This window comes from Pecten maximus, chromosome 14 (genome assembly GCF_902652985.1).
Source record: "Pecten maximus chromosome 14, xPecMax1.1, whole genome shotgun sequence".
NCBI lineage: Eukaryota > Metazoa > Mollusca > Bivalvia > Pectinida > Pectinidae > Pecten > Pecten maximus.
The window spans coordinates 18,203,174-18,268,429 of NC_047028.1; the positions used below are offsets into that span (position 1 = coordinate 18,203,174).

General features: G+C 33.9%; 2 protein-coding genes across 5 annotated transcripts; both read left to right on the forward strand.

The window, feature by feature from the left end:
* The first annotated feature begins 28,088 nt into the window (after window positions 1-28,088).
* Window positions 28,089-45,087, forward strand: LOC117342907. Of its 4 annotated transcripts, XM_033905205.1 has the most exons (7): window positions 28,089-28,296; window positions 28,981-29,084; window positions 30,004-30,064; window positions 31,813-31,878; window positions 32,863-33,016; window positions 37,120-37,244; window positions 42,230-42,782. In XM_033905205.1, exons 4-7 carry the CDS (start codon window positions 31,824-31,826, stop codon window positions 42,691-42,693), a joined length of 798 nt encoding a protein of 265 aa, XP_033761096.1. In that variant the 5' UTR covers window positions 28,089-28,296; window positions 28,981-29,084; window positions 30,004-30,064; window positions 31,813-31,823; the 3' UTR covers window positions 42,694-42,782. The 4 variants fall into 4 exon arrangements, with proteins under 4 accessions (XP_033761096.1, XP_033761097.1, XP_033761095.1 ...); XM_033905206.1 differs by lacking the exon at window positions 28,089-28,296 and having other exon boundaries at window positions 28,974-29,084; XM_033905204.1 differs by lacking the exons at window positions 28,089-28,296; window positions 28,981-29,084; window positions 30,004-30,064 and adding an exon at window positions 44,407-45,087 and having other exon boundaries at window positions 31,648-31,878; window positions 42,230-42,656.
* A 9,128-nt stretch (window positions 45,088-54,215) lies between these two features.
* Window positions 54,216-60,019, forward strand: LOC117341706 (phospholipase A2 Scol/Pla-like). Its single transcript, XM_033903568.1, has 5 exons — window positions 54,216-54,335; window positions 56,253-56,319; window positions 56,666-56,825; window positions 57,188-57,312; window positions 59,279-60,019. Exons 2-5 carry the CDS (start codon window positions 56,256-56,258, stop codon window positions 59,374-59,376), a joined length of 447 nt encoding a protein of 148 aa, XP_033759459.1. The 5' UTR covers window positions 54,216-54,335; window positions 56,253-56,255; the 3' UTR covers window positions 59,377-60,019.
* The last annotated feature ends 5,237 nt before the right edge of the window (window positions 60,020-65,256 follow it).

A 65,256-nucleotide genomic window follows, 5' to 3' on the forward strand; every position in this document is an offset into this window, starting at 1 on the left:
CCAAATATATTTCACTCGTGAGGCTAACATTTTGATATTTTTCTTGAGTGCTGAAAAATATCAAAATATTAGCCCCACTCATGAAATATATTTGGTATTACTGAAGACACTGTTAGATATCCTCTATATACTCTAGGTGAATCTAGAGGCAGGCGTGACAGTAAAAGATATTATTTGCATTTTCTTTTTAGATAAAATTGATTAACTTTTTGGTGATATTTTTCCTTTTGTTGTTGTTGAAATATAATTATGATGGTTGCACTAATGTTTTTAAAATCCTATTTATAAATGATTCATGTCAAGTTTTGTGGTTAAATTTTAAAGAGAAGAAAATAACTGGTTGTTAACTTTACTCTTATAAATGTAATCAGTTCTAGCAGTCACTATATAGATGCCATATCTACCCAGTACTGTAAATGTACCAGGTAATAAGCTTACTGGTGTTACTATTAATACAGTTCAGTGAAAATACCAACAAAATACTAGTTTTTTTTCCAGCCAGAAGTAAGCTCAACTCTATGAATCAAAGTTTATGTGTTGGTACCATACAGTTAAAAGGTCAAATTTGTGAGAAATTGTATGTCAGGGTCATAATTTTCACACTCTGACTGTGTATACAGTATACATACTTGATACTGAAGTAAGAGAATACTCTTAAAATCCTATTTTTATGTGATATATCATACTGATCCTGTGTTTGTATCAGACTGTTAAGTTATAACTGGATAATGCACAAATCATAGGGACTTTGGGGCAAATTCCCAACAAACGGTATATAAATATAAAGGAGGAGAAAGGAGCCAACGTCAGCTAGAAATCAGTGGGTTTTCTCTGTGTGGTACTTCGCGTTGAGTATGGATACCCTATAGGTATGCCGGGCAGTTAGAGTAAATAATTAAATATAAGAAGGGAGTGATAACTGCAACATACTCAAGCGTTACCGATAAGTTGGAACTTTATTGTCTACTAGTTTTGACCCTATTGCAGGGTCTTCACCAGGTCCTGAGGAAGACCCTGCGATAGGGTCGAAACTAGTAGAAAATAAAGTTCCAACTTATCGGTAACGCTTGAGTATGTTGCAGTTATCACTCCCTTCTTACGGTATATAAATGATACATAATACATGAATGAATGGGTCATTGGCTGGGATATTGTGCCAAGTCCCTGTGCCCTATATTGGTCTGTCTTCATATACTGTATCACACAGACTTCAGTCGTAACTCGCCGAAGGCGACTCCTGCCACATGACTTCAGATGTGATGAGGTAGCTTCTAATTTCAAAACAGTATTACATTTTCTGCAGTTGATGGTAAGACTGACATTGAATCTTTCCCTATTCCTACTTAAACAGTAATGTTTGAAATGTTTTTGTTTTTAAATTCATTATTACGATTCATAACTACAACATCAAAGTTTTTCCTCTGCACCATTTAGGAGTAATTGATTTTCTGACAAACAAAATGCATGATTTCCTCACATATTCCTATACATATCATGTTGGAGGTTATTTGTAAAGCATATCTGAAACGTTCTGATTGCATAGACTTGGTTGAAGCAGAATATTGTTTGAGCTAACTATATCTTAGGACATTTTTATGAATATTATTGACTAGGTTTGTGATGTACTAGTGCAGAAAGTTTCAATTTTAGCTCAGGATCTGAATCTCTTTTGAAAAGTACATGCAACCTCAATGAAAAAATCATATATATTTTTGAATGAACTCCAAATTGATAAATTTCATGTATGTGCTTTTTTTCTGTTAATTTCTGTTAATGAAATACACAAATTAAAAATACACAAAAATCACATTAAGAACTGTGTTGATACAGTTGAGGTTGTAAGGGCAATAACTGTAAAAAAAAATATTTTTACTTTCTTTTTCTAAATAATTTTCTCAACTAAGCGGTTCCACTTATTTGTTTTTTGCATTAGAGACAATGTATTTCTGCATAATATGATATTGTATGATATTTATTATTCTTGCAAAATATATGCTCATTTTTTCTTGTTATCAATTCATAAAATGTTTTAAAATAGAAGTAAAGCACTTGATGAATTATTTACACTTATTGCACAGACTATCTATACTATCTTAATTTCAATGTCTAATTATCTCCAGGGTAATTATCTCCCCTGGTAGTGATATGCCCATGTTCATCACTAACTTCACTCCATAAGCAAATTACCTCCCCTGGTAGTGCCTGAGCCCCACTCGATTTACACTCTTCTCCTTCTGGAATATATCTTCCGGTCACTCGATTTGTAGCTCTTCTGCTTCTGGAAGATCTTCTTCCTCTTCTGTCTCGAAGTTGGAAGATTTATCTTCCAAGATGGCGGCGCCCATGTTTTAAGTGTGCGAGTGATGAGTATCACTAGAGAAGGATATATGACACATACATGCATGTGTTTGTGTCATAGTGTTTGAGAAAACTTGAAAACTTGTTTATTTTGGGTTATATCCTCCCGGTTTACTCGATTTACACATAACGGATTGCAATCTTCTTAGAAGGCTTCTCTTCTGAGAAGAGTGCAAATCGAGTGGGGCTCTGGCCCTTGTTCAATAATAATCCTACCCACATAACAACTCTACCTGACCAAAGATCAGTGATAGGTGTTTGCTCATCAATAAATCTGCTTCTGGTCTTAATAATACCTAATTTATGCGAATTGAAATATACATACCCCTGCCCTTTATAAGGCTAGGCATTCCTTGGACAGATGAGATAAAGTGTGGTAATTATATTATAACTTGTATTTTTGCCTTGTAATGCTTGCTTTTGCATTTTAAATGTTTGTGACATGATTGCGTTGTGATTTAAAAATAATTTTTCCTACAAGTTTGCATTTTCATATTTCTGCATTATGCATTATTGTGCAGCCTTTGTCCGAATTTTTGTGATATGTATTGTTATTGGAGTCTCTTAAACATTCTTCCATTGAATGTCATTCAGTCTTTCATCAATCTGATATTTATCTAACATCTGTGCCTCTATATGATTTTCTATATTGCGACTCGCATATGTACTATTACCTATACCACAGGAATTTCTCTGTATAATAGACAATATCTCTCTTTATTAATTTACTTCCAGTTTCTCCCAGTTTTAACTTTTGAGAATTTTTACAGAATATCTGATGAATTTTCTGTAACTTCCTGCACCCTACAGCAATATTAAGGGAAGTATACTGGAAGGAAGGCCTCTGTTTTCTAAAATCTATTTAAAATAAGTTTGTTAATAGCATGACACTTTGATTAGGACTCCATTCTTACTTTATTTTAAACAATATTTTTATTCAAATACACACTATATCACAATACAACTACATCTATCAGGATTGGAACCTATAAGCTTATATTATTCCTCTCCTTAATTTAATTAATTATTTTTCTAAAATCTTATATGAAAAGAATTCCAGACCAGAGAGATCATTCTCAATTGCTAAAAATGCTGTTGAATCTTTACAGGCCCTGTGTGCCCTTTGTGAAGTTATTCATTGCTTTTGATGTTGTTCTTGCTTCTTATACTGAACATTCCTTACTCATTAGTAATTTTACAGTAGTTAGTGATATCGCTTAAATCTAAAATTCCTATTTTTGTAATACATATTTGGAAGATTAAATTTGTCTTTTAAATGAGTTGAATTTGTCTTCTCTTTTTATAATGACACTCAGTCACGTTCCTTGTGAGACTGAGAAACATAGTCAAAATGGAGCTTGAAGTATAAATGGGTTGAGGTAGGACAAAAGAAGAGCAAAATGGAACGTGAAGTATAAATAGGCCGAGGCAGGACAAAAGACTTAGACATCAATCCGTACGATATTACAACAAGGATAAAGGCATAGGAAACACAGAAGAGAGTGCTCTGAAAACATGGAAGAGATCGCTCCGAAATAACAAATAGGAAACATGGAAGAGATCACTCTGAAATAACAAATAGGAAACATGGAAGAGAGTGCTCTGAAATAACAAACAAAGACGTGTGTTTAGGCTATCGTGTGACAGATCGTCGGGTCGAGCATGTGCTTCAACATTAAGAAGTAAGACATGCCAACTACTTGTTAAACTGTTTCCCTCCTCCAACCCTTGAACCAAGAGATGAGGCATTATTACCAAAAGGCTGTATTATAGTTATTTATCGCAGAAGTGAAATATCGAAGCCAGGAATTGTATGGAAAATGCACACAATTGTTTTCCATTGTTTACAAATGTAATGAAAAAATGAAGTTGTTTATTTGTACTGTTGGCTAAGGCAAACGCCATGAGGGAAAAAGCCAAGGGAAAGTAGCAACTACTATCTGAGCTTGAGAAGCAATGTGGTGAAAATTGAACAGATCTACAATGTATGAACATTGGTTTAACTTTCAGAAAACATCAATAAATTTGTGATAACAAGTTTTTTTTATTGATTAAACTTTTTAATATAGAAAAATATGTTGAAATTGGAAAATACAAGTAAAGTCATTTCATCAAGTATATAGAATAATGGAGGAAGTATATAGGATAATGAAAGAAGTATATAGAGTAATGGAGGAAGTATATATACATGTAATATAATTGAGGAAATATATAGAATAATGGAGGAAGTATATATAATAAAATGGAGGAAGTATATAGAATAATGGAGGAAGTATATATAATATAATGGAGGAAGTATATATAATATAATGGAGGAAGTGTATAGAATAATGGAGGAAGTATATATAATATAATGGAGGAATTATATAGAATAATGGAGGAAGTATATATCATATAATGGAGAAATTATATAGAATAATGGAGGAAGTATATATAATATAATGGAGGAAGTATATTAAAGTCTAATATTAAATATTAGGCAGGTTTACACAGCAGATATGGGGCCTGCCTGTCATCCCAACACAGTCAATTTAACACACTGCAGGGCTTCACTTGAAGCTTTTGGAGATTTATGCTCCTCCTTGCTGACCAGTACAGGTCATTCCAAGGCTAAATAAACTGTATCAAAGGACATCTCATGTCCGCTTGTCAACTGCACACATGTGCAAATATATACTCAAAGCACCTGCTAGTCTTTATGTTCTCTGTCTCTCAGATAAACAAACCTTATCAAAGCAACTTCCCAGTCTGAATGTAATGGGCACAGATAAGACTTGCATGCAGATGTTATCTTGGGGGAATCTAATTACCCTTATCACCCAGTCTTGACCAGTCTGGCTCTATCCATGACCTCCCTGACCCTACGGTTATCTATGAAGGGAGGTTTCTCTCCTGCACCTAATTTACATATTCTAATTAAACAGCCCCTTACTAACAAGGTAAGGATGTCAAGAGATCCAATCAGAAGACCACGCTCGGTCACATGGCTAATGTCAATTTCTCCTCAGAAATTCTATCCAAATTGCCATTGTTGTTCTAACTGCTGGAACAAACAGTCATATTCCAAAACTCTGTGTTTTGTTGGCCTCTCATCAGAGACTGCTACAACTTCATCCATTCACCGAAATTGTCACAACTTAACAGACACATCCTCAGCAAGACATTCTTCCAAAACACTCATCAGTTATAGATATGCCAGGACGTGGAAAAGGTCAACCTCGTGGGCGCAAACGAAGGGCGCCTGAAGACAGTAACGATACTCTCAATTCTGCTGTCAGTACGACAGGTGGTAATGTCAGCAACTGGGACTCTTATAAGCCAGAAAACTGGACTATAGGTGAAATAAGGACACGACTGCTGGAGCAGAACATCAGACCACCAAGTGGTTTTACCAAAACTATGCTGGTCAAACTGTACAAAGAAAATAATACCAGTGTTAGTGATGGTAACAGTGATGTGACGCAACCTACAGATAATGACCTTACACAGCCTGGCTACCACAGCAGGAATCCCTCATCAAATGAGGCAATGAAGGCTCTACAAGCACATGTAACCAGGCTGGAGCAATTAATACTGTGCCAAAATACAGTAGCAGCGGGACAGTCCCCAGCTGTACCAGGTCATGTCCTGACTGCGACCTCAACGACCTCACCAACCTCGCCGACCTTAGAGCCCCCAGCTGTAGCAGGAGGCATACCAAACAATTATGTGCCTCGGCCTGATGTCCTTATACAACAGACAGGAATTTCATCAGAATCTCTGCCATCAATAGAAGTCGTACCTCAAGCCATACGCCAGCAGATAATAGAAGGTAAGGACGTCAACTTAGCTCTACTATTACTGCCATCTTATGACTATGATTGCACACGCTACAATCGATTCACTGACGTTGGGGGGCGTACTGTCCCGCTCCAAACAGACCCACGTCTATGTAAATCTCTCACTCTCGGAGAGTTTGTCAAGGCCTTCTCGATATACAGGAGCATTATGTGTGAATATTACCCTAATCGCAGACAGGAGCTAGACATCTACGAGCGAGACATAGTAGAACTAGCCACAACATATCCTGGTCCTGTATTCTATGAATACCATAAAGCTTTCGCCACACACTTTTACACCAGCGTGGCATTAAGGTCAACTGGGCGATTCGGGACAATCAACTTTACACCACAACATGTTCCGGATTTAGGAGTAACAGCTGCAAACTGTGCAACAACATGAATCATACCGAAGACTTCTGTCCTCTCATTTTGAATGGCCTAGGATCATCAGCGAACAACCATAAAGGAAACAATAGGAATGGGGACAGCAACACGGACAGTAAAGGAAGGACCAGGGTCATTCACCATTGTAAAGAGGTCTGCAACAATTACAACGACCAAGATGGCTGTAACCGTGACAATTGCCCCTACCTTCACATTAAGAAATCTTCAATTAAATCAACTAAAACACATAAAACCAACGAATCAGCTAAACAATGACAAAAGGCCAACCTCCAGGATTTCAAGGCGTCAACTCCTATCAATATAGCAGCACTGGAGAGAGAACTAAAAAAACCCACCCTGATAATTAAGAACTTTGTGCAGTCTTTGATTTCTGGATTATCAGACGGCTTTGACACGGGAATGTCTGCACTACCAGAGACATCTCTAATATGCCAGAACTTAAAAAGTGCCACTTCTGAACCAGACATTGTCGATGAACTTATAACTAACGAAGTTAACAAGAAATTCTTAATTGGCCCTTATACAGAACCACCTTTTGATATATACAGGATTAACCCAATTGGAATAGCGACAGGGAAGTACTCCGACAAGAAACGTCTAATCGCGGACCTTTCTGCCCCCCATGACTCCAAAGGTAACAGCATCAATGAATTAATCGCTAAAGAGGAATACTCATTGTCGTACATTAGTGTTGATGATGCCATAAATCAAATCCAGCATACAGGAAGACACTCCAAGCTGTGTAAACTGGACATAACATATGCCTTTAAACTTATACCTGTTTCTCCAAAACTCTGGCCTTTCTACGGTATATGCTGGAAACAACAGTACTATTTTTATACCAAACTCACTTTTGGGTGTCGTTCCAGTCCTAAGATCTTTGACCTTTTATCAACCGCTCTCTGTTGGATTTTATCAAATAACTATCAGATAGAATACATAATTCACTACCTGGATGACTTTCTTATAATCGACAGACCAAATGTGGTAGCTGAACGAACAATGGCAATTTGGTGCTTTTTATGAGGGTCAGTGGTTCCACGGTCACTGGCCACATCAAATATCCTTGGACAGTTCTGAAATGTCAATTGCTTTCATGGAACTATATCCTATCGTACTGGCTTGCATGATATGGGGACACAAGTGGTCAGGTCTCAGAATTAGACTACACTGTGACAATCAAGCAACTGTTGATATCACCAGGAAAGGGCGTTCTAAATGCGCTTATATCATGCCATTTATGCGACGTTTAACTTGGTGTACTTTTATCCACAACATCCACAACTTCGTTCTCACAGCCGTGCATATCCCTGGAAAACAGAATAATATTGCTGATGCCTTATCTCATTTCCAAATGGACCGGTTCCACGACTTGGCACCAGCAGCAGAGAAGAGAAAAAATCCCATTCCAGATTACGACAATGTGCCTCTATACTAGAACCAGCAGTGCGTGACCTATGGAATGCTGCAGTGGCTCATTCGACTAGAACTACCTACACATCAGGTGTTTCCTGTTTCAAGAACTAAATCATCTTCATGAATGGTATAAACAACCAAGCAAGTGTGTTTACCAACGTTACAGAAGAATTATTAATACTCTTCGTGACTCATTGTTATCATAACCTCAGATTGAAATATTCTACAATTAAGCTGTATCTATACGGAATTAAGTTCCATTGTACTATGCAGGGGCTCTGCAACCCGCTTGTGAATACTCATGGGTTACCACTTTACCGACTCCAGACCATATTACGGGGATTAAAGAAACTACAGGGAACTCCGGTAAAACCTAGACTCCTCATAACTTTCAACATATTGTCTAAGTTATGCTCAGCATTTCGACAGGGTGTTTTCGATCCTGCCACAGACACTACTATGGAGGCTGCCTGCTGTGTGGCCTTCTTCGCGTTCTTACGGTGTGGAGAATTCACATGCACCACTAACATATTTGATTCTTCAATTCACTTGTGTATCAGCGACATACAAGTAGCACCGGACTGTAACAGCATGACATTGCGCCTCTAGGCATCCAAAAACCGACCCCTTTCGACAAGGAGTCACCATTCACCTGTTCCGCACCCATCACCATGTATGTGCTGTAGCCGCTGTCATCAGAATGCTGACAGAAAGATTAATGAATGGTTGTCGTCCTTCAGACCCCCTATTTTCCATTCATTCTGCTGCCTTGACTCGACATGTTTTCATCAACAAACTAAGACAGACCTTGATCCGACTAGGTCTAAATCATTCGCTATACACAGGACATTCCTTCAGAATAGGAGCCGCAACTACTGCCACCCAGTCAGATGTCCCCGATCACCTCATCAAAGTGCTTGGACGCTGGCAATCGGATAGCTACTGTCGATACATCCGCACCCCTCACCATATTCTCCGGAAAGCTCAAGCAGAAATGTGCAAGATTTCACCTGATACTTAGTAGCCTAGAGGCTGCCTTCTGTGTTCAGGAGTGCCTAAGTGTGTACTCTTTATAGGGCTAGTATATCTATAATGAGTACTATATATTCCACTGGATTAACATGTATATTGATGTGCTAATCTGTCATCATTCACACAGGATTTATGTGCATATTCCATTGGATTTATATGTGTGTAAATGTGCTTATCTGTCACCATTCAGATGGGATATATGTGTGTATTCGTTTAGGGCGAGTATATCTAAACGGTACTATTACGGCCCTCATACTCAACAACTAACAGAAACGAATATAACAGAACACATTCTGTAGCCATGCAGGCCAGCATTCTTGTAAGGATTACATCTGGACATTCCGAATTGGGATACAGAACCGAACTAAGGTTTACTAGTCATTGACATTAGTACTCTGTTTTCTTTTACACCTAAGTACCTCTTAGGACAATAACTGTATTCGATACTGAGGCATTCTGCCAGAATTTGTCTATGGCTTGCTGTATATCTTCTCAATTATGTCATATTCTCCCGGTGGCGCTGGGGATAAAGGTGTCTCATACCCTACATTCCCTCTTTGGGGTCCTCGTATCATCACATGCTTATAAACCATGTCTCTCATACTCCTTTGGGCCTATGGCAGTAAACTGACACCATGTAATAACATAATAGCATGGACTATTAATGATGTCAGACTACTGCTATACACCACAAATCGGTCAATCCAACCCCAAAACCAAGGGTTAGCTGGACTGCATACATCAACTCTATCTGGCCCAGGGTAAGACAGCAAGTCGAACCCCAAGCCTAAGTGATGTAACTCCCAACTCTTGCCGACTCCTGGACATTTGAGCGACCAGGCTATGGTACCCATGAGCGTCAGGTCAGCCATACCTCCAAGTCATGTTCTCAACGGGTTGTTGGCCATAGCTTTTCAGCACCATGCTCTTCAGCATTACGGGGTTCAAATAGCCCACGGCTATACCCCACCCGGTCCAAGGGAGGTAACTGCTAAGGTGATATGCACCCCTTATCTGCAAACTTTTATATGATATAATGAATGAAGTATACTTAATATAATGGAGGAAGTATATAGTATAATGGAGGAAGTATATATAATATAATGGAGGAAGTATATAGTATAATGGAGGAAGTATATATACTATAATGGAGGAAGTATATATAATATAATGGAGGAAGTGTATAGAATAATGGAGGAAGTATATATGATACTGGAGGAAGTATATAGAATAATGGAGGAAGTGTATAGTATAATGGAGGAAGTATATATACTATAATGGAGGAAGTATATATACTATAATGGAGGAAGTGTATAGAATAATGGAGGAAGTATATATGATATTGGAGGAAGTATATAGAATAATGGAGGAAGTGTATAAAATATATATTATAATGGAGGAAGTATATATACTATAATGGAAGAAGTATTTAGAATAATGGAGGAAGTATATATAATATTATGGATGAAGTATATATAATATGTTGGAGGAAGTATATATACTATAATGGAGTAAGTATATAGAATAATGGAGGAAGGATATATAATATAATGGAGGGAGTATATAGAATAATGGAGGAAGTATATATAATATGGCGGAAGTATATAGAATATTAGAGGAAGTATATAGAATAATGGAGGAAGTATATATAATATAATGGAGAAAGTATATATGATATAATGGAGGAAGTATATAGAATAATGGAGGAAGTTATATATATATGGCGGAAGTACTATGAATCATTGGAGGAAGTATTATAGAATATGGAGGATGGAGTATATTAAATTATGGAGGATAGTATAGATCATGGGGAAGTATTAATATTGAGGAAGTCATGTCATGATAATCATGGCGGAAGTCTTATATATATGGAGGAAGTTATGATCTGGAGGAAGTACATGAATCATCCGGGAGTAGTCTATTCATCATAATGGGCTGAATATCTAGATATAATGGAGGAGTTATCAGAATATATGGGAAGTATATGAATAATGGAGCGTATATCTATGGAGATCGTATATGAATACAATGGAGGACAGTTATAGATACATGGAGGAAGTATACTGTATGGGGTATTGATATGGAAGTTTCTAATGGAGGAAGCTATATAATATGAGGAGCTATTATTGGGGAGTTTATGAATATGGAGGAAGTCATATGAGGGAAGTCTTTATAGTAATGAGGAGTTATGATATGGGGACGTTATAGAATATAATGGAGTAAGTATATAGAATAATGGAGGAAGTAGATATAATATAATGGAAGAAGTACATGTATATAGAAGACAATGAAGGAAGTATATGGAATAATGGAGGAAGCATATTTAATATAATGGAGGAAGTTTATAGAATAATGGAGGAAGTATATATGATATGTTGGGGGAAGTATATATAATATAATGGAGGAAGTTTATAGAATAATGGAGGAAGTATATAGAATAATGGAGGAAGTATATATACTATAATGGAGGAAGTGTATATAATATAATGGAGGAAGTTTATAGAATAATGGAGATAGTATATAGAATAATGGAGGAAGTATTTGTAATATGTTGGAGGAAGTATATATAATATAATGGAGGAAGTATATAGAATATTGGAGGAAGTTTATAGAATATAATGGAAGAAGTACATGTATATAGAATATAATGAAGGAAGTATATAGAATAATGGAGGAAGTATATAAAATAATGGAGGAAGTTTATATAATATAATGGAGGAAGTATATAGAATAATGGAGGAAGTTTATATAATATAATGGAGGGAGTAAATAGAATAATGGAGGAAGTATATAGAATAATGGAGGAAGTATATATAATATAACGGAGGAAGTATTTATATAATATAATGGAGGAAGTATTTAGAATAATGGAGATATCGATAAAAACACTTTTTTGCCATTATGTGACCGCTGTCGTTTTCGTACTTAAGGGCATAAGGTCAAATCTTATGCCATTATGTAAAACGGCATCCTTATTACCACTAAAGGTCATAAAATTTAACCATAAGGGCAAAAGATTTGACCTTAAGGTCAAATCTTTTGCCCTTAAGTGTTATATGTATTATTTTAAACTTTGGCGTGCCATAGTTTCGTCCGTTGAGGGCTTGCCACTAATGTTAAAGGGACTGAAACTGTGGGGATCTAAAAGGGAAGTCAGGGAAATCTAAACAGACTTAAACATGTGTACCGGCAAACATCAAAATTAAAAAAAAATTAATGCATTTTAATGCATATCTACCATTCTTTATGCAAAATTAAGGTATCAAAAAAGTACGTCACCATTCACTCAAACGCCCATAAATACATCCTAATGGTGATACCTTTGCTTTTCAAGAACCACCAGGCTACCACCAAGGACAAAAGGATGATCCGTCTATATCTATTAGCACAGTATTGGTTACTAGCGTGTTCACCTCGTTACTAAAGCCGTGGTCACACGTGCGTTTCATAACTTTTCGTTGGTTACTAAAGAAGTTGATCATCTATTCAATGTATTTTGAAAACTTCAGTCTAGTTGTTATGTATGGCGTAAGTGGAGATTATGTTGATGTCTCCTATTAGAGATTAAGATGTCTCCTATAAGAAATCAAAATGTCTCCTATTAGAGATCAAAATATCACCAATTAAGGATTAAAATGTCTACTGTTAGAGATAAGAAATATCTCCTATTAAGATTAAAATGTCTCCTATTAGAGATTAAAATGTCTCCTATTAAAATTAAAATGTCTCCTATTAAGATTAAAATGTCTCCTATTAGAGATTAAAATGTCTCCTATTAGAGATCAAAATATCTCCTATTAAGATTAAAATGTCTCCTATTAGAGATTAAAATGTCTCCTATTAGAGATTAAATGTCTCCTATTAAGATTAAAATGTCTCCTATTAATATTAAAATGTCTCCTATTAAGATTAAAATGTCTCCTATTAGAGATCAAAATATCACCAATTAAGGATTAAAATGTCTGCTGTTAGAGATAAGAAATATCTCCTATTAAGATTAAAATGTCTCCTATTAGAGATGAAAATGTCTCCTATTAATATTAAAATGTCTCCTATTAAGATTAAAATGTCTCCTATTAGAGATTAAAATGTCTCCTATTAGAGATCAAAATATCACCAATTAAGGATTAAAATGTCTCCTATTAAGATTAAAATGTCTCCTATTAGAGATCAAAATATCTCCTATTAAGATTAAAATGTCTCCTATTAGAGATTAAATGTCTCCTATTAAGATTAAAATGTCTCCTATTAATATTAAAATGTCTCCTATTAAGATTAAAATGTCTCCTATTAGAGATCAAAATATCACCAATTAAGGATTAAAATGTCTACTGTTAGAGATAAGAAATATCTCCTATTATAGATTTAAATGTTTCCTATTATAGATTAAAATGTCTCCTATTAAGATCAAAATGTCTCCTATTAGAGATAAGAAATATCTCCTTTTATAGATTTAAATGTCTCCTATTATAGATTTAAATGTCTCATATTAGGATTAAAATGTCTCCTATTAAGGATTAAGATGTCTCCTATTAAGATTAAAATGTCTCCTATTAAGATTAAAATGTTTCCTATTAGAGATTAAATGTCTCCTATTAGAGATTAAATGTCTCCTATTAAGATTAAAATGTTTCCTATTAGAGATTAAATGTCTCCTATAAGAGATTAAATTGTCTACTGTTAAGATTAAAACGCTGCTATCAGAGATTAAATGCTTCCTATAAGTGAATAAAATGTTTCCTATTAGAGATGAAAATGTTTCCTATTAGAGATTAAATTTTTCCTATTACAGATTAAAATGTTTCCTATGAGAGATTAACATATCTCCTATTAAGATTAAAATATCTCCTATTAGATAATAAAATGTCTCCTATTAGATAATAAAATGTCTCCTATTAAGATTAAAATATCTCCTATTAGATAATAAAATGTCTCCTATTAGATAATAAAATGTCTCATATTAAGATTAAAATGGCTCCTATTAGAGCTCCCTAATACTAATACGTCCTTGTTCTACAAATAACAAACCAAAATATTAATCACATTAGGTTAGCAGTTCAGTGATGCTTTTTTGAGATAAATTTTTTTTTTATTTGTTGATAATCTTATGATTCCTTTTTCTTATTCGGGCGATATCGGTCATGTCATAAACATTTCAATTTTGTTTATTAAAACACGAATAGAAATATTGTCTTCTCAATCTTTGGATATCAATTGTTTATCAGGAGTGTCGAACTAGGGTGTATATACAGTAATTATGAAGGATTATGTGACAATAAATTAATGTACTAGTTTTTTCCGTCTTCAGACGTATAAATCATGTTTGGACATATGATTTACTTGACTCCGCCATCAATTTACCTACAAACCATTGACCTGTATCTGAACCATTCATTGTAGGTAGATCATATCCTTTGTTTACAGGTTTTTGCTGTCGACATCTAAGAGCAAAACAATTTCATAAACATTCGTTAAATTAATAAGAAACTATCTTAACAATTCGAAAAAAATATTTAAAAAATATTAATTAATTAATTTATTTATTTTTGGTATTCATTTATTCTTTTGATAACTATTCATTCATTCATTCATTCATTCACACACTATCTTTTATTTGTATTAAAAAACCTGGTATCAGTAAAGTTGATTAAAGTTCACTATCCTTAAAAAAATTTCTAAAAAATATTAATTAATTCATATATTTATTTTTGTAATTCATTAATTCCTTTTGATAACCAGTCATTCATTCATTCATTCATTCACACACTATCTTTTATTTGTATAAAAAAACCTGGTATCAGTAAAGTTGATTAAAGTTCACTATCCTTGAAAAAATATCAAAAAAATTATTAATTAATTCCTATATTTATTTTTGGTATTCATTCCTTTTGATAACCATTCATTCATTCATTCATTCATTCATTCATTCATTCATTCATTCACACACTATCTTTTATTTGTATTAAAAACCTGGTATCGGTATAGTTGATTAAAGTTCACTATCCTTCATGATCAATTAGTAACGATGACAGTATAATGATAATATAATAATAATAATTTGGAGTTTTATATACCGCTATATCAAAGCAACATATCATTAAGGGTTAACTGTAATGTTTTTTTTACGTTATTGAGCAATAACACAAAAAACTGGGGTGTACTCTGAATATACCGCGAAGCGGTTTATGAAAAGAGTACACCCCAGTTTTTTGTGTTATTGCTCAATAACGTAAACAGATATTACAGTTAACCCTTATAATTTAATTAACAACGATAAGAAACATTTTCATTAAGTTTAACATGTTTATTTTGCTCCAGATATTTAAAAACACATCGATAAATACAAAATCCCGTGAACAACGATTACTCCGCTGACGTCACAGTCATTATTTATGTTATTAGATGATAACATATTTTTTTTGAGCCAATGAAAATGCTTGTTACAAGCAAAATTAAATTATAAGCAGTTGACAAAGTATGATTAAACATAACTGGAATATCGATATATCATAACGTTTATACATTATGTATATGGTATGACGGAAATAAGTTAATTGTCTGATTAGCTGACATTTATTTTTCGGCATCTATACATTTTTGAAAGGGAAGTTGCTAAAAATAACTTCAGTATTTAACCGGTTATTTCTATATTTGTATCTGAATCTGAGAAATGCCAGGACTGGGAACTTGTTATCAATATTTCGTCCTATAGTTTAGGAGAGTTATTTCGTACGAATGGAAACCCAGCTTAGAGTCTACAGTAATTCATCTCTCAAGTACATACACATGTAAATAATATATTGTAGTGCCTGGAGCACCGTAATACAATAAGGACTGAATAACAATGTGCTGTATGATTATCAGAGCTGGTAAACTATAAGAACCAAAATATAAACAATAAAAAATATACCACGCCTTCATTTAGCCAACCATAAACTATCGCAATGCTTTAAAAAAACTAATTCTAATTAACGCGAAATCTGAATTACTGTAGCTCTAAATTGACAAAAGGTCTCTTCATTTTTCTGAATTGAACATCAACCATATCTTCATTTTTTAGCTCACCTGGACCAAAGGTCCGGTGAGCTTATGTCATGGTGCAGCGTCCGTCGTCCGTCCGTCTGTCGTCCGTCCGTCCGTCCGTCCGTCCGTCCGTCGTCCGTCAACATTTGCTTCAAATCGCTACTAGTCAAAAAGTTCTTAATGGATTTTGACCAAATTTGGCCAGAAACATCCTTGGCAGCAGGGGAACAGATTTTGCATAAATGGTGATTCTGACCCCCGAGGGGCCAAAGGGGCGGGGCCCAATAGGGGAAATAGAGGTAATTCTTTTAAATCGCTACTAGTCATAAAGTTATGAATGGATTTGAACCCAATTTGGTCAGACACATGCTTGGGGGAAGGGGAAAAGATTTTGCATAAATGGTGGCTCTGACCCCAAAGGGGCCAAAGGGGCGGGGCCCAATAGGGAAAATAGAGTTAATTCCTTTAAATCGCTACTAGTCATAAAGTTATGAATGGATTTGAACCCAATTTGGTCAGAAACATCCTTGGGAGAAGGGGAACAGCTTTGCATAAATGGTGGCTCTGACCCCAAAGGGGCCAAATGGATGGGGCCCAATAGGGGAAATAGAGGTAATTCCTTTAATCGCTACTAGTCATAAAGTTATGAATGGATTTGAACCCAATTTGGTCAGAAACATCCTTGGGAGAAGGGGAACAGATTTTGCATAAATGGTGACTCTGACCCCCGAGGGGCCAAAGGGGCGGGGCCCCATATGGGAAATAGAGGTAATTCCTTTAAATCGCTACAATTCATAAAGTTATGAATGGATTTGGACCCAATTTAGTAAGAAACATCCTTTGGGGAAGGGGAACAGATTTTGCATAAATGGTGACTCTGACCCCCGAGGGCCAAAGGGGCAGGGCCTAATGGGGAAAAAAGAGGTAATTCCTTAAATCGCTACTAGTCATAAAGTTATGAATGGATTTGAACCCAATTTGGATCAGAAACATTCTTGGGGAAGGGGAACAGATTTTGCATAAATGGTGACTCTGACCCCCGAGGGGCAAAAGGGACGGGGCCCCATAGGGGAAATAGAGGTAATTCCTTTAAATCGCTTCTAGTCATAAAGTTATAAATGCATGTTGTAAACTCAGAGAGTCTGGACTTCATTATTTCTTTAAAGCAGTTGGGATCCGCAAACTATAACCATATATAACATTGTTTGAGATTAACAAACAAAAGGAATTGAACATGAACATTATTTTGACATTTGGTCAAATCCAACCAGGTGAGCGATACAGGCCCCATGGGCCTCGTGTTATACTTATATACCGGTATCACCTTTCGTCCAAAGGGAAAACGTTATATTTGGCTTTAAATTTGTGCTATAGGCAATTATCCAACAATACATGAAGCTAAAGGAATGAAAATTGTGAGGTAATTTAAAGGACATGAATAGATATTTTTTGATATCATCAGTGGATACCTGCGGCGCTGGTTAAGCGCACAACGAAGCTTCAGCAGTGTAGACCTACACAGCTCAGTAACCAGACTTCAACTTCCACTCAAGTCAGGGATTGATGAGTTTATATGAGGTTACGAAGATTAAACATGTCAACATATTGAGGGACAGTGTAGATGACAAGGTCAGGGGAGCGAGGGCAGATACACAGGTAGAAAGGACGTGGGACGCCAAGCAGCCATTGAAAGAAGCAATCAAAGCTCCGGCATGGGGATATTGTTAGGACAAGCACGGAACAGCGCTAACCAGTGGGAACACAGGGAATCGAGAGTGGTGGACGAATAAACTATAAATGAGAGCAATCTGGGGAATAGAGAGGTGCTTAGCTTCCTGTTTAAAACAGCATATGTGGTGACGAATCCAACCAACATGTTCTAGCTCCTATGCCATCAACACATCATATGCACTTTGCGAAGGTACACATGGAGCCATGTCCAGGTCCTTAAATATATTTCATCAAGCCTTGACTGTGCTAGACGGAAGAAGCCCTTTGTTAACTTTGTGAAGGCTGGAGCAGGAAGAAGGGACTGTTCGGAAAGCAAGCAGAGTTGAATCAACAGCATAAGACTTGGGAATGAGGGCAAACTATCATCTGAGGTTGAGAAAAGGTGACCTTGATACCTCTCCGCCCAGACATATTGTTCTGGTGCCGTAGCTCAAAGCAAGTAATTATTGTTGAGCTGAGAGAGTGTCATAGGAGATAGGAGAGAGGATAGAAGCGTCAGACGAGCGGAAAGAGCAACGGAGTACAAGCAGTTGGAAGAGGAATCTTAACAGCAGGGATGGAGGACATCATGCCGGTCAACAAAGGTCGGCTGCAGGGGATTCTCTAGTCAGTCAGTCTTACCGATTCCTACGAATGCTAGGAGCGGTAGGAGTAGACCGGTAAAATCTTGTAGGGGCAGCAAGCCGAAGGGCAGAGGCGGCTTCCAGCCGAATAAGGAGGAAGAGGGAGGAAAGATGGAACTGTTACCATACACAATACTAGATACAAGCTGACAAGATTACTGCTCAAAGTGATGCAGCAGCATGAAAGGATATGTTGCGAGCCAACCGGTCCTTGGTTGGATCTGATCGACCGGCCCGGCGCACTTCTTGAATACGTGGTGGAAAACATAATTTCCCATCTTCTAAAAGTATTATTGTTTATAGAGCAAAGGGGTAATGTTAGCAGATTAGAAGATTTTAGAAAGAGATTATGCGAAAAATGCACAATTTCTATTGATGAAATCAATGTCCGAACGGCAATTATATGAGAGTTGTGTCAATATGTAATGAAATTAACGCCGAAATATACAGTAAAAAGGCGTATCGTATACAAATTAGTGATACTTTGGGTCGAATTAAGAATGTTCAGGACTTAATTCTCGAAGAACTTGGGTTAATCTTGAGAGAAAAACTGCCATATTAATTACAACTTGGAAAAAAACCCATGTTTTCCACTCTATTTAATCTTGACGACTCTATTGAAACGAAGGAATTCCCTTTAATGAATTAACCATATTCAATATGGTTTGAAAGAAACATGAAAATACATTATTAATAATAGTGACTCAGCTTTTCATGGCAATTATAAAATCATTTTTTGTTTTATTGTTAAATTAATGTTCAATTTTAAAGAAATATTTCTTTTGTGATTGACATGAAATGTAGAGTATGTGTGTGGCATGTAATTTATTACAGCATAAGCGACGCGTTGTGATAACAATGGTTTTCTTATCCCTTCGCAATAATACATTGTTTGATTTGATTTGCATTATTTCATAAAAAGATATCCATAATGTTGCATGTTCTTTTCATTTGATATACAATTTAATATTATTATTTCTGTCATTTATTTGAAAAAAATATATATTACGGTTAACAATGCTGCCTCTAACATCTGGTAACACACAGACGTGAGCTACTTTCATTTACATGCGGTTTGTTAAATAAACCAGTATAAGTACACTACTCCGACCAATTAAAAATTGATTGAAAACAATCGAAATCAAAACATTTTAATTGATATATATATATTTTACCTTCCATTCTATGTGAAATTGATACAAATTGATGATCAGATCCGAAACTGTCACGTTAGTTTAGTTTAAACATATTTTATTGACATATAATAATGACAAAGGGATTAGTCAGCAAGTTTTTCCAACTTATAGACGACTTCTCCCATAATAATAACAAAATAATTAACAATAACACAGTAACTGTCACGTTCATTCCCTTAATGAAAAGTATAACACAATATTACAAAGTAACCGAACCCATTCTTAGTGATGTCATCGAATACAGTCAAACTTGACTTTACCGACCACTGACTTTAACGATATCCTGTAATATTCGACCATATCCACCAGAACGGCGTCATGCCCCTCTGTCAATGCTTTCACTAACTTGCTCGACACACTGACTCATACGGTGTTGGTTAAGTCAGGTTTAACTGTAACCCTATATTGATAAGGCTTGTATTATATAATATGTTAATACGGTTAGGAATTATTAAATATGTAAACGATAATCATAGGTAAGTAGTTATGACAAATATATTTTTATCAACTTTATTAAATAGAAGTTATAATATCATATGAGGCATCAAGTGCATTCCTTTGGTTTCCTAAAACCGACACTTGTTGACACCAAATTAATCATACTAAATTTTCATTTTCTTTATCTAGTGCATCATTGGCAACAGGTGTATTAGTCACGGTATCTGCAGTAACACGTACTTGTTAGATAACCAATAACAATAACAAAACAAAACAAAAACAAAGAATACTCACAAAATAGCAAAGCCTTCATTCAAATTCAAAATCAATTAAACGTAGGCTGAATGTTAACAAAAATACAGATTTGAATGGAGATCACGATCGAGTGTTCCAAAGAGTAGTTAGTTAAAACGGTGTTTTATTTGTCAATATGATCAAATAATTAAATACATTGTAGTTAATGAAAAAGGAGAAAAACGCGAAATTGAGATTTGCTCCTTTGGTACTTATATAAAATAATAGACGTACAAAAATATGTACATGCTACGTTTGAATTTTACAAGGAAATTCGCACAGCAAGGAACATCCTTGTGTTATCGTCGATTGAAAAAGAAGCATCTTCAAACAGTAATAAACTGAAAGCTATGTTATATGGTAAGGTGAGGATAAACTTATGTCATAGATAGGAAAAAAATATAACATGTCAAGAGAAAATGAGAAGCATTCTTAATTAGACCACAGGTACACAGAGGTGAGGAAATTAAGTTTCTTTTAAATAAATGATCCTAAAGTGAATTTCTGTTCATTGTCAATCTGACATGATAGATTTGACCTTGACGTGTCTCACAATAGAAATAAATTGATGGTTTCGGCGGAGATGATCTTCTTAGATAAGTTTTGAGACAAGAAAGAGACTGATTGTTACGTATGCTAATTGGCAAACTGTTACAACAGTCAATAGCAGAGGGAACGAATTAGCATATATGCTAGTTCTCCAACGAATCTGTGTATAATTTTCAGACCGATAAAATAAACTGATACTGATAAATAATGGTATAATCCAATGATATACATACTATTTCGTTTATCGACGAATTTTATGATAACGATTTTGACAAAGCCACTGTATTCAATGATTTTTTCTCTAGTCAAGCAAAAGGTGACGACTCCTTTACTGATCTTCCACCTGGTAATGAGAATATTTACAAAACATTAAGTGATATAATAACACCCAACAGATGTAAAGGATGTATTATCGTCCTTAGACACCATAAAAGCTGTAAGGCCTGTCCTTGTCAGTCCTGTTCTGCTTAAGGTGGCAGAATAATCTGGTTCATTATCTTTTCTCTTTATTAAGTCCCTATCTACAGAAAAAAAATCCTAGCTCGTGGAAAAATGCTAATGTAACACCAGTTCATAAAAAGACAGTCTTAATCATATAAAAAAAACTTATCGTCCTATATCTGTTTTAAGATAATTGAATAAAAAGTGTTTGAACGGCATGTCTATAAAATATGTATATCGGGTAATTCTACTATTAATCAGCTAATTAGCATAATTAATGATTTTTCGAAAGCTCTTGATTCTGGCAAAGAAATAAGAGAAGTATTTTGTGATATTGTTATTGGGTATGGCATTCATAACTAGTTCATACATTATCCCAAATTGGTATATCATGACCTCTTTTAAAATAGTTTGAAAAAATCATTTGTATAACAGGTAACGGAGAGTCGTAATCAAAAAACGTAAATTCTGATTTGTTGATATAAAGACTGGTGTTCCTGAGGGTTGTATTCTTCGCCCCCTGTTGTTTTTAATTGATATTTATCAGATCGTGATAGACATAGAATCTACCATCAAACTATTTGTTGACGACTTGATATCTTAGTATATATGACGACTTGATATCTTAGTATATTTTCCAACTAGTGCAGCTAGGATTATAAATAGTAATTTAGAGAAAATAATAAACTGGTCGAAGCAGTGGTTAGTGGATTTTATCCGGAAAAGACAGAAAGTATGATAATTAGTAGAAAAAAATACTGATCTGAATAATTCTGCTCTAAAAGAGTTTGATATATCAAACATCTTAGTGTAACGTTCTCAGAAAATAGTAATTGGTTAAATAATGTTAATTATATCATAGGTAAAGCTTCAAGCAAATTAAATATACTGCGATCACTCAAATTTCAAATAAGATTGACGTTCTTTACAAACAATATAATTCTCGATTATTCGCCCTATGTTAGGGTACGCTAATGTCATCTGGGACTATATCTCATACTAATTGTACAAAAGGTCGAAAATATAAATTCAGAAGTCTCCAGAATGTTTACTGTTGCTAAAAAACTAGCTAATATTGAATACTGTATAGTGAGGAAGGTTGGCCTAAATTAATCAATAGAAGTCAAAACCACAAAATCATCCAATTTCATAAAAGTGCCATATCATAATACACCAGTATACCTCAGCAATCTTGTTCCTAACCCAATTTTATCAGGTCACAATTATAGGATTATACAGTCTTAAAATATTACACAAATTCGTTGTAGGACTAGTTATTATACTAATTCTTTCCTTCCCTCTGAAATTGACTGTTGGAGCAATTTGCAATTTAGCATACGTAACAGTCCACCTCTTTCTGGTCTCAAAAGATATTTAAAACGAATGTCTCCGTCGTAACCACTAATTCATTTCTAGTGTGGGACACGTTAGGCCATATATATTATGCCCGATTGAGAATGAACAGTAGTTTACTTTATGATCATTTATTTAAAAGAAACTTAATTCCCCTCACCTCTGTGTACCTGTGGTCTAATTAAGGATATTTCTCATTTTCTTTTGATATGTAATACTTTTTCCTATATACGACATAAGTATATCCTCACCTTACCATATAGCATAATTGCGAGTTTATTACTGTCTCGAGTTTTTTTTTCTTTTTCTATCGACGAAAACACGAGGATACGTCTTGCTGTACAAAATTTCTTCATAACATCTAACTGATTTTTCATGCTTACGTAGAATGTAAATATTTTGTACTTCTACTATTTTAGATTAATACATTGTACCACATTAGATATATCTATATATACCTGGAGGTCTCATTGGTTGTCTTTCCTGTTTTGTTTATTGTGTTCTGATGTCCCATTGGTTGTCTTTCCTTTTGGTTTATTGTATCCTGAAGTCCCATTGGTTGTCTTTTCATTTGGATTATTGTATCCTGAATCCCATTGACTGTTTTTCCTTTGTGGTTTATTGTGTCCTGATGTCCCATTGGTTGTCTTTTTTTATTGGTTTATTGTGTCCTGATGTCCCATTGGTTGTCTTCCTTTTGTTTTTATTGTGTCCTGAGGTCTCATTTGGTGTATTTCCTTTGATTTATTGTATCCTGATGTCCCATTGGTTGTCTTTCCTTTTTTTGTTTATTGTGTTCTGATGTCCCATTGGTTGTCTTTCCTTTTGGTTTTTTGTATCCTTAGGTCCCATTGGTTGTCTTTCCTTTTGGTTTATTGTATCCTTAGGTCCCAATGGTTGGCCTACCTTTTTTTATTGGTTTATTGTGTCCTGAAGTCCCATTGGTTATCTTTTCATTTGGTGTATTGTGTCCTGATGTTCCATTGGTTATCTTTTCATTTGGTTTATTGTGTCCTGATGTCCCATTGGTTATCTTTTCATTTGGTTTATTGTGTCCTGATGTCCCATTGGTTGTCTTTTCATTGGGTTTATTGCTTCCAGATGTCCCATTGGTTTTCTTTTCATCGGGTTTATTGTTTCCAGATGTCCCATTGATTGTCTTTTCATTTAGTTTATTGTTTCCAGATGTCCCATTGGTTGTCTTTTCATTTAGTTTATTGTCTCCAGTTGTCCCATTGGTTGTCTTTTCATTAGTTTATTGTTTCCTGAGTGTCTTTCTTGTTTTGTGTATTGTAATCTGATGTCCCATTGGTTTTCATACCTTATGAATAATGTTCCATAATCAATATTGTAGCCATTAGAGTTACTGACGAATCTAGCAGCACGATGAATCGGCTGTATGATGCAGTTTGTTTTCTGAACTATATCTGACCCTTAATTGTATTGAATAGTGCTAATATCCCTACGCCGTGATAGTTGTTATTCCTTCTTAAATGATTTTTACGTTAACTAATCCTGCTTTTAAATGTGTCTTTTATCAGTCATGCGTGATTTGATATACATGTATGCCTCCGTACTTGCGTAGGAGAGGTATTTACATCATAACTAAAGATAATCATTAAGATTCCACAGGAAATTCGATGAACAAAAATAAAAGTCGGTCATCCTGTTTGGTTAACCAGATAAGAAAAAAAAGGAAACAAACTGAACTCAATATAAAAATTCAACATATCAAATTAAAGAAAAAAAGAAAAGAAAAAAGAAAAAAAAGAAGAAGAAAAGAAACTGGTTTCCAAACGCATTACATCTCATGGTAGAGGTCGACACTTAAATAATGAAATATAACCGATGCAGTGACAGACATAAGCATTGGAGTTTTCTTTATTTTGTAACTAGCTATTATTAAGTTATAACTCCTAATACATAACTATTAATGGATGTAAGGTGAGAACAAAATCGTCAGAGATAAGTAAACTAACATTGAGGGTGTTTCATCTCCGAGATAAAAGTAATGATGATTGATTGAAAACAAAAATTGTTTTTTCATATTCTTACACCATACCAAAAGTTACATATTCTTTAACCCTAAGCTATTTTCACTTCCTCTTTTTAATTTGAAATCAAATTTCAAATGTTTAATTTAAAATGAATACATTCATAATAAGTTAATTGCATGCACATGAAATTTGATCGTTTTGCTTGTATGTAAATTTCGCCCTGTAAACGATAATATTTTCTGTATTGCTTAGTGGTTAGTCTCTGTGCCATTTTATGTTTTTTGTGAGATTTTTCAGGGATGTCGCATCTTGAAATGGAACATTAAAACAGTGAAAAAAAAGTGTACATATCTAATTTTAAAAAGAAATCGATAAAACTAGGAAAAACACCCTCCATGGTCAAATGCAAACCATTGAAAAAATTACCAATAAGAAAACGGCTATGATATTCCGAAAAGGTATGATCAAAGTCTAAAAGTCACGACACGCTCTAGATTGAGTGAACTAAAGTGATCTTGTGTTTATAAGTATTCCTCAACCAATTGTGTTTATGTTGGAAGGCTGTGGTATGTTGGTGTTTGTCTCCTAGTGATAACACCGACCTGTAGCTGTCTTCTTAGTGTTACCTCACTGAAATGTACTGCCAAATACACCCACGACACCCAAACCGCATTTGGTTTGGTTTATTCCCTTTAACGTCCTATCATTTAAAGACGGCCTCCCGCAAAGAATCCAACTGTGACCAATAAATTGTAGAAAAGCGCTGAACGGGTAGTTTGCCTGGCAGTATCAGGCTTTAACTCTTTAAACTATTGTTATTGCTTGTCTTTTATGGTCTAAACTGAGCAAAATAAAGAAGTCTGAATAGACCCTTTTCACAATCCGCGTATTCAACAAGAATTGGGAGTTATCTCCCCTAAATATTTTTGAAAACGAAATTCAGCCCGCTTTAAGTCACACCAAGGTTGGTCTCCAATGTCAACAATGTCGACTTCGCCTATTATGATCGCCAATATTATATAGATCTGATGTTTTCTGCGTGTAAACTATTTATGAGCTGGTCATATGCATTACACATCTGTCGCCCCTCCATCAACTTTTAAATTCTTCTAGAATTCATAATCCTGGTATTTGCCAATAGATACCTAGGTCAGATATACAATACCTTCTATTCTCAATTGTCACAAGGGCCAAACATGTTGAAAATTTCGTTGAGAATCTTCTTCTCGAGTTGCATACGTACAAGGTACGTTTGATATTTGCCAGCAATTACTTGCTTAATTGTACAAAAGAAATGATCATTATCATCAAAACATGCAAACAAATCCTTCACTTCATAAGTATAAGCCTTCATTCGGATGAATGTAATCATTTGCTTGATCACCTAACTATCATGTAATTTTTTTTTCAGCGACATAACTTTCGATGAGGTCTTGGAAAGTTCAATGTCATCTTGATTATCGGCCAAAAAAACATCAAGTAAGTCATAACTTATCATACATGTAAGTTTGAGAACTGTTGGTGATTTCCTAGTCACGAAGCTATTGTTGGGAAAGTTGTGTTTATGTGTTATACAGATATACACACTTTTGTAGCGGATTTTTACATCACCACTAGGGCAAAATGTAATGCAACCTACTTGTTGAAAAACACTTTACTTTTAATTCATGCTTTGCTATGTAATTATTTTAACTTTTCTATGATTATTAATAATGTCACTCATGGTGGCCATTTTCAATATCTGTATTTTAAGTTTGAGGACCATAAACGGCTGCAAATTAAGTAACTTAATATTTGCTTGCGAACACATAAAATATACTTGTCGATAAACTCGAGTTTAACATGTTATTGTATTTCTAAATGTTAAGTGTTATAATGTTTGCCCAGTTAAACCAATTGGGATTTGTTTCTTGATTTGCGGCACTAAGTGGGGGGGAAGCATCTTTAACATGTGATTATTTATAAACAAAGAGGCATATAATTCTGGTATATCTGATTGGTCTAAATTCATAGCGCAATATTATAGTCTTTGGCGCATACACATTTCATATCAAGAAAAGAGAAAATCCTTTGTTTGCACCAATTTGATCTTCTCTTTTTCATCAATTTCGTGCCTTTTAGACAATTTTATTTCACATGAATTTTTATGGGAAATTCACGTGAAATTAATATCCATGTGAATATCATGTGAATCTTAAGTACAGGTACAGTACGCCGTTTATGACTGTAATCGCGAACTCGAATCGCGTTAAAAGTAATTAGGGATGAAAACGCGAACCTAAGTGGCCGCAAAAATAAGTTGTTTTACAGTATATAGTGACACTGCGGCGAAGATGTTGATATAAAGTGTTTGTGTAATGGGATTGGAGACTCGATTTAAGTGTATTTAACTACTTTATTTGTGACGTTCCATCATTAAACACTTTGTACCTGTAGGTAAGAATGGACATGGATCCTGGGCAAAACGGTCATACTATGGTTATATATTTTGGTTTTATCAATGAATAGAAGACGCTTACCATTCCGGAATGTGTGGGTTTTTTCTCCATACAGATCCATATTTTCAATGTTTTGCTTTCGTGTTATCGATTTTGAATAGAATTTTTTATGAAGTTGGCATTCTTTGTTGCTTACGAAAAAAAAAGTTTCGTTATTATGCCGATGTTCTGTGTTGGCGATTTTGTTTTATTTCATCCTCGATAAAACCACAATCAAACCCCATTGGCATAATGATCTTTTGCAAAATCGTTGTTGAGGACGAAAAAGTGAGTAAGTATGACTTACCTGAACATTTCTTAGACACTTGACACTGCAAAATTTGTGTTAATTAGCTGATTAAGACGTTTATTGCCATTAATCAATCAATATCAATTCAAATGTATTCTACAGAACCATAAAAAAACATGAGCATGCGAGGTATTTAATTATACATTAAACTGCCAACGTTGCAGTATATATTTCTACAGATCTTCCTCGACCACTCCAGTACTCTGTCCCAGAAATGTATGTTAGTCATCATTTTATCTTATCCTATTGGATATTATTGCGAGAGTAATTGGTTGTTATGCATTATTCATAACATGTAAACGTCCTTGCATTTCAATCATGTCAGACAAAATAAGCATCAATCAATGTTATACATATTTAAACTCGCATAACAAACAAATGTCCCTGACTTCGGTGCATCTGTCTGAAATGATAGTAAGTAAAAATATCACTGCTATGTATTCATCCGCGACCGCGGGCACAAAACAAAACCAAAACAATAAAAACCCAATAAAAGAAAAAGAAAAAAAAAGACAAAAAAAAAGACCAAAAACAAAAACTCGTGTTATGGATATTTTCCTTTGATATTAAATTCGCTTCGCTGATTAATTATTTGCAATGATTTAATTAATAATTTAAATTGCAGAATATTTCTATGTAACAGAATGATATGTGACATGATGGATGTATTTATTTTGCTTCGGTATCTGTTTACAAGTGATCTAATATTTTAAAGTTTTTATTTAATAATTTAAGAACCACACGATGTCTTATGGATAATGAGTCACATCCTGTAGCATCCTTTTGAACATTAGACGGGAAAGTGGTTCATAATCGAGTGTGATCCGTACAGGTAACGAACTAATTAATTTTCATTTTGCCTAAATGTAGATAATCATGCCATTAACATAATGTGATACCATTGAAACGAACAAGACACATTTATGTAATATGCGGGAATAGAGAGATACGAATTAATTAAGTGTTTTGAATGACAAGTTTTATTAGAGGTGCATGTCAAAGAACACCACAGAAATGTGGATATAGTAACGTTAACAAATACCTTCTGTACGATGTGTAAATGATGTCTTTGCATTTCAAAACAAAGGTCACAAAGTCTAACAAGCTGCTAAGTGTGTGGGTTATCTATGAAGTTGAATTAAATATCGATTCAAGGGCAAAAGATTATCATATAAAAAAAACCAACGTAAACATTAACAGGGAAAAGAAAAAAGTTTATGCATAAGTTAAATAAATTCAAAACCTTGTTTTGCAAATATTCTGTGGAAAACACAAACGGAACTTATCCTTTCTTATTTGCACTCTAAATGGACGGTGTGAAGGAGTGCATTCTATAAGTAATTACATGCATCGCGATAAGGTAATATTCTTTAAAAGAGGCTTACCAGTTCCTGTCGCTTTTATCGCATACTGTGCAAGAGGCGACCAAATTTGAGATATTCATTTTCTCCCTGGATTGTTAACAATTTTCTTCATCCTAAATTCTCCCTTGACACTGCCTCACTTTGACTTTTAGTTGAGTGCACACGCACCCCTCAAACACACAGCACGTGAATGACTATGACTGTCGATAGAACGTTAAACAATGAAGACCAAACAAAATCTCAACACTTCAGCAAGGTGACCACTGTATATCGATTCTTATCCTACCAACTTGAACGTTGCTAACAAGCTGGATAAGAATTTGAACAATCGGTTTTAAAAAAAAGATACAATCTCAGGGTTACCTTTGTAAGGGGTATGAGGTGAATTTTATTTGATAGCATCGGCCATTCATTGGTAGAATAGAATAGACTGATTTTAACAGCGTGCACCTAATGTGTATTAAATGTTTGGATGCATAGCTTCCTGATAGTTCCATCTGAAACGTTTATGGCTCCTGTTCTTATCCCCTGTATTAACAGCTGAGGCGTTGGTGGTTTCTGTGCTCATTCCCGATAGTAACATCTCAAAAGTTATTGATTCCTATGCTCACCGATGTAGCTGTACCTTATTTTCGATAGGGTATTTCAGACGCCAAAGTCATACAGAAACAATTATGTTCTATCGAATTTCTGTTCAGATATATTCACGCTAAATAACACCTTTAAATATTTACTGAGGATGATTAACTAACGTGCTTCGTGAAGATGTTTCGCATTCCCCAAATAAAACCAAAATATGTCCATGTGTAAAGCACATTTACATAGAATCATCGTTTGTCGACTGGGAATTAACACTTCATCATAAAGCTGTTTCATCATTCGGCGACTCATCTGAGATTCTAGAGTTCCAAAAACGAGGAATTCTAAAAAAAGAATTAGGAAAAAGATAATCTAATTTCGTCGCAAATACTGTAAATATGTAAATGTGCAGTGCATCTATATTTTAATTGACAAGCTTTGATACACCTCAGATATTTTGAAAAAAAAATAACCTTGTAATTTAACCACATGTCGATGTGTCTTGTTTAATCACGTCACGAATGCAAAAAATTAGAATCTGACAATGACATCATTTACTACAATCAATCATGAAATTAGTTTACTCAATCCTTCAGCGTGAAGTATAAAATGGTGCACAGTAATGATCTCTAACGCCAGTTAGCCAGCTTCAGCCGCGTAAGTAGAACAGTTTTACTCGTACTGTTAATGGCATGCCTTACTTAAAAAAATCTCTAACATTTCTATTGAGAATTTGAAAAAAAAACACATAATCTTATTGTTGGCATTATAATTTGACAATTCTGTTTGACTACGTATTTAATCTTTAAATGTATTAATTCTCCGATTGAAAATTGGAAATGATGTTATATATCATTGTTCAACACCAAAAGATTTGAAATTTGCCTGGTGTTTTTCTGTTTTATTTTTTTGTTTTTTGTTTTTTACATTTAAAATCAATCAATATTCAATTGCAATAGATTTCTTCGTGCTCCACCTCAAAATTTTGTATGCAGCTTTTTGGTTGATAAACGGTCATTACTAGGATAATGTTGTATTTATTGGTGTTGATTTATTTCTATACTGTGGGTACCATGTTTTCCATCTTTGTTACAAGCATTGTTGACATAACAGTATAGTATCAATGTAGGATCAACTTATATGTTTTTCTGGGTTTAGCAAGGTTAAAATACAATGTTTTTGTTTGTTATTTTTTCCGTAACAATTTCATTCAGAGTAAGAATATATCATATCCTTTATTTTTAACAAATTTTTTATTGGCAAGAAAAGTTTTCGATTATAAGCATTATATATATTTTTTTTTTATCGATTTTGTTCGTTCGTTTTATGTAAACATACGTTTTTAAGCGTAACTTATACAGAAATAGCATCCTATATTTCTTTTTTTAGTTTGTTTTTTGTTTTTTTTTTCATTATCATTAACATCATTATTTTATACTGTGTTTCTGGTTTTCGGTTGGCGCATAATTTTCTACTCCAAGTAGGTCCACGGACGATGTATTTTTAGCATCCGTCGTTTGCTCGTTTCTCTCCTCCCCGTTTAACGTTTTCATCTTTTCACATTTTGTTAAGCCGTTTTTTATTCGTATTATCATCTCTTTTATTTGAAGTAACTTTAACACTGGAATAAATTGTTTTTGATTAGACGCACCGCCTTTGGTTTTCATATAACTTTTATTCATTCGTTCAATGTATGTAATCAAGGGAGCAATTAAGCTTTATTTAACGCCTCGTATACATGTAACATAACAGCATTAGTACTGTGGTGATATTCTGGCGACAAAAATAATTCTTATTTTTCCAAATTTTGTTTTTCCGTGACAGCTTTAGATGTAAAAGGACATCCTTTATTTTAAGTAAAACCTTTTTTTACAACATCATTAATGTTATCAAAATTGGTTTTTTTCATAAAATGCGTATTCTCATCCTTTGATTTTAAATCATTACAACAATTGCTAGCTATGGAAGATGATTGTTTACGTTACACAGGGCAAACGTATATCACTATACAAGTCGAAAACATGTTGCATTTTAGGTTTCAATATTACTATATATTCGACGAAATAGTTTATTTATGAATAGATACAATCTTTTGAAATTCACATGCAGTCAGAAAGATCTTCAAAAGAGCACCTTGAATTATTTTCAATACTTTTCACTAGAACAATCGTAAACGTAAGTTGAAGTAGCCTAGTCATTAATGTTTCTTTTAAAACGTTCTCCAATATTCTTCAGTAAAAAAGAGCTCCATGCGCAAAATTCGCTAAAATAAGATTTCTGCTAACATATGTATGTGTACGGTATTTGTATTGTAAATGGTTTTCTTTTTCTCTATTTTCATCAATTTATTATCCATGAATCATGGCATGAATCCGAAACAAACTATTTAAATCATTTCGTTGTAGGTATAACAACCATGTCTCCCTTCAGCTTACTGATTCTCTTCGTCGGACTTGTCACAGCAAACAAAGGTAAACATATCTATAAATGAGCTATACAAGGTTTGTTTATCACGTCTATATACCAATTAAGGCAACTAGCTTTGTAGCGTTACTTTTGCAACAAGCAGGTTAAAAAGCAACTGAAATATATTCATAACAAAAATGCACACTATCACAAAATGTTAAACATGTATTAAACATACAATCACATAGCAGCATATAATTAGATATATCAGACACTTTTTATGAAAAAAAAACGAATTAAAACTACATGATGTAAATACCAGTATATCACACAGGTGTTGGTGTATAGGGCAGTTAACGTATACTGTATACACACTCTCATATAGCAAAAGTGTAAAAAAAAAAACAAAAACAAAAAAACATTTTATACATTAATATAGTGTAAGTGAAAATGGTGAAAAACAACTAAGCTATTGTGCTGTAATGATGATTAGAAGAAATTGTTAGAAAATGTGCTGCAAGCTATAAATAAATACAACCACCATACAGAAAAAAAATACATAAATAACTTACAATATCACATATGCGAACATATCTTTATAAAAACACTTTACCGCTGACAATGAAAATTTCCCTTGGCTACTTAAGACCAATGTAAAACGAATCCAAAGTATCTAGTGGTCCGCTCTGTGGTCTGGTACAGGCCTTTGTCACGAATGTAAGGTAGGGTTCACCAGCAGTATGTTATATACACGTAACTTTTACATTTCCAAGTCAGAATGTTCAACACAAGGTTTGGATTCAATCATGCAAATTTCTTTTGTTATTCAGAAATGGCCTTGATCTGCATAACCGAGGATATGTCAACTCTTAATTTATATCATCAATTGAAATGAGAAATTGGTATACAGTATATTTATTGTGAGCGTATGTTCAGAACTTTGGAGCGGAAAATACCTAGACTTATATAAATATGTGGTTCTTTTCTTACTATGATTATGTCGATTTGTTGTTGTTGTTGCTCAACTGAAAATTATGTATTATTTCCAGTTGAAAAGAAGCACAGTCGTTCCAAACGCGATTTAAGTGATCTCTGTGGAATGTTGAGGACCCAGACTTGGTTGCCATGTCATCGTCTGGTATCTTACGGCAATTACTGCGGGCCTTTTAGAAATCGAGGACCAGTTGTTGACAGTATAGATAGGTGAGTATATCAACCCTGTCATTGCGGAATGTCATAAGGGAAATAATTTTGATTTTCCGATAAAAATAACTCCCTGATCCATAGGTTTTTTTTTCGCGGTTTTATCATTAGTTAAAGCAGAAACGATGTGCATTTGCGGACAATGTGAATCGAAGTATAATTTCTTTTTCATTCTTATTTGAAATGAATATCTCTTTGCTGCTTCAATTCTAACCCAAATTTTGCAAAATTAATTTCAATCTGCATTGCCTATATTGTTCTCGTTTAGAGACGACTTGATTGATACCCATTAAAAATTAAAACATCTGTGTTAAGTATACAGTATGAGTAAAAACATGTTTTTTTTTGTTTTGTTTTTTTCTTTTACTGTGAATATTATCCTTTTGGCTTATAGAAAATAAAGCAGAATTAGTGATCTAGTCATATTTAATTCCTTTCCATCCTATATTTTGAAAGTGCACAGTTCCATTTACAACAATAAGACAGTGGTAAAATGTACAACAGACAGAGATGGTCGATCTCCAGTACTCGTATTATCATATTTGTAATGTTTGATCAATCTGTGATTTTTATCGACAAATTAGATATTTTTAACATACTGTTTGTAGACTTCAAGGCCTCGAATTTTGCCTTCTCCTGAATTTCAACACGTTTTGGCATCTATTATTTAAAAATTTAACTTTCAGTTTTCATGACCAAATCGCCATATTTTATGACCGCTAAAATTTCCCGCTATACGGTATCACTTACGAGTCCTAGAATAGCGAAACAGTTTTGCAGTGTTATAACCATTATTCGGAATATTGTCTTATTGAAGGCATTATACATGTATGTGTAGTTCTATTGAAAATACTACATGGCCCGCACAAAATCTTTCTGAAGTTGTGCACTAAACGTTCAGAACTTTATCATAATTGTTGTCCAGAACAGTTAGCCATTCTTCATTTGATAAACCTCCACATACTGGGTCTTTTTCTGCATAATCGACCTTACTTTCTTCTTGTTTTCATTAAAAGTTTATTATTATCCTCAATATTAGCCAATAAGGTATGGATGGACAAATTCAATATTGCATCTCCCCACTAAGATTTTTACATTCCTTTCAACCTATTTTAAAGGTCCTAAATTGCCTCCTAGGTATCCAACGTTGGGCCCGTCACTGACGTGTCCAAGGACAAAATAACAGAATAATACATTTCAATTAATTTTGACATTACTGTATTTGGCTCTCAATTTGTATTGAAAGGAGGTTATATCTTGACATCTTTTGTACAGGTCATTTGTACAGGTGCTACTTTTGTATTTACTCTTGATAATTGCGACTAGATATTTATCATAATCATCTTATCTTTATTATATTTTCGATATCCATTGTATTTTCCAATGCGATTTTACATTGTGTAAGTGATAGAAAAAATATATCCCAGGTATTTGATAGTAAAGCACCAACACTATTAGACATCTCTCATTAATATAACTTGAGTCAGTATGTGAAATGTTAACCTCATTTTGATTGATTTATGATTGACATTGTTGTCAATGCTACAGACGAAAGGACAGAGAATATACTGGAACATTTTCCTCGGGTTGGTAATGTAAATATGATAGAGGCTATGTAACACAACCAATATGATATTTAAGAGTTTTGATGACTGCACCATCACCTTTTACAGACTAATGTTCCAAAGTGAAGCGTAATTGCACTGACATATGCAGTGTCTGAGATTTTTAGGATGTTCCGTCTATATAATGATCATATTGACAACAAGTTCGAAAATAGTGAGACGAGATGGTAAAATAAAATAGAATCAAAGAAGAGTACAAGATGGTACAGAGCAGTGACAGAATATTATTTCATCAAATAAAGTTCTGAAGTCGCAATGTGGACATATCTATCCGGGATTTCTTTTTTTTTTATCATGTACTTCACTTATAAAAAAGATAATACATTGTGCATGTACTAATTCATGCATTAATGATCATTATACTAGATTTGTATCAAAATACACAATTTTATTTGCATAATGATGCATAAATGTACTGGGAGTTGATATATTAGGGACATTTAGTGGCTGATGACTTTGCGTTTCCTAGCTCGATAGTACAATACACACCGAATTTAAATGTAACAATTTAGACAAAAATGTCAAATTATGATAGATCATACCGGTAAAATAAGGTAATATAGGTGTAACCAAAAAGGTACACTTTATCATTATTCTCATTTAATTTACATAAAACGTATCCTTCGTACCAGACGTTGCATTTTCACAGATGTTTTTAATATTTGGTATCCATCAACAGAAAGCAAGTTTTACCTTTTCAAACGTGTTCATTAATTTGAATAATTAGATATAACAGAAAAAAATCTATAATCGTGAATAAGCTTCTGTTTAGAATGATGTGCACACATTCGACAACTGCTTATTTAATTGCTTTTTTTTTTTTTTCATTGATGATTAATTGAGCTGGCATTAATACGAATTTGATGGGGGGGGGGGGGGGGGGGGGGGGGGGGGGGTATCTCAAGACCACATCATTAAAAACTCTTATGATGGATCAGTATCAAACAGCCCATGATAAGATTATTAACCACATATAGGTTCAAATATTTCCCCTCGTTTTAATTGAATGGGTTTGAACGTTAAATATAGCCTGTCCTTGGATGTATTCATGTGTTGAAGATAATATTAGTATGATATTATGATGTATGTGTTAGAACTCTAGAGAACATTTGCGCGACGGAGAAATTCACGGTCATAAACCATTTGGGTAAAAAAAACCCAGAAATAACCCCCTCTGGTATAGTTTATCTATGGCAATCTCGAAGTTATGTCCCCCTGAAAATAATGTCGTTTACATTACAACTTAGTGGAGAATGAATACTCACTAAAGGTCTGAAATGTCACTATTTCTGTAACAAGTGTTTTTAGCAATAGTTATTTTATTATTGTTATTGTTTTTTTTCCTTCTTTTATCTTTTCTTATTTTGGTGAGGATTGTGAATTCAATCACTGCGATGTTTACCTCTTTTTATAATCTAAAATTATATGACAAAATTAGAACTGCCCGTGAATAAAAATACACTACTTACTTGCACTTAAGACTAATGCGAGTAGGCCTAATTATTTCTATTTTTTCTTTTTATTTTTGAAACAATGCATTGTTGATAAGGAACAATTGAAAAATTGGCATACTTTATTGAAAGAAAGAAGGCAGTGGTGATTTAAAATCAGAATGATTGATTACAGCACAGAGAGAAATACCTTAAGAAGAAGACCATAGAAGGCTTTATAGCCTTCCAAAATATACACGCATACACCACATGCATACACTACACGCATACACCACACGCATACACCAAACGCATGCACCACACGCATACACCACACGCATACACCACATGCATGGATCTCGCACACAGGGAAGGTCGTCCTTAAATGACCTTAGCTATTGATAGGACGTTAAACAATACTAACCAAACCTTTACGGCCGATAACAGTATCTCATTTGAAAACATTCCTTCCTTTTAGATATTGTATTAGACGTTGTCGAATTCCCTGCTCATGTATCAAGAACGGAACATTGCCTGTATTTGACCTGGATTTATGTTTGCCTGTATTTGTTTGCCTGTATTTGACCTATAATTATGTTTGCCTGTATTTGACCTAGAATTATGTTTGCCTGTATTTGACCTAGAATTATGTTGCCTGTATTTGACCTAGATTTATGCTTGCCTGTATTTGACTTAGAATTATGTTAGCCTGTATTTGACCTAGATTTATGTTTACCTGTATTTGACCTAGATTTATGCTTGCCTGTATTTGATCTAGACTTATGTTCGCCTGTATTTGACCTAGATTTATGTTTGCTTGGATTTGACCTAAAATTATTTGGCTGGTTTTGTCAATGAGGCAGAAGACGCTTTACCTTCCGAAACATCTACTCTTAATCTTATTTTCAGAGACCCATTTTGTAAATCTTAGAATTAGAATTTTTGCTTCTTTAAAGAATTTTCTGCTTTTCGGTCTCTTGGGAATCGACTAGAAATAATAGGACCTTCCAATGACAATAGACATAATAGAAGTTTCTTGTTTTTTCAGATGTTGTTTTCATCACGACACTTGCACCGAAAGCACCAGAATGGCATGTGGCAACCCATTACTCGGGGTGATACTGGGATCGTACCGATGGGTGTATACACGAGTGGATGGCAGAATCCATTGTAGTAAGAATCTACAATTTCATTCTCCTCCCCCCCCTCCCCCCCCCCCCCCCCCCCCCCCCCCCCCCCCCCCCCCCCCCCCCCCCAAACTATCAGATGAATATGCCATCCTATCAGAATATAATAGTATAGTTATGTACAATCCTTATGAAAAAAATCTTGCAAAACCTTTGATTTCTTAACGACCAAAAGTAAATAATCATCGACACTTCCAAAATACACTGACCAGCTGAAATAGCTGTTGAATGGAAACTAAAGAATTGGCGGATCTAAGTTCTTTCTTTCTCTGTATTTCAGCTATTTAAATACCATTCTCGTAATGTCTCAATCAAACAAAATTTACATAGCTCTCCTTAACAGTTGTAAATCAGTTCTTAGTATCAGTCAAACAATAATCCAACATAATTCAAATCAGTTCTTAGTATCAGTCAATTAATAATCCAACATAATTCAAATCAATTCTTAGTATCAGACAATTAATAATCCAACATAATTCAAATCAGTTCTTAGTATCAGTCAATTAATAATCCAACATAATTCAAATCAGTTCTTAGTATCAGTCAATTAATAATTCAACAGGATTCATATAGCTCTCTTTGACAATTGTAAATCAGTTCTGAATGACAATTTGCTTCTCGTGGCTTTTATACTATATTGCCAAATCTTTCAAGTACATTCTCCAACCATCACTTTTCTGGAATTCTTTAACACACTTCTTGTAAACAACCACTTGTCAAAACATATGTTGCTTGCCTCTAAACAAAAGGTTATGACACATCTATCCTCCAGAAAATTTCAGAAAAGTCTATCTACATATAAGGTTGCAAGAGTTATATATTCCTTCCCAAACCATACTTTCTGACAGGAAAAACTCGATTATTCAAAAACAGTAATAATATGTATTGATAAGGAGAATCGCTGACATATATGTACAATGTCATCAATTCACACACCTCACTTTTCTGATATTCCTTCAAACCTCATTCTATACAAATTTTAAAATTGTACATTTCCACTTAATCACCTAAATGAACGTTATTTAGGTTTATATATATATTAAAACGAAAACAAACGAAAAACTAACATGTGCACTGTACATGTGTGAGCGACTATCGCTGAATGACCAGTCACATACCATGTGGCCTCAGACCACAATTATACTTCCGGGTCGTTGTACACGAATGTAGTACATATTGAAATTTCAGGACTGTTGCTAAATATTTTTTCCTGACTTAGCTGTTACAGATATGGGCATAATTTTAGCATAGATTTATAGTGCAATATTTAATCTAGTGACAGAATTTTGTTTTGACACCTTTTCCATGTTTGTTTGTGTGGGAGGACACAGGGAGTTATAAGGCTTGAGTAGTAATATTTTGTGATTTTCCGGACTTTCCCACAATATGATTTTTCTTTGGTAGAACAAAGAGGGAAATTAATTGTGGTCTGAGGCCACGTATGCCCAAGCACATGCACTACTCGACCAAAACGCCACCTATTCGGAAATATGACACTGAAGGGGAAATAATGATCGGCTAATTCTGTTCCATCAAACTCCAATAATTATATTTTATGTAAGGGTTGTCTCTCCTCAATCAATGGTGTATATATAAAAATTTTGATGTCATTTCCCGGTTACCTGTAGTCTTGAGTCGTGGTCTTCATTTTTGGATCTACTCACCCAATATATTCACTGACTGCTCACATACACAGAGATATAGGAAAAAAACGTGCAAGAGTGAAATCAATCACGCTGCGTCGTCCTGATTTGTAGCCCGGATGTTGCTGTTTCGGGCGAAGGTAAAATTGATCACCAGTATTCCAAGAAATTCACACTAACTATAAAGCTGACGTTAGTTTCGTATCATAACTTCCCCAAACACGTAATAAGCACAGTGACATATCTACCATAATTGTACAGAAAATCCGTATAGTCTAACAATTTATCAAACGGTGTCGCCGTGTGTCCGCACTTAATTATTTTGATATCACGTGATCCCACAAACAACAGTGAACAGAGCAGGGTATGACAAACGATAAAGGTGTGTCGTTTTTGTTGTGATGATAATCCCCAAGGTTAACTTTTTTTACCTCGAGAACTTTTGGTAACATGCAAAACAAGTTAATAATATTAGAATACAAAACGTTGTAAACGTATATAACAAACTACGACAACGCTTCTGCGCATGCTCGTATTGATAGTTGTTTATTTTTAGACTTTGTCAGCAGATGTAATATTATGTATTCGGAACTGCCGCCCTAAACCCGTGCTTTTCTAAAATATCCTTTCCATCGCGTCTGCTCTGTAGCCTCTCGAAGCGAGAATCAAAAGGCTGATAGTCGACCGAGTAAGTAGTCGACGTTTGGGTTACGTCAAGTCGTATGTAAAATCAACCGACACCTTGATACTACACAATTTGTAACACTACTACACAATTTGTAACACACTACTACACAATTTACAACACTACTACACAATTTATAACATTACTACACAATTTATAACATTACTACACAATTTGTAACATTACTACACAATTTATATAATTACTTCACAATTTGTAACACTACTACACAATTTATAACATAACTACACAATTTATAACATTACTACACAATTTATATAATTACTACACAATTTGTAACACTACTACACAATTTACAACACTACTACACAATTTATAACACTACTACACAATTTAAAACATTACTACACAATTTGTAACACTACTACACAATTTATAACATTACTACACAATTTATATAATTACTACACAATTTATAACATTACTACACAATTTATAACGCACTACTACACAATTTATAACACTACTACTACACAATTTATAACACTACTACACAATTTATAACACTACTACACAATTTGTAACGCACTACTACACAATTTGTAACGCACTAACACACAATTTATAACACTGCTACACAATTTACAACACTACTACACAATTTATAACACTACTACACAATTTGTAACGCACTACTACACAATTTGTAACGCACTAACACACAATTTATAACACTGCTACACAATTTACAACACTACTACACAATTTAAAACACTACTACACAATTTAAAACACTACTACACAATTTATAACATTACTACACAATTTATAACGGACTCCTTTCCTTGGAAAAATAGTTCTCGATTACACCAGCCATAACCGAGAACGGTTTTTCCAAGGAAAGGAGTGCAATGAAACAACTGACACCTTCAAATAAAAAAAAAGGTAATAAAAATATTGCTTCAAAAATTTTCTAATAACTGGTTGAACAACATTACTTTTCCTTTTATTCGTGATTTTATGTGTATAAAAACTTAGTCAAATCCTTTTCCGTTTAAATTAATTAAATCCGTCAGAATTCAAGCCAATGACTTTTATGACCTCCTGTTGATCACACTATTACACATGTCTATGTGTTTGATGTCAGTTTTATACACTCAGAATTTGTCTACCAGACACAGAGGGCAAAGGTTACATTAATAAGTATATCAGAACCTCTATAATAATAGAAATTTGGCTTTCCTTCTCACAGAATACCTGACAAAGTAATATATTTGTCTTCGCCTAAACACGTGATCGATGATCCGTCTGTCGCCTTGTCAGTTGTCGACTCGGCTACCACTACATATGATAATGATGACGTATCAATGTGAAACTCCAATAAAGAATGAATTAGTGTCATTTTTATACCGTGCGTGTAACTGTATTTCCCATCAACCGATTTGTCTTTCTCTCCAAATATAGGATAAAAATTAATCACTCTAGGATATCATAGCTATGTATATGTGTTGTGAACTATCTGTGGTGGTAATAAGAGCCCAGGATTGCCGCCCCGACCTGTGTCTGTTTGTGTCTCTCGGTCAGCTGAGGTGCGGGCCTGGTCTGTGCTGTTTTGTATCCTTGTACAAGACACATTACTCTAATTGCTTTGGATGGCATGTGATGGATCTCCGGTTTGTTGTTCAGTGAGGTAGTCACCATCTACTACAAGGAGATCAACATGGAATGCAACAGGGTTACTCCTCTCCAATATTCCCAAAACACAAAACATGGAAGGAAGCATGTGAAAGTATGCGGGATGAATCCGTAATAATGTACCTCCAACGAAAAGCAGTGCAATATATCATATGATTTCTGTAGGGATTTAAATACTATGTGACCCGAAAAGCGATTGGATGTTCTCTCTGTGAGTCGTAAAACAAATAAATTATATCAAATTAAATATTCGGTTGTGTTCTTTTACCCCACTCAGATCTGCCTCGAATACTAACTAATACCTAGGACCATACTCTAGTTGTACATTATAATACATCCGTGTAGCTTACCAACGTTTTTATGCACGTTCGGAAACTTGTCTTCTAATTAATATTTGAATTTAGCCCTGATGGGAAAACAATAGCAACGTATTAGCGTACGTAGAATTAAGCCAAAATGATACAATTTTACAACTTTCTTTGTCATTAACACGTGTTAATTATTCTCCAGCATATTTATTCAGCAATTTCAATTTCAACATATTTCATTGTCATTAAATGCAACAAATGGATCAGACATCAGGCAATGCCTATTTAAGTATTCTCCTTATAAACATATATACAGGTCACAATTTTTTTTATAAGTATCCATGTAGCACAAATAATATACCTAATTTACATGCATATAAAATCATACATAATTTAGTAGTAGATTACAGTATAAAGGGAGTATCGAGATTACTTCAGATATAATTGTTACTTAGTGTAATAATGCTATTGAGTTATATAATATATTAATGTGATAATATGTTAATTAAGGTATGATCTGTATATACATATTTGGTGATGTTCATACTTCCTTGGGGTACAGGCCATAAAGTCTTCGATTCAGCAATCAACACAATTATGTAATCTGATAGTCCTGGCAATATGACCAATTAACAAGTAGCAACATTTATTATAAAGTTATTACTTTCTTCTTTTGCAGCTGCAAACAACGGCCATTGTGCAGGTTCTCAGTGCACATGTGACAGCCAGTTTGCCATGTGCCTAGGTGCTGTAACTCGAACAGGAACAATGAACACACCAAGACCCATGCCTCGTCCAAACCCAATGACACCTGCGCCTGCACCCGCACTTACGCCCGCACCTACGCCTGCGCCGGCACCTGCACCTGCACCTATGATACCTTTGACAGATGAACAAATTACTGCTGCAATACGTGGTAGATTGCCTGGAAATGGATTATTGCCTGGAAATGGATTATTGCCTGGAAATGGTAGATTGCCTGGAAATGGTAGATTGCCTGGAAATGGATTATTACCTGGAAATGGATTATTACCTGGAAATGGTATAATGCCTGGGAACGGTATAATGCCTGGGAACGGTGGATTTCTTGGAGGATTACTTTCAAGGTTGCTCCCATCTTTTTTATTACCCATGTTTAAATGATCTGAATAAGATATTAGAAATAAAATGTAAACAGTAGAAATATAACGAGGTTATCTAACAGTGTCTTCAGTAATACGAAATACATTTTACTAGTGGGGCTAATATTTTGATATTTTTCTGGAGTGCGCAGCATGAGTGATTTAAAAAATATCTAAGCCGCAAGAGAAAATATATTTTGTATTACTGAAGATACTGTTAGATATTCTGTTTATTATATTTTATGGTAAAACATATCGGATCAGCTTTTATTTTCCACACTGTCGTTTGTAAGCAGTATTTTGATTGGTCAAATCAGAAAAAATGATATTTTTCACTATCGAAAAATATCAGAAAGAGTGATATTTTTCACTATTGAAAAATATCACTTTCATAGATTGAGTATTATTTGAATGTAATAAATATACATATTATTTGATTGTGATATGCTCATGTAACAGGGATTTACTCTGTTTCCGCTACGGGTGATTGACTATGACCATAAAGACAATGCATTCGTCTTTAGTCTTAAAGGGACATCACGGTAAACCAATTTTTATTTTGTATTTTTTCATATTATTGGGTATATCTTTAAAAAAAAATATCCTTATGAACAATAACCATTCGAATTTGATGATATATGTATATAAAAAACATCAATTATTAATTATAAAAAGGTTATCACAATTCGTTGATCAATAGTCTGAATATGCAAATTTTGTGACATATACGATAACACGCATGCGCACAACACACTAAAACACCTGAAAACAAAAATGGCTTCCAATGTGAATCGACTGCGGTTGAAAACGATAACAGCTTCCGCAATGAAGAGAATAATTGGAAAATGGGTCAAACACAATCCTAGAATTAAACTGGGGAAGCAGTACAATACAGTTCAAACATGAAAACAGCAGTAATACGGACGCTGCTCGTATTCTGCTTGATTGCTGGATAGTAGGTCAGGACAATCTCGGTAATATTTACACAAACTCGGTAATATTTATACAGTCTGTACCAGTACATCGCTACTGTCACTATACTATATGTACAGTGTTTACACTTATTTACACATAAATGTGTGTGCCGGAATATATACAGAATGTGTTATTTAACATTTAAACCACTGTATAATATCGTTATCCAACTAACCCAGATGGAATATTTCGCCTTGTAAACTATCGTGTGTTTGTGTTGCCTCGATTTCAAAACAGTCACGCGAGGATTTAAAAATAATTTCCCCGCTAAATTTAGAGGGGGATTCCCAACTAAATCAAGTGGTCAAGCTGGACATGGGGATCGACTGTGAACATTGGGACAGCACAGAAACATAACTGGAAAGGAACAAAACACCTACATTCATTGAAAATTACAACGTTTTTACCGTGATGTCCCTTTAAAGGGTTAATTTATATTGGGCCTTTCATAGCCTTTTGTTTAAATAATTTGAAGTATGATTATAGTTCAATAATCAACAAACAAACAAATAAGTTGCGTGCGTGTGTGTTTGCGTACGTGTGTGCTTGCGTGCGTGCGTGCGTTGGGGGATATTAACGTACGATTGCAGTTATCCAAGGGAGAAAACTCTATCGTAAAGGGAGATTACTCTAACATAACCCCATTTTCACATGGAAAACAATTTCGTTTCCCAAGATAGCACGAGGTTGAAGTGTATTAATGTATCACTGTATATACATTATATATAAGTTTCTGAACAGAAGGCTTTAATCATTTCAGATAAAATCCTTGGGTTGTGTGTATAGCTGTGAAATGAAATGAAGACGAAATAGCACTATGACGTTTGCCTCCAAATCTCTATCAAATTAAAGTACCAGAGGAAAAAGTAAATGGTAAATGTTTATACACATTTGTTTTATTTTAATTCAATTCAAACTGAAATTAATTATTTTTTACAGACAGTGCACTTCATTATATGGAACAGCTATTAAGATGGTACACACGAGATGTACAAAATATCATGTATATGTCGTCATAATGGTCACGCCATATTAAGTATCTAAAATCACACCTGTTTCTAGTTTGTGTAAAGAGAATCACAGATTATCGTAATGTACGTATTTTGTTTACGTTTTTCCTGTTGTGCGCTAAATATGTTTAACATTGGTTGTAATATTTTTCTTCGTGCTTGAGCGTCCAGTAATTTGATTATTTGTTTTTCCACATTTAGATAATTGCGACATGTATATCTATCAAAAACTTTTGATTATATCTTGTTTTACAACGATATGTTAATAGTAAAATTGTAAATATATATTATTTATTGCTATTTAGTGAAATTTGTGGTGTACCTAATTTATGTCGTAAAAGAGCCGTTCATGTTGTAGGCCTTACCTTTATTACATATGTATCAAAAATTTGAATCTGAAAAATATTAATAATAAACATTCGGTAATCCAATGGCTTGTTATGTTACTTTTTTTTTAGTAAACTTTAGTAATCCTGTCAGAAGCTTGTTTGTTTATGTAAGCTTAGCTCATTGTCCCGTAAACAACCAGGCTCGTCATGAAACGGTGTCCCCATGTAGCAGTTGGTGAGTACCTCACTCAAAATATCATGGAATGGCAGTCGCACGATATACAGAACAATATCAGTGATGTACCACAGACAGAGTTTATACCGGTTCTGAAAAAATCCTTAAACGGACCCTAAATGAATAGAAATTATCTGACCAACTTAAACAAATGTAAGAAAATTGATAACAGCGTCCTAAAGATGCTGGCTTATGTCGGAATGTGATATGATGTATTCGAAATGTAATTAATTATTCATCTACCTGAAAGATAAAAGAGGACTTTAGGGAGGAGGTAATAGCGAACCAAGTTCAAAACATTCGGTACAAAATATAAACAAACTACTCTTGTTTTTAATAAAACATACTTACTCTTTGAAACAAGATCTTTAATGTTTGATTCATAGACGTGTAGTGTAAATATCATTTAAATCTAAAAGAAAATCAATTGATTACACACCATAAAATACAAAAAATCAATATCAACGCCCAGTCATAATTAGTTATTATCATCCATTAATCAAGCAGAACACCCGGACTTTTACGTAGAAAGACATTTAAGCATGCCGAAACACGCGTGCTATGACATACAGAAAGTCCCCATTTACCACTACATTGATCGGGATGACCAGCAACACCTCAACAGGGAACGCCAATGGATCAAACAGCTCCATTCTTGTTGCCCACTTGGCTTGAACGAAAGGTGGATTTGTGCATGATATACCTTGAGAATCTAGTCAAGTCTACTCCGTAGTAGTATCCCTTTACTAAATCAGGCAACTCATTTGTAGGATCCTATTCGTGTTCTGTGTTTGTGATGGCCTTTTAATGATGAATTTGTGTCTTGATAAACGGAGAGGATCGCCTCGAAAAGTTGTCAACATATCCTATTCGTAATGTCGTTATTACTGGTTAACTAGTACGCACCCAACGAACGCCGGTTTGTTACATGGTTTAAAAGTTAAATATCGGAGGCAATTGTTGTTGCTAGAATAACACAACCCCCATTGGTGATGCATTATGTTTCAAGGTGTATCAGGGATTTCGACATTAAAAAAAAAAAAAAAAAAATGGAATCTTTTCTTCAACCTCCAATTGATCATTATTTAATATTCCGCGTCTTTATAATAGCCCATCTTTATGATTCTACAATTACAAAGAATAAATAAACTAATTTGAAATTTACTTTAACAGGAAATACTAAAAAGTAAAGTCAAAGTGAAACAGACGGTACCAAAACTATTCTCAAGAATAAAAGACTAGATGTTAACTTCATCCTGAAAATTAAAAAATAAATTCTTTGCATGATAGCTTTGAGGAAATATGTTACAACGAAGAATACCGATATAATAAGGGTAATGTGATTCAAACTCAAAGTCGATTAAACAAAAGCAAAAATATCATCAAAAATAATAAGAACGGCAAGGAAGACCCTTGGAAAACTTTAGGAATAAGACGAAGTTCCAGGTCTCTTCAGTTTCATTGACGACACTCTCCTTAAAATGTAGGTCAACTGAATCTCATCTTCAAGATAACGACTATGTTGGTGATAATGGAATAGCCGCACATGCCACCAAACATCTGATTCGTGAAACCTACATATCTAAATTCTTCGAGCTAAAACCAAAATATAGATGAACTTTTGCCCAACAGCTGAAAATACACGGCAATGATTTACTGACTACAACTGGGCAAAGATCAGGTAGGGTTATCTCCAGCTGAATCCTACTGTGTATTCCTGTCTAACGCAATTGACAGACATTATACAATATCCGTATATAATGTAAGTTGTATAATGGCTAACTGCCTTCTCTTTTTATCATTCACATTGGAAAATCATCTCCGTATCCTGGAGTTGCTTTTTATTTTCTTAATTCTTTTTTTCTTCTTTTTTTTTTTTTTTTAACTTTTTTCTCTTTTTTTTCTTTTTGTGACCGTCTATATATTTTAGAGTTTGCAGATTATATACTTTAGCATCGTTACTTATCATAATGGTTGGATTCGCTTCGTGACTTTGAACGTCTGAATAAGATACTGTGTGCTGCATGCTCTATAGTGTTATCAGTTACATCCTATAAGAGTACCTTCCATATGTGATCACATGAATTAAAAAGGATTCGTCAGTTTAATTTTATCTTTATTGTTGTCCGCTGATCTTGTCCATCACATTTGTTTTGTTTTTTTTCTGGTTCCAGAATATCCGGGTAGCAGTCTGGTCTGAGTTGTATGGGTTGGTTTCTCCAATATTCGTTCAGTTTCTTTGATTTTTTAAGAGTATCGGATGATCCTACTTTTTCAGGCAATATGTTCCACGAATTGACTTTGCGTTGTGAAAACGATTTCTTTTTATACTCTAATCTACATGGGTTTTTTTTTTACAGATGTTCAACGCCTTTATGGTTTGTTCATTTGCTTGAATTTAATCATTGTGAAGGAAGTCTTCGATAAATAAAACAATTATTTGGTTAGAAACTGTAAGAGTACTACAATGTCGCCAGGTATATAGGTGATAAAGGCCTCGTCTGGCCTCCTAGAGATCAGACTGGCCTTGTTTATTTCCGTAAACTGACGTTAATAACCAAACAACTAATATAATGGCATTCAGTCGCGACACGCGAGCTAATGATATAAAAATAAAGTATATGAAAACGAACACACGGAAAAAAGGAGCGAAAAGGTATTAAATGGACGAGAAAAATAATATAACAATGAAGAAATAGCTAAAATATGTATATTTTAAACTAAACATAATTATCTAATTGAAGCTTGTATCACCGATACTATTTCAAATCAGGACTTTTAGGGCTTAACTTTCATGGAAACAAAATAAGCGAATTATACGTATGAAGAAGCTTACTGCAGCTTAACTAACGTTCTTAGTTATATTAAACTTTATGTAAAACGAAATTTCTGAATGCATTGACAGTGCCAATATTGGAGTTGAGAATCACTGGTTTCGAGAAGAGATTAACATAAATATATACCATGATGCATAGACAGGCACTATAATCTCAACAAGGGACCTTTGTTTTACTTTTAGGTGTTGGACGTCCTCCCAACAGCCAGGGCTATATGAGGACGGATGTTAAAGAGACGACTATAGATGAAAAAAGACACAGAAGACAGACTAGTGAGGGAAGAAAGGAAAGATTTAAGATCTGAAGAGTTGCAATGTGGGGTAAAAGATATTTTGGTCTCTTAAATGTCCCCCAAATAGAAGACACAGTGGCAAATCCCAGATTTCACATTCCTTTAATAATATGTGAATCCATTTAAACAGAGTTGTACTTTTTCTATACCTCCCTCTTTTTCATTTTGCTGTTATAATCTTCGATAAATGTACATATTGAGATTACGATATATAGTGTATATCAAATAGCAAGAGAAAAAAAAAGGAAAAAATCCTCTGTAGTTATGACCTATGTACTATTTGCACATGGAACTTAGGTCAATCTAACGATTGCCTGAATATGATATTACATTCGTAGTGAAGGTACACGTACAATTATAATTAATGTTTAGGATAATTTGTGTGCATGTTGTTCGTGTGTTTGTGTATACCTTATTTAACACAGTGCAAGCTCATTCCACTTACGTAATCAATAATGGGTTTGATTGTTTTAAATACACAACCCCTGTACTATTTGTACATTGACGTTTGGTCGCTCTATCCATTGATTGAGATTAGTGTTACATTCGCATTAACATACAAAATTAATATGCATAATTTGTGTGGTTGTGTATGCCTAATATAACACAGTTTTAAATCAGTGAATTCTAGTTATATAACCATTTTGAGTTACCTCCCTTTTATTGTTCAATGTTTATCTAATTTTAAAATAGCTGTAAAATTACCAATCGTCCTATTACCTTTTCCTCCTAAACTAGCCACCAAATGGAATGAAGTTAATAGACTTACCAGGCAGACAGGCCGATTCTTTATTTTCTTCTACACAGAAATTGCATTTGGATATCTTATATGAATGAAATATAACCATTGATCAATGCAATGATATTATAGAAATAATTTCAGAAATGGAATTTACATGCCGCATTGTTATATAAGCAACACCGCTAAGTATTTGTAATTTATCTGCTGGTCAGTTTATCTCACCTCTCAAAAAACTGATAGTCACTTGCAAAGAAGAGTGTTAACAACAGAAAGCTTGTGTTTTGTGTTCTGATTCCTTTAGTATAATTTATATATTGTATATACACCTGTATATTGTTAATTAGAAATTGATAAATAAAACACAGTTTAAGCTAATTCAAGGAAGTCAAATTAATCATAATCGTTAATATTCGAAGTACAGCAAGTAAAAATCACCCTACTGCTGCATTCCTTGTGGTGCTCTCTGCTGTTCCACTGTTTCTGATATATTCTTTTTTTTATATTTGTTTTATTTTTCCAAGGCATATTATACATAGGTACATATATATATATTACTTCGGAAACATTTACATACTTACTCACTCACTCTACATTCTATCTTTTGACATTCAAATTTATGTATATTGCATCTATTCACTCAATTGTTCAGCTTTCACACTATATATTCTTCCAAAGCCTTTCGTATTTAACGTCATATGTTTTCACCCTCTCACCCTAACAAACATACACACCTAACATCAATGTTATAAGATAAAAAAAACAAACACAGATACACGTGGACAAGATACAAATCATAACATTTATATTATTTAATCTTGAACAAAACGACAAAAATCCATATAGACATATACAGACATACATAAAGAAGAAGAAGAAAGGAAGGAGAGGGAAGAGAAGATGGATGAAAGGTGGAAGAAAGAAAGGAAGGAGAAGAAGAAAAGGAAGGGAGTACATTGTAATATTTTAAAGTATTTTTATTCAAAGAGAGTACAAAAGAAAAAAAAATAAATATCATACTTTACACAATTTATGCCAAAAGAGGAAAGGACTGGGTGGTAGACTTGTTACTAAAAAATGTAGATTAACTCAATTATATATATTTACTGCAATTGTCAGACACTGGGATTTCATTTCTGATATATTCTTAATAAAACTGGTACTTTCCAAATACGTAGCTGCCTATCCAAATGCCCAAACGAAGTGAGTACTAGCATTGCATAAAAAAATATTTGCGTTTGTCGAATTCACACCAAACATTTTATCAGTGACTTGTGTAGTTATTGGTTTAATTCTCGCAGTAATCAACAAAAGACAGAAAATATGAAAAGAATGTATGTTCAGGAGGAAAGCATATTTTTATTTCACATTCTGATTTTACGTATTGAACTAACAATGTATATTCTTCATCCAACATACAAAAAAAAATATCTAAAAGATATATCTACATATTGACTATACATGTATTTGATATTTAATTCGTAATGCAGGTACACAATTATAATGCATACTCATCATGATAACCAGTTATGTGAATGCTGGGTTTTTTTGTGTGCCTTATTCTTATTATTGATTAATCTCTTTTTGTTTGTTTCATACCTCTATAAAAAAAATATAGGCCACACTCGGTTTGAGAAATTTTATTTATTGCTAAGGGGATTTAAACAGTTTACAAACAAGTTTTTTTATACCGCAATGAAACCATAAAAAAAGATGCCATGATAACAGTTTCGAGTTATTCTACTTTTCATATATTCACCCGACCTTTGTGTACACAGCCTGCTCTGTAAATACCACTGTTGAAAACTGTTATCATTTTATTTTATTTTTATCATTAAACTTATAAAAGGAAAAAGCACTCTTATGTCGGCATATTAAATGAACACCTATCGGAATGGTTATTTTTAATTAGTTTTTTATTGCCTTAGAATTTATGTTGTTAGTCTATAACGTACGGATGGAACAGCGTAATGTTTTGAAAGAGAAAAGAGTCCACCAATAAAGTTATATTTTAGGGTATAGATTAAATAATAAGGATTAACTTGAATATATTTCATGTAAATAAATATTGTTGTTATAACATGTGCCCCAATCTTGCTTTGATTTATTGCAATAAAATCTGTTTAAATTAGAAACATATATTTTATGTTATAGAGTTATAACACACACAATTAAGATGCTTCCTGTCGAGCTAGCAACTTCAATGTTGAAGTGGCATAGGTTGCATTCTGTTGATTTAAATTATTTTTAAAAACTGTAAGTTTACTTATATGTCTCATGATGATAACAGACACATAAGAAAACGAGGAAAAAATGGTATATAGGTCTGGAAAAATCATTGGACTTTTGAAAATGATTAACGATCAAAATTATGACAGATATTTTTAAACTCAAATTTCTTTAATAAACTAAAGCCTTTCCTTAACAACGATAATTAAAAGTGTCCACAAATGTTTTTGTAAACACCTACATTAGCGTAAAACAATAATATTAGAATTCGGTAGGTCATGGTATATAACCGTTCATAAGCAGAACGCTACTCGGACTAGTCATTAACCACTTAACTCCCGGCTTTCTACGTGTGGCATTGTTACAAACCGACAGTGTTGTAACAATATATCCAGAGAACAATGTTTATGCTATAACCTCATTGTCACTATGCCTTAAATCATTACACAATCTGTTAGAAGTCACCATTAAATTTAATTGAAACCTAAAGTTTTAGTCGCTTTAAACGCATAAACGCATAAGTGTCTTTTTTTATAAACATGTATAAAATTCATTTGGAGACAAAACTATTTTTTACGTGATATTTTTTAATATATGATGCATAGCCATGATTGCAATAAATTTCATACGAGAGAAAAAAATGCTATGTCATCATGATTTCGGACCAGGATATATTTATTCAGGCGTGGGCTGCAATTGTCTTAAAAATGAAACTGATCGCAATTGTCATCGTCTAAACGTTATCTTACAGTTATGTAAGCGTTCATTAGGAGTGATATATTTTGAATAAATGTCTAATTAAACCACCCCACTAAATTAATCATCTTTAAATAATGTATTTCTATTTAAGCGCACGTCGTAGTAATAATGAAATATTCTGATCACACTTGGTCTGAAATCGTACATCGTGCTTTAACAATAAATCATCTTCCTGGAAACAGCTAGATGGGTTTATAAAAAAAATCCTGAATGAATCCTTAGGTAGTCGGGTGGTACAGTGATAACGCAAGTGCCTTTCCACCAAGGCGGCCGTGGTTCCATTTCCTTATCGAACGTGACTCAAGTTGCCACCCACACTAAGACCCCTCCCGAGTGATCAGTAAAAGTTTGATATACATTATTTCACAATTGTTGTAGAATAACTAAAGTTTCCATTTAACATCCTTACAAAAGCGACATTTAAACAAAAACCATATTCTAACTAAAAATCAATAACACAATAGCAAAATAAAAGTAAAATTATAAATTTACATAGACACTCTTGGAAAATCTAGGTAGAATCAGCCCAGGTGTTTCAGAAGGGTAAGTGTCATCTGCTTCATAACACGACATCCTTCACGTATGGATAAAAAATCATTCTAGTCAAGTTGTTGACAACCACAGGGAGACCAAGGCAGTCATCGAGTGTGAAAAAAATCAGCCAATGTCTTTTCTTACAGTGGCTTACAATAGGATATCGGTCAAACTTTTTATTGAGTCTGTAGTAAACTTATTGTGTTTTGTTGTTTTGACGGTCTACCTGCTGACGTGGTTTCGTAAACAAAGTTAATCAAAGGTCAGTATATAGGTCGCCAAAGATTCAATGTCATGTTGACAATTGATATTAAGCTAATGGATTACCTTTTTTATTCACGCATGTTGAAGCAAAGTTAACAAGGCGTTAATTGATAGGTTGGGGCTAAGGATATTAAGAATGCGTGAAATTTATGTGTAAAATTAAACACAGAGGTATGTAAACATTGTCGTATAATGTATGTAGGTTTTTAATTAATGTCCTTGCTCCGATCCAGCTTGTTCATGTCAAGGTATGGTGAAAAACAACAAAAGATGGAAACAGCAATATAAACAAATCATCATTTCAACCCAGAATCGCTAAAGCTAGAAAACATACATTCAACAAGAGCAATAGTGATATTGATATATTTAATACATTGCAGCGTGTCATGTGTTTGTGAAGCAGAATGGTCTAGAGGTACGACCCAAGGCTAAGTGACTGAAGGGCCGCTAGTTCGACACCCGGCAGGGACAGTGTGTTGTATCGTTGAATAAGCTACTTAAAACCGTTCTGCTCCAGTCGACTCTATGAGTGCGTCAAAGGGCAGTAACTGGTGGCGCCGAAATGTCAGCACCGACCGTATGCTTCCGAGAGAGTTGCTTAAGGCCCAATAACCATGGATAATAATTTGTGAAATGCTTTGAGACGCTGAATTACTGTAATATATCCTCGATATCTTTATATTGGCTTGTGTTCGCCGTTCATCACTTTTTCGGTAAACAAGAGAAAAAGATGAGTTTGGTTTGAGGATATGTGAAATCAATGTGTAATATTAACTGTTCTTTTGGATTACATTTTCTGTTTATATATTCTCAGCAAGTTCCATACATATCACCGATGTTTAATGTCCATGTACACAGTTATTTCTTTTGTTTGCGTAAAAGAGTGTTGAACAATGTGTATTGAAACCTGTTCTTAAAACATAAAATATCATTATAAGCTTAAACTATTGTTTCTTTGTTCTATTTTCTTTGTTTGGTCATTATTATCTTGTATAGGAAATACGTATTTCGTACAATAACTTTATAACATGACATCATGTCATTGCAAGGGTAAAAATCAGAACGACAGAATGACAAGATGATGAATGATTCACGTGCATGACCACGTGTATCTAGGTATTAACTGATAGAATGACAAGCGAATATTAATATGATAAGAATATTTTGTAAAATATTTCATAATTTCATTACAAAGGCATAAAATAAAAATCCGGATGTAGCCGGAGGCTCTATGTATTTTTACGGTGTTGAATGACCTTTAATGGTTTATATAACACATTCATGTCGATTTAGAAAATGTGTGATAAATCTTATGGGATGTAACCAGGTAATCGATGATGTCAGTTGGCTATATAAAAAGAGAACCTGTAGCCTCGTGGTTCAGTAGAGGCCTTATCCGTGTTGGAGACTTAACATGATATACAGGTCGTTTGGTCTGTGGTAGAAAAGCTAATTATACAGGTGAGTTTGTTAACAGTTAATACACGTTTTAATTGTTTCATAAATAAATGAAATTATACGATTGTAAAGTTAATCTAAATTGAACTAAATAGTATTAAAGTTTCAGAAGATTTAATCATGTTCACTGCAACAATATTTTAACGAACTTAATTAATATTACATAAAAAAAACCTGCAGATTCTGTTGATCAATTTATTTTTATTCAAGCGAAAATAAGCGAAAATTATATGATTAAATTCTAAAACAAATAAATTCATGTTTTTATTTGCTGATGCAATCATCGATTATTTTCGTTCTGCTATTATGTCTGACAACCCATAATGACATGAGTGTTTTGAGCAAGATCCTAAGGTTAGGGACTTTTTGGTGCTGCGTTAAAAGAAAGTTACATTTTATATTCTTAGATAGCGTTTAATCAGGTGACATTTAATGTCATTATGGCAAAAGGAAACCTGGAAAAATTGATCACTTATTATTATTGTTTTTATATTTTATTTATTTATTTACTTATTTATTTATTTTATCATATACAGTATTTTTAACAAAAGTTAATTTCTCTTCATATTGTGGTATTTTTGTGTTTAATTCGATGTGGTAATCGGTTGTGGTCTGTGTCTCTTCTCGATCACAGGCGCTTGCATAGAAAATGTTATTTTCATTTTTTTTTTTTTTATGACAGTGGTATGTGTAATCTGTTAAGTACTTGTACTTAACAGATTACACATACCACTGTCATATAAAAAAAAAATTGAAAATCGTATTTTCTATGCAAGCGCCTGTGTTCTCGATGTGTTAACTGTTTCTGCGACAGGATAATATATCTTGTCTTGAATAATGTATCCCTGTTAAAGTAAAAGATAAACGCTAATTGATTTGGTTCTAAAAAGCAACACATTCAGGCTGTTACTCTTAGTCACATAAGCCAGCATCCTTATTATTATAAGTGGGTCAATGTATTAGATAAAACATTATTGGATGCTGTTATCAAAAATGTCCTCTTTCAAATCAGCTTGAATAAGAAAAAGAAAAAAATAAATCGTTTTGGATTTTAAGTCCGTAGAAATAGAAACAAAATAATTAAAACTGTTCCATCTCGTTCCTCACCATAGCGATAACGCGGTCAAGGCCAGTTGGATATGCCCCGATACCTATCTGACTTCAGTAATCTTTCTGCGTTAATAAAACATTAAATAAGCTAAAAGGTAAACCGAGAATATCAATAAAGCATGGTACTAAAACTGTACCATAAAAGACAATACCGGTTGAAGATCAGAAACATTCACTGGTGTTTTTTATTGTTGATTGTTTCATAACCCTTTGACAATAAAAGTCATTTCGAGACAAATAAACTAACAGATAAAATTAATCCCATACTATTAAGAAGAACATAGTGTTCAGAAAGGTAAGGATTTATATATCACCAATATATCAACCTGTCATTATCATTATAACGTGTGAGTCATATTTCTGTCAATTATATTTTTCGACAATATTGATGACTACGTAATATTGGTAGACATTGTTTGTTAGATAGATTGTGATGGAAAATATCTTAAGAGACATCATTGAAATCATGTACTTAAATTAAGATAGAATAAACTTACTTTGTTCTTTGTAAGTATACATTGCTAGAAATCAAATAGTATCACAACTAAAAAATATATTAGCCTCTTATTACTATAATTGTTAATTATCCGTCCTACCTAAAAGTCATCGTCTGTAGAATGTTTTGAAATGTTGAATTCATATGATATTCATCGTTGCATCACCCGCTGCACATAATTAAGAAAAAACAAAAAACAAAAACAAAAACAAAAACAAAAACAAAAAAAATAACCCGAAAATTTCGTTATTCCAGAACTATTCTAATTAACGAGTTCTATAATGTGAATTATGTAAATTGCTTATATATTGCAGAGAATGAGGGCGTTTACAGAAGTCTTCTTTGCTGTTTTATTGCTTGGACTGGTAACCGCTAAGGAAGGTATGCTTTTCCAAAAAGTACATATAGAACGATGATACCTCAAAGACCGTTTTACCGCTTAGTAAACATTAAGTTCCAACGAAAAAAATTCTTTGTAAAATAAACGGCAAATATTCGGGATATCTCGAAAAAAATTTCATGGGCACCATTAAGTTTGAGATAACGAATTTTGACCTTATATGGTACATTGTATATTTGTACAACCTACATGTTTATTTTAGTGTTCTTTACGCTCTTCTGGGACAAAACAAAATGATCACTTCAAACTGATATTGGGCAGCTTTAATTAAATTTTGCAGAATACTAAATAATAATATTTTGTTTTCATTGTTTGACACTTCTATAGGCATTACCAGACATCTCCGCAGTCGGCGAGCTGCTCATGATATTTGTCGAATGGCCAAAATGGAGATCGGTGGGGAGTTTCCTTGTATGCAAATGCTATATTACGGAAACAATTGTGGCCCCTTTCGGGGAAATAAGCCTCCCGTAGACCCCGTTGACCAGTAAGTAATATTTATTTTGTTGTCATATTATCACAATGTTGTTAAATGTGTATTTTGAGTTATAGCTATTTACATCACTTTTATGTCATTGATGTTGTATTTGAGAGTTATAGCTATTTACATCACGTTTATGTCATTGATGTTGTATTTGAGAGTTATAGCTATTTACATAACGTTTTTGCTATTGACGATGTATTTTGATAGTTATAGCTATTTACATCACTTTTATGTCATTGACTTTTGCTATTGACGATGTATTTTGATAGTTATAACTATTTACATCACGTTATTGTTATTTATTATTCTCAGTTTGACTTTAGTTATATACCCCACTTTTATATGTTTCTATATTATGTTCTCAGGTGCTGCGACAATCATGATCGATGTTTGCACTTCTACCGGGGTATGTGTAATGTTGCCAGGTTTGACATTTATTTTATGCAATACCACTGGGATATTACACCTGCAGACGGACGACCTTACTGCCGTAAGTACTGAAGTCATCACTTATCTTTATCCGATAGGAAAATTAAATTCAAATTAGTCAAATGGTTACTCTAGCGAAAAAAACAATATATATATATATATAAATCGACATGATAACACTTACTTGATTCTAACTGCAAATCGAGGGAGAAAATATAAAAAACAAAACAAAAAACAAATATAGAACTGCATCCAAACTCTTGAAGTACAGGGATAATAAGGTCAGGTACTCTGTAGGGTAAATTTGGTCCAATCCGGGTTAAATAACAAATCATCAAAATGAGAAGTATGTGGTGACAACGGAACCACCAGGGACATCGACAAGTATGTCCAACTTCATATCGGGCAAGGAAAATATAATATTCTTAAATGAAATTAGGTCGACCATAAATCTTCCCAATGGTATTCATCAACTTCCAGTACTCGAAACCTTGTGTTGGTAATATCTAAGTCAGTAGTCGACATCTGCCACAGAGAGCGTGCTAATTGGAATAAAGAATTAAATGGAACATGTAAGGTGTTTACATGTTCCATTTGATTCTTTATTCCAAGGTTCAAGAAGCAGGTATGTAACTATTCAGAAACTGAAAATTAACCATTGTAAAATTGAAATCATCACGTTTACCATTCAGCTTTGTTGGAAGCTGCCTCTGCTGGTTAAGAATATGCCGGTTAAGTATGAATGTGTAAATAACACATTATTAAAATATACGAAGCTTATGATAAAGCACTGAATTGCAGTTATATTTATACCAGAACGATACTGATAAGTTACAATTTGAATGCTTTGAATGATCAATCATCAAAAATATAAAGCTTTAATTCATCACTCTGCTAACGTGATATCATAGTGCTATTGCGGCCATTATTGTTCATGAAGAGTTTTTGATGTTGTCGAGAAAAAATCAACAAGGAAAAATGAGTTATATTTTGTATAAAGTATGCTATGAACAATAATTTATTATATTTGACGTCGAAGATAACACAGCTTAGCATAATGTTGGTTATAGTAGTTTAAACCTTAGCCATTTGGTTATAGTAGCTTTAACCTTAGCCCTTTCATAGTTTGAATAAAACATGAATCTTTTAAATATTTATGATGGCTTATTTAGTGATTTGTCAGCAAACAGGATACCGACAGAGTTAGATTGATGGTAATCTACTCTCCTTCAGCTAACCTTAGTCCTTCCATAGTTAGAATAAAGCAGGAATCTTTTGATTATCCAGGATGGGTTATTTAGTGATTTGCCAGCAAACAGGATACCGACAGAGTTAGATTGATGTTAATCTGCTCTCCTGTGTAAAATGTTAATAATTATTCCCCCAGCTCACCTTATTACAGTATTTTATATTGTTTACTGGATATCCGGTATATGTTCTTAATAAATAGACCAATTGATTCCCGGACATTTCAGGTCGGTTTCTTTATACATGACAGAGCTTATGATACCTATCCATCAAAAATTCGAAATGTTCAAATACATTACCTGTTTTCATGAACAATTACTTGATAACCGTACAAGCTTTGCCATGTCTGTATGATAACACTTTAAATACTCATTAAATAATTCGTTAACGGTTTACTACGTGAAATAAACAGATGTTATAGAATGATATATGTTCTGAACGTACAAGGATGGAATATTCACTGGCAACACAGTGGTTAGCTATTGTTTAATTGCATCAATGTTACATTTTATAAAATCTTTTTCTCATAATATTATAATATGTGCAATACAATGTTATTTCCTTTTAGTGTATATCTTGAAAACTATTGTATGCGTTTCAGTTCCTTTTAATATATATCCTGAAAACTTTATTATGTGTTTCAAATTTTTTTAAATACATTTCCTGAAAAATGTATTTTGTTTCCAAATTCCTTTTAATATAAATCCTGAAAAATGTATTGTGTTTTTCAAATTCCTTTTAATATTTATCCTGAAAACAAACTATATTGTGTGTTTCAGATCAAGGTGGTCATATGTGTGATAGCATGTGTTGTCAATGTGACTTGGAGTTCGTCCGATGTTTGGGACATTCGCTACATACCATGTCTATGATGTGATACAGTGGGTGTAATTTACACGGTTTTCACCTGCTTTACAACAGTTTCTGACCAGTTTCTGCTCCGGTAAACTACCACATTTCTTCATAAAGAAACAAAAATACAATCATAATTGCTAATAAAAACACATATCGTAGATAATCAATCAAAGTACCATGCTATGAATATAATATTATAATTTTTATAATTTTTTTATAATTTCATTCACACCTGGAGGTATATGGAAGCTCGTGCCACGTCTATCATGTGTTTTCGATCGTGTTTTACGGACGTGTATTCCACATTTGGTCGAATATCCGATTGTTGTTTTTGTGCATTTTATGTGATATACCAGTATCAGAGGATTCGTCCAGCATCATCTTCTGTCTCTATGACCTTGTGATTCAAATAAGAAATCAAGATGAAACTATTATTTATTTATCTATTGAAGTTAGATACAGTTTGGATGTTATGATAATTTATTTTATGCACATAAAATCAAGGTGTTTCTGGATGTCTTTATACTATTCAGGACTACAATAATATTCACTTATTGGACGCTTGCCATAGTTATATATACTAAACTATGTATATGTGAAAACATATTTGCTCAAATGTCAAGTCTGCACCCTCTTTTGAGGAAATAATAAATTGTTAAAAAGTATTTAATGACATTGTTGTTTATAAGTAATTGTTGTTAAGCTTCACTTAACGAATATTGTCTGTGTGGAATCCCAAACTGTATATACAACATTTTTTGTGAAAAATACGCCACATTCTACTAAAGTGTAATCTGTAATTTGCAGTCGCTTCTTAAACTACTTTTAAATAAAGTTAGTATGATTGATGCATTTAACAAATGGAAATATACATGTTATCTATTGTTATGTATGGAACATTAATGAATTAGTTCGGATTTCCATGTGTAACAATAGCTTACATGACCATAATAATACTTTGTCAACTTTAATGAATTACAGAAAAATATAACTGCCTCCACACACTTTTTACTCAGTCGACACGAATACAGAAATAGAAATACAATGAAACATTATTAATAGGATTAGAAAAAAACGGTTGTCAAAAGCGAAAATCATGCATTTCCATCAAAATATATCGTTACACCTATACATATCCGTTACGTAACCGAATCTAGGCCAACTCATCCATCAAATCTACACGCAAACTAAATATATCAAATTAATAATGTTAGTATATCATTAACACCAATTTGTATTGTACGGCGAAATAAAAGCTCTACTTAGACTTCAGTAATAAGTATTGTACGGCGGTGGGAGGTGCTGGGTTTCATAGATCATTACAATTCTAATTAGACTTTATTAATAAGTATTTTACAGCGGCGGAAGGGGATCATGCCAGCTCTACTTAGACCTCAGCAACATGTATTGTACGGCCACAGTAGGGACATGGGCTTCATAGATCATTTCAGCTTTACTTCGACTTCAGCAACAAGTATTGTATAGAGATGGTAGGGACTACAGCTTCATATATCATGGCAGCTATACTTAGGCTTAAGTAGCAAGTAGTATACTGAGGCTGGAGGGGTTGGGCTTCATAGATCATGACAGCTCTACTTAGACTTCAGTATTAAATATTGTACGGCGATGGTAGGGGCTGTACTTCATAGATGATGACAGCTCTACTTAGACTTCAGCAACAAGCATTGTACGGCAGCGGGAGGGACTATAGGGCGTCGTAGATCGTGACAGCTCTACGTGGACTTCAGCAACAAATGTTGTACCGCGGCGGGAGGAGCTGGGCTTCATAGATGATGACAACTCTACTTAGACTTCAGTAACAAGTATTGTACAGCGGCATTATGGACTGGAGCTTCATAGGTCATAACAACTCTACTTTAGACTTCAGCAGCATGTATTGTACAGCGTTGGGATGGGCTTCATAGATCATGAGAGCTCTACTTTAGACTTCAGTAACAAGTATTGTACGGCGGTGGGATGGGCTTCATAGATCATAACAGCTCTACTTTAGACTTCAGTAACAAGTATTGTACAGCGTTGGGATGGGCTTCATAGATCATGAGAGCTCTACTTTAGACTTCAGTAACAAGTATTGTACGGCGGTGGGATGGGCTTCATAGATCATAACAGCTCTACTTAGACTTTAGTAACAAGTATTGTACGGCGTTGGGATGGGCTTCATAGATCATGAGAGCTCTACTTTAGACTTCAGTAACAAGTATTGTACGGCGGTGGGATGGGCTTCATAGATCATAACAGCTCTACTTAGACTTCATTAACAAGTATTGTACGGCGGTGAGAGGGGCTTCATAGTTCATGACAGCTCTACTTAGACTTCAGTAACAAGTATTGTACGGCGAAAGTAGGGACTTTTGTTTCATAGATCATTCCAGCTCTACTTAGACTTTATTAACAAGTACGTTACGGCAGCGGATGGGGCTGGGCTTCATAGATCATGACAGCTCTACTTAGACTTCAGCAACATGTATTGTACAGCGACCGCCGTATAATATTCAGGACTACAATAGCATTCACTTATTGGACACTTGTTAGATTTTAAAATACGAGACTATGTATATGTGAAAACACATTTGCTCAAATGTCAAGTCTGCACCCTGTTTTGAGGAAATAATAAATTGTTAAAAAGTATTTGATTATATTGTTTTGAATAAATACATTGTAATTGTTATTGAGATTCACTTAACGAATATTGTCTATGAGGAATCCCCAATGCGTTGTAGCCACGCAAAGTGTAAACACCAAAGACATATTTACAAACAACATTTGTGTGCACACACATTCAACTACAATGAATTTTCAGACGCTTCTTTTACTACTTTTAAATAAAGTTAGTATGATACCTTACCATAATTATACTCTGTCAACTTGAATAAATTACAGAAAAAATAAAACTGCCTGAACGTACACAGAATTCAGTCGACTCCAAAACAAGAATAGAAACACAATGAAACTCTTTTTTTTAAATGGCAAAGACGGTAAAGCGAAAATCATACATTTTTATTAAAACATGCATGTAGTGACACCCATGTATTGGCGTTACGCAACAAAATCTAAGACAACTAATCCGTCAAAGTTAAACGCTTACATTCGCACGAGCAATAAATAAATATACTATAAACTGCCGTTATCAAGGTACATTCATCTTTAATCTACCATATTGCTACATACGAATTGTTACATCCAAAACACAATATCCCGTGAAAACATCGCCGAATCCTTCATCAGGACACCATTTTTCAAATTGCTCCCTCAGCCTGTCAAGATTCCTCATTTACATACGGGGTTGAAGGGTCATGCTATTATATAATCGGCTGTCTCCAGGTGCACTTTTTGGGGCCATCTCCGCATGGATTTTCATAACCCGCATATTGTCCGGAAAACGCATTAGGCCATTTGAAGAGTTTCGTCTAATTAACGATTATTTGAAAAATTTCGTCGAATGAACGATGCTTTATAATCATAAATCACATATTAGTTTAAACGTGAGTGTCTTGTGCACCGAATATGACAGTACACAGGAAAAGCAAACGAAGCCAAGAATGCCTACTCTGCAGTCACATATGTATAGGCCTCGACATTTCATGCTTAAAAAAAAAGAAAGGGGGCAGGATTGATTAGCATATTTTGTCAGAAAGGTCGAACAAAATGCGTATTTATATGATTAACTTTCGACCGTTTGCTGAAATCAGGATAAGACTGTATCAGGTTACTGGTAGTATACCAACATTGCTTACTTCAGACCTGTTTATTTATTTCCACAAATTTTGCAACTATCATGTCGTCCTTAAATACGAAGATCATACTTCAGACCTACCAAACGATTTGTACATTATATGATCAATCTATAATTTATTTCATGAGTCCCACAATGATACATATTCTCAGAGTTACTTTAAAATTATACAATATAAATATAGGACACCTTTTTAACAAATTACACGAACCGACGGTTGCAAACTGCTGATTTTCAAACTACAGTCAATCTAAATTAGGCCTAGAAAAAATAACCTTGAAATTTACCGGAAATGTGTGGTCTATATATTTTTAACTAGTCATGTGGGGGCTCATGATATTTTTTTTTAATTACAGACATGCATAACCATACAGATATGACAGGTTCAATTTGAAAACAAAATATCAAATAAGTATCAGCTATTACCCCATCAAAATGTTAACAACTTCGCAAAATTCCAACCGGTACTGCCAGTTCATGGCATACATATAACTCCGAGACCCTCTCTTGGTAAAGTTATTGAGCACCGTTACATGCAATCTTTTGACTTCTAAACGAAGTTTCAATAATACCGAAATGATGTATTTGAAAAAAAGAAAAGGACAACGCATCACTGGCTTAGAAACATGTTTTTTAATTAGTCCGTGATCTCGCATACAACGACCTGTACATGCCATATAAAACAAAGTATGCCGAGGTGACCCTAAAAAGTAACCTGGTGACAGTCGATTAGATAAGTGCCTTGCCTTTCAACAACGTATGTAAATGAGGAATCTGGACAGACTGAGGGAGTCGTTTGAAAAATGGTGGCCTGAATGAGGAATTTGGCGATGTTTTCACGGATTATTGTTTTGGATGTAACAATTCGCATTGAGTGATGCGGTAGGTTAAGATGAATGTTTCTAGATGACAGTAGTATAATAGTATCCGCCGTGTCAGTTTGAATAATTGTATTTTTAGTCGAATGAAGTGAGATGGAGTGCCGCTTCCCTCGTAGCGGAGTTGCCAACCTTTCACGGTACAAATAGTACTGCCATAAAAAAAAATTAAAAAATTAAAAATCAAGTTTTCTATGCAAGTGCCTGTGATATAGACTTCAAATCCAGTCAAAACAGTGATATTTTACAATCCTATAAATTCTTACCATGGTGCAATTGAACAGAATTAACTTTTAGTCCGTATCATTACAAACCATAAGACTTGCGGTTGATATATAATTTGTTCAGCTGTTTTTAAACTTCAACAACACATGCGAATGATGCATGTTTCAGGAGGACATAATTAGCTCAATTGTTTCGCATATATTGTAAAAAAAAAAGCCAAGTAGTTTTGCTCAAAAATGTCTAAAGCACAAAATAGGATAATTGGTATTTGTCTTCATAATATGTATAAACACTGTTTTTTATTTTAAAATTGTAATGCAAATGGCGGTTATGAATGATATCACACAAACATCGCAAATAAGGAGGTGTTTAAAACATCAAAAATGTTCTTATTAGACACTATTAAGAACTCTAGAGATGGCAATAAGACTGCTTTTAGAAGAAAAAAACAATATTCAACGGATCGTTTTGGGGTAAAATATGCATATTTCTGAAATACCCCAAACTGAACAGTTTAACAATTTATCTTTAAACGCTCCTACTTACTGTGATCAGATGTCTTAAACGTATGATATAGGGGCATTTGTATTGATTGACATGCCTCCCTTTATGCCATATTAATGAAATGTTATTCACAGGCACCTTTTGAATTTCAAGGTCAAAACAAAGTAAGTGTTTATATGTACATAAAATCAAAACCAGTCAAACAAATGTTCCTACCCTGTGCTAAAGATAATTGTGAGCATAACACCTTCGTTAGTTTTCAGGTTTAGTTATTTGTGTGACTTAGAATTATTCCATGCTACATCTTACCACAGAGTAACTCTACAGAACTGTTAGGATCTACATGAAATTATTGGAAATTTTAAGAAACCACCTGTTCAGACAACATGTTGGTATATCACTTGACTACTTTTAAGCAAAATAGATATATTTATTTGTATTTGAAATTCAACATTATTCTGCTCTATAGATAGCTCTTGATTGTATTGTTGTTAATTAGTAATTGTTATTGAGCTTCACTTAACGAATATTGTCTGTGATG

Coding starts and splice junctions, on each gene's coding strand:
- LOC117341706 (XM_033903568.1), top strand. CDS start 56,256: ATGAGGGCGTTTACAGAAGTCTTCTTTGCTGTTTTATTGCTTGGACTG. Junction 56,320..56,665: donor ACTGGTAACCGCTAAGGAAG/GTATGCTTTTCC, acceptor ACACTTCTATAG/GCATTACCAGACATCTCCGC. Junction 56,826..57,187: donor CCCGTAGACCCCGTTGACCA/GTAAGTAATATT, acceptor TTATGTTCTCAG/GTGCTGCGACAATCATGATC.
- LOC117342907 (XM_033905203.1), top strand. CDS start 31,695: ATGTATGTGTACGGTATTTGTATTGTAAATGGTTTTCTTTTTCTCTAT. Junction 31,879..32,862: donor ACTTGTCACAGCAAACAAAG/GTAAACATATCT, acceptor TATTATTTCCAG/TTGAAAAGAAGCACAGTCGT. Junction 33,017..37,119: donor GTTGTTGACAGTATAGATAG/GTGAGTATATCA, acceptor TTGTTTTTTCAG/ATGTTGTTTTCATCACGACA.